Raw genomic sequence first — 72,089 nt, 5'->3', positions numbered from 1 at the left:
CTCCTCTGCGTTGTGATTCATTAATGAATAAAGAAACTGACTTAGCCTGTTGATAGGGCAGAATTTAGGTAGGCAGAGAGGACTGGACTGAATGCTGAGAAATGAAGGGCAGAGTCACATAGATACCGTGGAGCCTCCAGAGTCAGACATGCCAAATCTTTGCCAGTAAGCCACTGCCACATGGCAATATATAGATTAATAGAAATTGGTTAAATTAAGATGTAAGAGTTAGCCAATATGAAGCTGGAACAAATGGGCCAAATGTTGATTTAATTAATACAGTTCTTGTATGATTATTTGGGATCTAAGCTAGCTGGACTGAAGGAATGAACAAGTGGGCTATCCTCCTACAGATGACATTAGAAAGATACTGTCACAAAACATGAAAGTGTCAGTAACATGCTAACACAGAAGTTGGGAGGGGTGGGTTTCACAATGTCCCTTCCTCAGAAAAAGAACTACAGGCAACTAGTGGCTGTCTAGGAGATAGAAAATTAGCCTTAGCCTATCCCAGGGATGAGAAACATTAATGGATATACAATACAAAATGACCAGCCCTTAAAAATATATAGAAAATCAGCAAACATAGACTCAGAAGGTTGTATTTGTATATTTGCCCATATATACAAATATGCACATATGTATGGAACACTGGTAAAGAAAACAGGCTATCAATTTGGAAATGAGGTTTTCTTGGAAGATTTGTGGATAGGAGACATCTGAGAGTCTGGAGGAATAATAGAAAAGGGAGAAATTAAGTAATTCTATTTTAATTAAAAATATAAAAAATTGAGTACATGTCCTTGTGGTATAGTTGAGTATCCTTTGAGTATATATATTCAAAAGTGGTATTGCTGGGTCTTGAGGTAGACTGTTTCCTAATTTTCTGAGAAATAGCATATTGATTTCCAAAGTGACTGTATAAGTTTACATTCCTATGAAAAATAGAGGATAGTCCCTCTACCCCACATTCTCTCCAGCATATAAGTTGTCATCAGTGCTTTTGATATTGGCCATTCTGACAGGTATAAGATGGAATCTCAGAGTTGTTTTGATTTGCATTTCTGATGACTAAGGACGTTGAGCATTCCCTTAAGTGACTTTCAGCCATTTTATATTTGTCAGTTAAGAGTTCTCTGTTTAGGTCTGTACCCCATTTTTTATTGGATTATTTGTTCTTTTGATATCAAGTTTCTTGAGCTTTTTTATATTTTAGATATTAGTCCTCTGTCCAGTTTGGAGTTGATAGCAGCATTAATCACAATAGTCATAACATGGAAACAACCTAGATGCCCCTCAGCTGAAGAGTGGATAAAGAAATTTTGGTCCATTTATACAATGGAGTACTACTCAGCAGTAAAAATTAATGACATCTTGAAATCTGTAGGCAAATGAATGGATCTAGAAAAAACATATGTTGAGTAAGGTAACCCAGACCCTGAAAGAAAAATATAATTTGTATTCACTCATAAGTGGCTTTTAGACATAAAGCAAAGAAAAACCATCCTACAGTCAACAGCCCTAGAGAAACTAAACAACAAAAAGGACCTTAAGAGAGACATACATGGAACTACAAAGGAAGGAGAAAAAGCAAGATCTCCTGAGTAAATTGGGCACATGAGGGTCACAGAAGAGAGTATATGGGGAGAGGGGAGGAAGGCAGGGGAGTGGAGAAAATGTATAGCCCAATAAAACAATATTTTAAAAGATGCAAAAATATGAAAAAATTAAGATATAAAGTAAATAGAAACAAAAATCTGTTTCATTCCAAAAGAATTACTGTGTCAGAAATAATCAAGTGCCATAATCCTGGTTCACTGTCTTCCCATTCTGTCATGTTCTGCTCTGTTGGTCACATACTGTGTGTCAATAGTTCCACCAAAGTGTCAGCATAATTGATGCCTGAAAGGCGTTAGCAGATAGAGAGGAAGACTTTTAATATGGTTAGCACAGGACTCAAGCTGACTTTCAATACATTCAAAACTCAAACTCATAACTGAAATCAGTAAAGCAAAACAAAACAACAACAATAAACAAAGAGTCAATGAAACAAAGAATTGGTTCTTGGAGAATATCAATAAAATTTATTAACACCCAAATTAATTAAACATGGAGAGAGAAGATGCAAATTAACAAAATTAGAATTGATAAATGGATGTATAACACCAAGGATATCCAGAGAATAACAAGGACATACTTTAAAATCCAGGACTACACCAAATTGAAATAAAGAAATGGATTAATTTTCACTATAGGTTCCATTAACAAGAATTAAATCTAGATCTGTTAAACAATTTAAAAGACCAGTGAAATCAAATTAGTCAAAAGAGAGGAGTCTTCCAACCAAAAATAAAATTTACAAAAAATTAAGGACCACACAGTTTTAGTGCAGAATACTACCAGACTTTCAGAGAAGAGTCAATGGCAATATTCCTCATATTATTCCACAAAATAAAAACAGAGAAAAACATTTCCCACTTCATTTAGGAAGTCACAGTTACCCTGATATCCAAACTACTTAAAATCCCAACAAAGAAGGAGAATTACAGACCAATTTTCTTATCATACATAGATGTAATAGAATACTCATGAAGATAGCAAAAGAATGCAAAGCACAACAGAACAGCTTTTAAGAGCTGTTGGTAAGACAGAGCGTGCTAGCAAAGAGTTCAAATGGAAACTTCTATATTGTATTTATTAGTGCTCTTAATACTAAATAAAGGTCAAATTTCTTAATTAAAAGTACATGCTTAGTAATTTTGAGATAAGCCAAGAGTTTATTTTTAATATTTTATTAATATACTTTAACTGAGCAATCAACTATTCTATCATCACTATTTGTTGACCTATATATGTAGTACACTGTACAGTTTAATATTAGCAAGAAGCTAGGATTTATTACAATCATTTGTGCTTTTTATTCTAAATATTCTCTAACATCACTAATGGCTTGTATTTATTGACTGACATTTACTGTTCTAAGTGCTACTTAGGTATCTTTCATTTAAATCTTTTACAATCAAAATGTAAAGATAAAAGAATATTGATATATATCTTTATTTTCTTATTTATTTGTCTAATTATATTAATGATGACTCTTATTCTAAATCTCAGGCTATCCCAGATCTGAGAGTGTAACCCACGGTCATTTCTAAATTACAGCTATTATCTTTTAGAGCTAACCTCCTGAGAGCTGAGAATATAAACAAGAATATAACTTCTTGAATACTGATGTTTTCTCTGATATCCCAAAGCTGGTTTAGATATAGTAAGAGTACATTCAATTTGTCTCAGTGCCATAATTTTGGCTTTTCAGATATCTGCATTTAAGGTTAGTACTTTAAAATACTATAATATACATGCATAAAGCAGATGCTAGATCATTGTACATTAAAATGGATATCAAATTTATATCTATTTGAATATATATCAAAATGTAACATAGTAATTTACTTAATTCTTATGTAAAAAACTGATCAAATGAACTAATAATTTCATTAATGTTCACTCAGCTACCAATTTTAAAAGCTATAAACACCACCGAACTTATTAAAGAAAACTTTTGCAATTTTATGAGTAATTGTAACTAAATGTCCATAAAAAAAATGCAAAGTTTGCCCTTCGTCTGAACATCAGATTATATAAAATGTGTTTCCTGTCAGCTCAGCTGGTTCAGTTCCAATTTCTTACCACCATGCTAAAATTCTGCAGTCAACAATTCACAAGCCAAAATTTCCCACAGTGAATTCATTCTGTTGGCACTAAAGAGACCTCAGATAAGAGGAGGCCACTCACCTTCAGATTTATGGCATGGAGAAAGATTGATGTTTTCCAATATGGGCTACAATATCCTAAATTATACTTAGATAAACAAAGAATGCAAAAATAATCAGTATGAAAATAAACCTCACTTAGAAGGTAATAGAGCAGTGGCTCTCAGCATCCTTAAATTTGATGGAAATTGAAAAACCCTTTCAGAGTGGGCAGCTAAGACCATCAAACAACACAGATATTTACATTACAAATAACAGTAGCAAAATTATTGTTATGAAGCAACAACGCAGATGGGGGTCACCATATCATGAGAAACTATGTTAAAGGACACAGCGTAAGAAAAATTGAGAGCTACTGGAATAGAAATACATATCACTAATATGTTCAAATATTTTAATACTAATAAGCTGTTATAATTTTTGTTTTAGAAAACTATTTGCATTAGAAGCAATTTTCCCACTCATTTATAAGGCTGATTTGCATACACAAATGCCTTGATTATAAAGTAATGTGTTATCATCAGGAACTTGCTTCTATTCCCAACTTACAAATAAATGAGTATATACAAGTGGAAACATTTTGTAGTTGGAAATTTTCTGTAATTATTAAGTAATACATGTCAGCATGTAATAATAAAATATTGAATGTTACTTTTAAAAGATTTAGTAAAGTATAGAACATTTAATAAATAATGTCTTGAATAAGTAGATCAATGTCTTTCATTTAGGTGAAGTGTAAAGTTGTAAGTATAGACTCAAATCATGACACAAGATTTTTCTAAATGTTTCAAATAATGAATATAAATATCAGAACTGAAAAGTACTTAGGTAGGGATGTATCTGTGCATTTCTAGTTTATTTCATAATTAGTATTTCTCATCATTCACAGTTTATTTTAACTTTTTAACTTATATGTTGAGCTAAACTTACTTCTGCCTTGGCTGTGAGCTAGAGAAAATGAAGTATGTTTAACAATCTTCTTAGTTTTCCAATACCTTGTAGATACTGTAGAAGGTTTTTCTTATTCTTTACTGTTTAGTTTTGATTATAAGTCTATCTCTACAGCATGGACATGGTTCTCCGCAAAACCAATCTGATGAAAAATCTTATTTCATTTCTCATAGCTATGTACAAAAATATATGAGCATGAGTGGCTATACCTTTTCTTTGTAGGAATATATAAACACTATTTCTACAAGGAACAAGAGCTGGAGTTTTGGAAAACAATATAAGGAAAAAAGAAATAAACATACATTGGAACTTGAGAATCCATCTTTGAGAATCCCAATCTCCAAAAGGAAAAGAAATGCAAAAATGTATGAAGTGTTGTTAGAGGATGAAAAACTAAGGTCAGTAGAAGGAATACTACATAAATGTTTATAGATATAGGATGTCAGGCAGGAGAGATGGCTTAGGTGTTAAGAGTACTAGCTGATCTTCCAGAGGTCTTGAGTTCAATTCCCAGAAACCACATAGTGACTCATAACCATCCATAATAGGGTTTGGTGCCCTCTTCTGGCATACAGAACATTGATATATAAAATATAAATAAATAAAATTTAGAAAAGTATAAGATGTTCAAGAAACTATGTTATTGTGATTTTATTAAGAATAAAATTTTGATTAGTTTTAGATACATCATATTATCTAGCATTTATGATTCAACTGCAAATAATTCTGTCCATGCATCAGTGATCTGTTATCGTTGTAAACAAAATTTTATAGAAATAAGTCAATCATCAATAATTTGTAACTTAGAATAGATACTAAAATAAATATATTTCAATTGTATGGTGTCATAGTTCATCAAAATATAGCTCAGGAAATTTAAGTTCCCCAAATTAATTCACATCTAGATTCTAAATTGTATAAATGAATGATGGGTGCTTTTATTATCTTGCATTATTCTTGCCACTGTGATAACATTTTCTGACCAAACCAACTTTAAGGACAGGGTGTTTATTTTTACTCACACACAGTTTCAGGTTTTAGTTAGTCATGGCTCAGTGTTGCAGGAACCTGAGGCAACTGATTTCTTTCAACCACAGTTAGGGAGAAGAGAAAGGCTACTCTTACTCTTCCTTTTTATGTAGCCCAGGATCCCAGTCTAGGAAACAGTACTTTTCAGAGGACAAGGGTCCTCTCATGTCAGAAAACTGAAGCTTATACCAACAGGCATTCCAAGAACTCTGCATACCACACCCTTCAACATGTCATTTAATTTGCAATTACTATTAACCATCACACTTGTTAAACCTCAAATAGCAATATACTGGTAACTTCATTAAATATCTAAGACTCGTTCACCATAGTTGGTGGTTTTTCTTTTGTTCTAAACTATAGGGCTTCTAAAACTTATCTTTTCAGACATAAAATATTAGGCCAATCAACTGAGTAAGAAATAAATTGTGTTAGAAGATAATTGTTTTAATGTTCCATTGCCGCACACTGTGGCCCAGGTCTGCGCTGTATGCGCTAGACCCCAGTTTGCGAGCTTCGGGAAAGGGGCTGGAGGTTGAGAAAATACACGCAGAGACAGACCGACACACGGACCTTCCAACACTGGTACCAAAATCCCCCTTTTATTAGCACCATGTAGGCTTAAGTACACTGCAGTCAGTGGCCAACAGGTGGAAATCCCATCCTCTGATCTTCTAAGCTAGGCACAGTTTCTAGTAACGTTAATTAGAAGGTTCTAGCAGGGAAGAGCAGCTGAAGGCCAGGACTCATTAGTTCCAACCTTCCATGTTCACTTGATTCATTCCCAATCCTACATTTTATTCATCTGTGTTACTTAATGTTTTAAGTTAAGATGATTCTTAAAACAAGTTGTAAATGTGCAATATGGAGATATTAGTGTCTCATTTCTTTCTCCTTTGCCCCATCATCCCTCCAACCACTCTAATGCATGCCGTCTGATTTTTTATTAATTTTTGGCCTCTGAACTATTTGTTACACTATTGCTGCACATACAAGGATTAATAAATATATAAATTTAGTAATCTCAATCAGATGGTGGAACTCTTTCCTATGAACCACTATTTTCTCCTTTTCTCAGAATTTCTTGGAATGTTTATTTTCCCATACACTTTTTGTTTGTTTCTTTGTTTAATGTTGTTCAGGGCTAATAAAATCTTGGATCTTGAGTAGAACCTACAACTGCCAGCTTAAGAAAGCAACATAACTTCTAACTGCGTTCTAAGTATTTAACTTCTACCCACTATAATTGTAGTCCTTACTCTCAACAAGAAACCTGGCACTAGAGAAATTTCCAGGAATCCACAAGGATGATCCCAGCTAAAAACATAAGCAATAGTGGAGAGGGTGCCAAAACTGGCCTTGCAGTGTAGTCAGAATGATGACTGTCTTAAATATCACCATAGAACCTTCATCCATCAACTAATGGAAACTGAAGCAGAGACCCATAGCAGAGGACTGGACTGAGTACCCAAGGTTCAGTCAAAAGAGTGGGAGGAGTGAGAATATGAGCAAAGAGGTCAAGACCATAATAAGGACACCCACAGAAACAGCTTACCTGAGCTAAAAAGAGCTCACCAACTCTGGCTAAACAGGGAAGGAACCAGCATAGGACCAAACTAGAACTCTGAATGTGGGTAACAGCTGTATGGCTGGGGCTACTGCAGGACCACCTGAATTTATCTCTACTGCCTATTCTGGCTTTTGCGGAACCTATTTTTTTTGGATGGATATCTTGCTCAGCCTATATGTAGTAAGGAAGGCCTTGGTTGTACCTCAAAGCAATGTACTTTAGCCTCTCTTAGGAGTGGATGGGGAATGTGGTGAGGGAAGGTAGAGGGAATGGGAAGAGGAGAGGGAATAAGAACTGGGATTGTTATGTAAAATGAAACAAGTTAGCTTGTTTTCTTTTTAAAATATAAAATTAAATAAATAAATAAATAAATCTGCTGGTTATGTAATAAATTAAAAGTAAAAATAAAAATTGATATTAAAACCTCAAAAATCTCAATAAATGAAAGAAAAATATTAAAAATAAATACAATCTAGAAAAATAAAAGTAAAATAAAAACAATATAGAAAAATAAAACTATTTATTATGTCAATATATCACTGTAGTGATAATTAATCAGCAAATGTTGACTGTAATTTTACTATTGTCTTTCACAAGAATTTGAATAAAAGTTGTGCTTTCTGTTAAATACTAAACTCAGTTTTTATTTTAATTTTAGTTAATTATTCTTTAAAAATAGCTGTACTCTCAAAGCATTAACAATTTTATCAAAGAATTTACAAAGCTTTCACATTAAAGATAAATGTACCAGTTAAATAATTTGTATTTAGAATTTTTAATTATTATTTGATTCTCCCAAGTATATGTGTTTATTTTCTAGACTATTTGTTATTAGTCAAATTCACTAGAAATGAGTAGATTAATTTACTATTTTTGATATCTGAAATAAATATTTGTAAAACTTCATTCAATGTTTTCTAAATTTGATTCTCTGAATTATTTTTTTCTCTTTTTTTTGTTAAAAATTTCCATCTCCTCCCCTCCTCTTCCTCCTTCCCTCCCCTCCCCTCCTTCCATACCCCCACTCCCTCCCTCTCCAGGCTAAAGAGCCATCAGGGTTCCCTACTCTATGTTAAGTCCAAGGTCCTCCCAACTCCCCCCAGCTTCGGGAAGGTGTGCAACCAAGCTGACAAGGCTCCCACAGAGCCCGGTAGAATCCAACCCCATCGCCATTAATTTGATTAGCCCTTTTGTTTTGCCATTATGGTTACTGCCAAGTGTACTTAATTTTCTCTCTTCCTCCTGCTATATATTTTGCTATTTCATCTGTTAGTAAATCCTTGAACAGAAAGCACATGTTTTTCATTACTGAAGTCATTATGAAAGTAGCAGGAATGTAGCTAAATTCATATTTGAAAGCAGGTTTTTATTATAATTTATTAGGTTTTGTTTTGTTGTTTATTTATTTGTTTACCTTGAGGCATGGATTAAAATTCGCAAGACTGTCCTTAGACTTGATATTCTCCTGAGGTACCTCCCAAGAATTGGTGTTATAGACATATACCATCACATGTCGTTTTAATGTTGATTTTCTCCTTTTGATCACTGCATACTTAGATTTTCTACAAAATCCAACAGTAATTTGGTCATACACTTTTTACCTTCAGCAAATGTTCTGGTCCCTGATGTCTCTACTCTGTACACTTCTAATTCTAAAAACCTCCTGACTTCAATCGCTTATCTCTGGCCCGAAACACATGGGTATTCAGCCTCACTCATTCCTGTATTTGTCTAATGTCTAAATCATGAAGGTGTTTCTCTTGCTTGGCTTAAGGGTCGACTCATCTGTTTATAACATTTAATTTGACATTATGTTAGTTTTTGAGAAGACATGTTCAGTTGAACAATGAATTAACTGCCTTAAATATAAAAGATTATAGTTTAGTTATAATACACAAAAACTTCATATCTGATGCTTATTGAATGTTCCTCTGTGTGAATAAATTTACTAAACATTTATTATGTTCTTGCTAATGCTTCAGCTATCACAACTAATAATGTGTGTGTTCCATAAGTATCACAGATAATATTGTACTGATAATCAAGAGAGTTATATAAAATTATTGCTCTCTTTTAGAGTACAAAATTAAAAGGTACAGTAGCTTCTAGTACTTTTCCAAGGTCTTTCAATGCTTAGTTTTAGAAGCAAGACACTTACTTAACTGTGTATTCTGGATCCCTGTGTACTTAACTATTTTGCTAAGCCTAACAGCAAACCCTTTACAAAATTGTAAAGTCACTGTTTTCATTAGGCAGTAAGCATAAGTTGCCCTGGTTCAGAAAGCTTTATTAATTGTTCACACTGTGACAAAGAGGCATTCCTATTGGGTTTACAACAAAGTCTGGGCCAGCATCCCTAAACCTCTTTAACAAATGTTGAAATGGGAGAGAGCAATTCTGCTGTATGCCTAGGGGAGAATAAGCTCTCTCTACTTAACATCGACTCCTGATGCACATTACTTGTGGGATGGCTGACTATTAGAATGAGCAAATTCCTATTCTAGCTTTGTGAATCCATCTAAAGGATGCCTGAAGGTAAAGGTGAGTTATGTGGTATAATCTGAAAGCATAAAACTTTGTATGACTACATTTTTGACATGCCTGGGCTCGACAGCCTAGGAATTCATGTATTATACATGGAAATACAGCCTGCAGTCCCAATAACTTTCTGTGTGAATGACAGCCATGAACACATTGTCTATCACAGAGTTAGGTATAGTTTATAATGCGTGGATTTCTAAGTAGTTAACTAAGCTTACATATAGTCTCTGGGATTCCTAATCCCAAGATCTAATTAATATATAAGGTAGAACAATATTTTTGATACTGCTAAGCACAAATTATATCCCATATAGCTAAAAAGGGAACAAAAGTCAGAAAATAGAGTCCAATTTTAACTTCCCCAATTGTTTAACCTCGGGAATATTACTGTACCTTTTTGAGTTCTGTTTTATTTGCAAATTGCCATGTTTGATTCTTAATTCAAATTTCATTGTCTTAAACTTACCCTGAAGTAGTTAAGTAAGATTGTTCTTAGAGTTCTATGTTCCAAGATATTAGATATCAAAGACAGATCAAGGCTTATTTCTGCCTTTGAAATTATAATTGTTCATATTTCTTATTTAAAGAGGTTTTCAAATATCTAAAAGTTCAATGTGTAATAATATTTCCTTTTTTAATCCTGAATGCTTGCTGATTATTCTACTTCATCTCTAATAATTCTAGCTCATTTTTTTGCTTTAAATGTAATTGAGAAATATATTAACATAAAGTTAATATATTTCAAAGTTCTCATTAAAGAAACCCTACTTAAGATTTTTTTAAATACTGATATGAAGTTTAGAAACATTACAGAAACTTATCTTATATGAGTAAAATTTCACTAAATAATTGTCTTGAGTAGTGTTCTATGGCTATGATAAGATGCCATGAGTAAAGCAACTATTATGGAAGCAACCATTTAAATTGTTGTCTTACAGGGTGAGTTCATTATCATTTTGGCAAGAGGCATGCCAGCCGGGAGACAGGAAGAAGTAACAGATAACTACATCTTAACATACATGGAGCAGAGATAGTGTGTACCAGACTAGGATAGGAATGAAAGCCCAATCCTAGTGACACACCACTCCAACCATGTTGTACCTCCAAATTTTTTCCAAGCAATTCCAATAATGGGCACCAAGATTCAAGAATATGAGCCTCTGTGGCCAATCTAATGGAAGCCAGAAAAATCCAAAAGAGGGAAACACACACACACAGAGGGGGGGGAGAGGGAGTGAGAGAGGGAGAGAGAGAGAGAGAGAGAGAGAGAGAGAGAGAGAGAGAGAGAGAGAGAGAGAGAGAGAGAACCATGAACCATGACCACCACCACCAACAAAATGACAGGAATTAACAGTCACTGGCCATTAATACTTCTCAATATCAATGGCATCAATTCCCCCAATAAAAAGACTCAACAGAATGCATGTAAAAACAGGATCTGTCCTTCTCCTGAATACAAGAAACACACCTCAACATCAAAGACAGACATTACCTCAGAGTAAAAGTTTGGAAAAATATTTTCGAAGGGAATGAACCCAAAAAGCAAGTTGGCATAACCATTCTAATATCTAATAAAATAGACTTCCAAACACAGCTAATCAAAAGAGATGGGGAAGGACGGCTCACACTCATCAAGGAAAAATCCACCCAGATGACATCTCAATTATGAACATTATTCTCCAAATACAATGACACCCACATTTGTAAAAGAAACATTACTAAAGCCTTAATCACACATTCAATCCCATATATTATTAGTGGGAGACTTTAACACCCCACTCTCACCAATGGACCAATGGACCGGTCATCCATACAGAAATTTAACAGAGAAATAGTGTAATTAACAGACACTATGACTCAAATAGACCTAACAGATATCTACAGAATATTTCACCCAAACAAAAGAGTAAATTCTCAGCACTTCATGGAACCTTTTCCATGACTGACCAGATACTCAGTCACAAAGTATTTCTCAACATATACAAGAAAATTGAAATAACACCCTGTTTCTTATCAGACCACCATGGACTAAAGTTGAATTTCAACAACAGAAAACCTACAAACTCATTGAAACAGAGCAACTCTCTAAACTCTCTATTGAATTATCACCAGGTAACAGAATAAATAAAGAAATTAAAGACTTCCTAGAACTCAAGGAAATTAATAAACAACATATCTAAACTAATGGGACACAATCAAAGCAGTGCTAAAAGGAAAGTTCAAAGCACTAAATGCCTGCAGGAAGAAAATAGAGAGATCTCATACCTGTGACTTAACAGCACACCCAAAAGTTCTAGAATGAAAGAATCAAACACATCCAAAACCAGATGGCAGAAAATTTGTTGTAAACAATGTATGTCTATACTTACATATATGTATATATACATATATACACACACATATACAAAATCAATGTGGATGTAATCATGTATATCATTTTATCATATGATAATTATATGCACATTGATTTTGTAGGTATATCTCCATATAGAGATAGATAGATAAATATAGATAACATAGATACAGATACAAAAAGGAATTATTTTTTTTTAATTTTATCTGTTTTTGAGAATTACATATTTTGGTAGAGAGATATGAAAGACTAGGCCATAAGGCTCTTTAGATTTTTTTCCTTCATTCTGACAAAATAAGTTCAGATTCAGGATGGCATCAGATTTTGCAGTCTCATCTTCTGCATATTACCCTCTCTGCCCAGCTAGTAGTGAAGCCATGTGGTATTATAATCAAGTGGTAACCACTTTTTCTTTAGGATTACAGGATTGGATTTATTTCAATTCTTTTTAAAAAATGAAAATAGAATGTCTTTCTCAAATAATATATCTTGCTTATTGTTTTCCATTCCACTACTTCTCCCAGTTCTTCCCTTCTCCCCTCGCATCCAGGTCTGTTCTGTTTCTTTCTCTCACTTGGAAACAAACAGTCTTCAAAGGGATAGCAGCAGAGAGAAAGAGAGAGAGAGAGAGACAGAGAGAGACAGAGAGACAGAGAGACAGAGAGAGACAGAGAGACAGAGAGAGAGAGACAGAGAGACAGAGAGAGAGACAGAGAGACAGAGACAGAGAGACAGAGAGACAGAGAGAGAAAGAGACAGAGAGAGAATAGCGTATCAATACTGACTTTGCCACATGGTAATAGTAGAATCAGTATATATTTTCCAGTCACTTCAATAGGAATGGGACTGTAATATTTCAACCTGAAATTTGCTGATAATGTAGAAAGATAAAATAGTTTAGCTCTATCTCTGTGATCCTATATCTTGACCTGTTTCTTCTTTTGTATAACCTATTTGTTCTCCCTCCGAACCAATCTTGATGACTTAGTTGTGCATTATACTAAGTATTGACAATAGCATTATTTTCTTGTTGTGCAGTTACTAACATAGTGAGTAAACAGATGTATTGTGCAGTCAGCATGTCTTGCCTCCATTAACTTTTCTGGTCCATACAGTGTGAAACAATTCTTCTTTTTTTTTTTAATGTTTATTTATTTATTATGTATACAATACTCTATCTTGTGTGTATGTCTGCAGGCCAGAAGAGGGAACCAGACCCCATTACAGATGGTTGTGAGCCACCATGTGGTTACTGGGAATCGAACTCAGGACCTTTGGAAGAGCAGGCAATGCTCTTAACCTCTGAGCCATTTCTCCAGCCTGAAACAATTCTTGAAAGAGAAGTTACTATTCACCTTCATTTCTTGCTGAGTCACATATTTGGCTAATCCAAGTCATATTAAATGTATGGAAAGTTAATGTGTTACCCAAACTCATCATTTCTATATGAATTCATATTGTTTCATTGTTTCAACAATTTAATGTTGTTTCCAAGGATGTTTGCATCAAAAACAATATGTTTATATATAATTACAATGACTTCTTTGCTTTTATTTTCAATGATATCTCAAAATTGGAGTCTAGGATAATGAATCTGATTTGCCTTTATGTAGCTCCCTTTTCTTTGGATTGCTAACCAGCTCTCAAATAAAGACACGGAGACTTCTTACTAATTTTCATATTTTGGCCTTACCTTCTGCCTTGGGGATTTTTACCTTTTTCCATTCTGTATGTCCTACTTTCCTGCTTTCTCCATGTCTGTCTGTCAGACCCTTGACGTCTCTCTGCAGTCTTTATTTACTTTTTCTTTCCCAGCGTTTCTTCTCTGTCCTGAAGTCCTGCCCATACCACCTGCCTATCAACTGGCCATTCAGTTCTTCTCTGTCCTGAAGTCCTGCCCATACCACCTGCCTATCAACTGGCCATTCAGTTCTTCTCTGTCCTGAAGTCCTGCCCATACCACCTGCCTATCAACTGGCCATTCAGTTCTTCTCTGTCCTGAAGTCCTGCCCATACCACTTGCCTATCAACTGGCCATTCAGTTCTTTTTATTACACCAATCATGGCAATCTATTTTCACACAGTATAAAAAATATACCCCCAAAACTTTCAGTATCTTTTATTACATGGAGGTGCTAATCGAAATAGTTATTACCAATGAAAAATTGGTCAAACAAATGAGAAAACTTCTAGGCACAATAGTTAACATATCTAAATTAAAAATTGTAAGCAGTTGAGTTTAGAACGTGTAGAGTTACCACCGTTTCCCATCGAGAAATAAGTACTGTTGTTATCTTTTCATTAAGGAAGACAGTAACAGCAACAGAAAATAATACTATTCTACAAGTGAAATAAACACTATTTGTATTGCATTGTGTAAGAATACTTAAAATGTATCTAATTATATGATAAAAGAAATTACCAAAGAGTAATCTATGATCACAACTTGACACTTATCATAATAAAATTTCTGTTCCATTTTATTTTGTTCACTTAAAGAGTTTAGTCTGAAATCTATATTTGATTTCGCACTGGTGTTTTTATGATTTATTCTGCTTTGGGGTAGGTCCACAGTGTTCTCTTCATTTCATACTTTAAAAACAACCTCACTGCCAACAGATTGTTGAATATCACGCCGGAACACAGAACAAGTAATGTTGTGTTTTAGGAGAATACTAACTTTAATAAGTGAACAAAATGAAAGTTTAAACAATACAATCAGTTAACAGGCTATTGAATGTTTATTATGCCTCGAATAGTTACGAATCATTTCAAATTTTAGGACTATGCTTTGATAATGGCATTCTCTTAATGCACATATGCACACATACACATACAAAAGAGTCTACAGAACTTTAGTGGAAGAGGCAATTGATGCATATGAATCTTAGTACAGCGCTTTAAAGACCCTTGGGTTTTAAACAATCCAATATTGCGTAGGAAATGTGTAGAGCTATATTCTCACAGTTGTATATTTCAGGACACCCTCCTTTCACCAAAGATGTAAGAATCAAATTACTATTGTGCACATAACTATATACTATTGATATGCAAAGCATTATCTCTTCAGGGATATCTTCTGATGTTTCATTTTTATTGTAATGATACAACTTAAGCTCAGCTCACTTTTAACAATGTTAAAGATCAAGGTTTGCTGGAGTTCATTTGAATCTTAGCTATGAGATACTCTCTTCAAATCTCCCTTCGTTCAACCGTCTCCTTTCTCTGTTTTGGAATCCTTTAGCCAGTGTTGCCATTAGGCAAAAAAAAAAACCTTTAGATATTTCAGATGCATAAAAGATAATATTCAAATGACTTTGTTTTATAACTTGAGTTTGCATATGAGTGATGCAAAAGAGGCTTATATTTTTTAGTTAAACTGTGTGCCATTTACTTTGGGTTGACAAATTCCCTGTAGAAGAAATAATCTTGGACAGCGCTTATTGACTAAATAGATCAGATTGACAATATAATTAGGATGGCAAATATTGATCTCTAAGCATACCAGGTTTTCATAATCCCTTTCCGAGTCACTGCATCATTGAAAACATTCACCTGGACAAACAGTATGAAAAGTTACTGTCAAAAGTTGCCCAGTAGTTTGAGAACGGTTACAGTAGATTTGGTGTTCCTTATTTTTCATCACTTGAAAGTATTATGCTTAAATATTTCAGCATGCTGTAATTGTGGTTAAAATGAGTAAAAACTGTGTAAACAGTATCGCAAGCATATCTCTTTTCTTTTACTTGTTTTTCCCATATGTTGGAATGACCTTCTCTCTTAGTGTGTCTATCTGAACTTGGTGACTATGTGAACAGTCATTCACTGCTTTTTGTTTTGTCTGGTAAATTGTTTCAGAACTGCCCCTAGCAAAGATAATGAGTTAAAGATCTCAGTTGCCAGCTGGAAAAAAATGAGAAAGAAGTTGCTTAGTACAGATTAGGAATCATTTCACAAGGGGCTGATGTGTTTACAGTATGTCTATCACAACACTATAGGATATAGTTTTATGTATGGTGAAATTCAGTCTCCTTTCAACATGATATATCTGTTTACATATAATCCTAATAAGTGTGTAAATATGAATTAATGCTCTAATTTAAGACTTATATTTTATAATAAAGTCAGAGTAAAAGTTTTCACAAACATATAACGGGGAAGAATGACAAATGGATAAAAATTGATAATGATTCGATTATTTTTTTTTTTTTTTACCAACTGTCGCCAAGTGCTTTGACCACAAATTCTTTTCTATTAAATACAGACATATATAATCATGAGAGTTCTTCTCTTTTGGAAGGAAAATAAAGCATGTTTACAAGTTTCAATTTGATAAGTTATATAAATATGTTTTCATTTGTTTGTTGGCTTGGTTCATGTTCAGTGACCATAGAAATATGTGATCATAGACAGATGTGAAACCTAACTCTCAGGGGTGAATGAGTTTTATCGTCTTCCTTCACGTTTGGAAAAGGAACAACTGCTACATTTATTTTTTCTAATATCAGTCCCACTTATTAGCCTAATGATTAATATTAAAAGCGTAGTGTTAACTATGCAATGCATGTTGAAAACTCATACTTTAAATAACCTCATCTTAATGTGCAAATGGCAAAATAACTGTACACACTGGAAATGATCATAGAGGAAATATGGTCATAGTACATTAGATAGTTCTTAATTTAAAGATAATTTCCCAAGTGCCATTGGTATTTAAAGGATATTGACTTCAATAAGACTTACATAAGAATGACTTGAAATCTGAAGTGAAAAAGTTAGTGTGAATGCTGAAGCACTTTCCTGGTTGCTAGCTATTTCTAAAAAACGTGCAGAAGACTTCAATGGAGCCCCAGGAATGAATGTGTCCTATTGACAGGTCAGGATCCTGATGAGACCTCAGGGAAATTACAGTGGCATCATGAATAGAAGAACCTGATGAAATCTGAGATTGATAAGCAGGTAGTAAAGAAGACTGTCAGAAATGAAGGTTGTGGCATTCATTAATGAGTCATTAACCTCCAGCCAGTTGACAAATACATGGGAATTATCTTTTCCTCAATATACCTACTAATCTTCCATTTGAATTTTAGAACGGTATAGCCAAAAACTGAATTGGAGGACTCAGCTGGTAATTTATATCCCGACCCACAGGATACAAACTGGAGTCCCTGATAAATCTGGTGGAGAGGAATGAAGGGGCAAGAGACACGAGAAATGACGGCAAGACAGGATTTCTGATCAAGCCTCCTCGTTTATTCCCTCTCAGAGGCTGTTATATAGCAAACAGGCAAAGCGGGGAAGGGAAGGGTGTCAGGAAACTCAGGTCTGCTGGAATTAAGGTCCAGAGACATCCCTAGCTGATAAGTAAATACTGAGGGTCTGTGATTCTTGACTAACCAAGAAAAATGCTAATAGGTTCTGGAGCCTGGTGCCTGCAGGTCTCTGCTAGGAGATAAGATACCAGGTTGATTTCCTAGACCCTGCAGAGGGGATAGAGGTAAATGTTTTTCTTAACTTGTGAGCTTAAGAGGGCTGTAAACAAAATGCAGATCTCAAAATACAGGTCTTTGCTTCCAGCAAATTTATATTCAATGACACAATTTATCACATACACTGATTTTGTGAAATAAAATATTTATTGAACTATTAGCACAAAACAAAGGTTGTAAAGTCTATATAACTTTACAGAAAGATTTATAATTATATTTGATTTTTATTTGTCCCAGTTTCTGAGAGTAATTTTTTATAATAGCCTTGAAGTAAGTCATATATCTAAAGATATCCCTCCATATGATTTTATCTTATTCTGCATGGAACAACTTATTTTTTTGTTAATAAAATGGGTATTTCTGTGAAGTGTTTTTTTCTAGTGGGTCAATGTGACAAAATTAATTACTTATCAATCTTTTGCATGTATTGTAATTGTTGTAGTAGTAATGATGAAAATATTTATAGTGACAAGAGATACTAGCACACTAAATATATTGGGGATTTAATTACAGGACAAGATAAAGGCCAAAGGCACATTTTTTGGAAATTTTTCAATTAATTTCCTCATTAATCTCACTGAAGAAGTAGTGCTGTTAAGTTCTCTTTTTCTTTTTCCCCCATAAAGGAATCTGTGAGACAGTATAATTAGATACATAGCACAAGTATACATCACTAAATATTAAAAGTCAATATATTATTAAAAGTATATACAAAGGTATATTTATTTCAAGAGATTCACATACTAAGATATATACACACATGCCTATGCATAAACATATACGTATCTAGGTCTCTGAATTACAACAAAAATAGTATGCATAATCTTTAGAAATAAAACTTAAATGCATTGATTGGGAAATACCTGTTGGTATTATTTAAATCATTAATGTATGCATAGAAATATACTCAATATGAATACACACATTTTTTAAGACAGACTGGCTCATAACCATCTTACGTAAATATGTAAATGGTAGTTTGCTTAATGAATATGTGTGCATGTGTAGGGCAGGGATAGTAGATTATATGACTTAATGAATATAAAGAACTTAGTCTTGGACATATTAAGCATTAATAGAATATTAGATATTCTATATGGTATTCGTATGACACAAATGCTACTAATAAACTTCTTGTTTCTCTTCCTATGCTGTTGTGCTTTTAACTAAATAATTAGCTATTTTCAATTTATATATAAGTGTTGGCCTTTAACATCCTCCTCATCATTATAATTTGTGAATTCTTCTCAGGGAATTAGAAAAATTCACTTAAAAATTCTAATAATTTTGTCATTGGAAGTTCTGTTTGATGCTAATGACTCACTCATTGAGCTTGTCTGCTATGTACTTGCCTAGCCGTTATCCCAAGATGATGACCACAAGATGGCAGTGTCCTTAGAGAACCAACTTGCTTGTAAACTTCGATCCATGTTTCAATATGAACCATTACTTTGTGAAAATAAGCCATCTTTCAGTGTGTTATACATACAAGACGGGGGCAGAGAAGCAACTTAATAAAATAATAAGTTCCTCAGAGTCACTCAAATAATGAGAAGTTTCCAGAATATATAGGGGGAAAGTTTGCATATATTCAGTAATAATGGGGGGGGGGGGGGGGAGAAGTACTAAGACTGACAGTAATCCCAACAGACAGAAAACAACAAAACATGTTGTATATTTTAGATTAATAAAATCATTTGGGGGAACCAGTAACAGAAATTGGGGAAATCACTAGAGTAGGAGAGAAGATTCTGTGGAATGCTGTCTCTACAATGAGCAAGAGGACCCAATGTTCCCACAAATAGATCTTTCCCAAGTTGAAAGTCCAGTGATTAGAACTGCATTGGAATCAGAACAGATTGCTCCTAGCCTTATTGTTTAACGCATCTAGCGTTTTTCCACTGTCTGGGAATATTATGTAACTAAACAATATTCATATTAAAAACAAAACAACAGAGAGGGTAGTGATCCATGCCAATAAAAGAGTTTTGAAGAGACAATGTTGCATTTTTGTCATTTGTATTTTTAAATTTTCAGGTAATTTCTATTTTATGAAAAATATTAATTTATATTGTGGTAGTCATCATGTTTGTACTCGTCAGGGCTAGACAAACACTTTTAAGCCATCCAGCTTCGGGGACTGAATAGGCACTGGATTCTCAAGTTCATTTGGGAGGGATTTATTTTTCATTTTTAAAGTATTTTATTATTTATTATTTATTTTATGGATTATTCTGACTTTATTATTCATAATAAAATCTACCATCATTCATAAAATTGTATTCTTTCTTATGTAGACTATAACACATTGACAGCACAGACAGATCCTGTTGGACTCCAAACCCTCTATGCTGCAGCAAAACTAATAAATACCCTTTGATATACATTCATTTCATCACTTTCCTTTGAAAGGTCCCAAAACAGTACTTTCTGATACTTTGTGTCTAGAATAAAACTACAACATATTAACATGAATTGCTTTCACTTTCCTACACTAACCATATTGCAGTTGAGAAATATGGTGCTTATTTTTATTTTCTAAAACCCATTTTTATTTTGGTTATTTATATTTTCCATTCTGCCAATTACTCTTCTTTTTTGATTAGTTTTATTTCCAATCTCTTTTACCTCAGTCCAATTTTATGTTCTAAAATAATAAAGGGTAACTAAAAATACAGTGTTAACAGACTTTTGTCATTCTGGACCTTCTTCCCTGCCATACCGACTTACTATGTCATACCTAATATATCATATATGAGAACATTCTATCTTGTTACCAAAATTGCAAATAGAAGACAAATTATTTCATATATAATTTAACAAAATGCTTGCCATTTAGTTATAATAGTATTTGTTTCTATTTTTCTTCTGCATACTTCTCAGGATGAGCTTTTGAAGAAAGCTCTTGGAGTGTCATTTTAGTAGTCTGTGCCTTTATTCTCTTAGCTTAACCTCATTATCATATTCACCTTTCTGCTATTTGACCAGTTTTACCTTCAGTTCTCTTTGCTTGTTTTTTTTTGTCTTCTCTATCTACATATAAGCTCAAAACAGCATAATATCTTTAAAAAGATTGATGTTGAAGGTGGTTAGATTAGAAATAGGACTCTAGCCAACCCTCACTGAGCAACATAGACTGTAGATTTCCAAATATTCTTGGTTTTGTTTCTAAAAATTAGTCTCAAATTTCTTTTTTTCTGCATTTTTCTACTTCACTCTGTCACATATACTCGGTTTCTACATTAACAACTAAAATAAGTTTTAGAAACAAGTACTCATGGACTTATTCCCAACTTCTCTGATCAACCCAGTTGCTGCTACTTCGTTTTATGTAATGCATATGTGATATATTTTATATTATATAAGTATTATATTTATAGTATATAGATATGTAATGTGTTTATAAAACACATATAACATTACATATGTAATAAGGTATAATTTTATTTGTACACCACTTGCTCATAACACATATCAGTATATATAAGATTGAAAGAATCCTTGCTCTCATGGAGATTAAATAAATTAGATTAAATCATTTCACATTATTCAAATATTCTAAACCTGACCTAGTATTTTACTAACTGATAGCGCCCATTTCAGTTAAAGCAGTGAGCTATAAAAATAATAAATTTGGCTTGTGATCTTTGTGCACTGTCTACACTACCTCCTGACTGAGTTTCCTGTTCTAAAGACATATACATGTTAGGAACAATAATAATATTTAGACAGATTTAACATAAACTGTGGGAAACTTAAACCATGTGAGTTCAACTTTGACTGCTTTAAAAACTTCACTTCTTCAGTCATAAAGGAGAAAATGTTAAACGTGCATATTTGTAAAGTGCTAATCCTTGTCAAGCTTCATATTAGAGAAGTAAATTTTTCTTCTTGGTTTAAACAAAGGAAAGGCTCACCTTTGAAGAAAGGTTACCGTAATTTTGTAATGCCATACTTTCCAGATGTTTCCATGTTACAACTGCTTAACTCTAGAGGAACAAACAACAATTCCCAAAGCAATTCTTTTAAGGAAACCTGGCGTGACAATTCAGCAATTACAAATATCAAGGAGTTTTATCATTTGAGAGAGAGTGTTTCTATATAAATCAAGAGTTTCCATAACATTACCATAAACAAAATGAAGATAATAAGGACCATCTGATATTTAATTGTTTTAGATGTCTCCCTAGAGTATTATTGCTGTTCATATCTTTGAGTTAGTAATTAAGGATTCCCTGTACCCTCTGGAAAGGGTGGAAGGGTATTTTCAGTTCTGAAGGAGGCATTCATCACTTAAATTTTTATTTACTAGGAAGAGCTATTAAGACAAATATTATAAACACTTGTAGAAAATATTAGTGATACAAAATATAAACAAGAAGCTTTTTCAAGAGTTAACATACTTATTTCTGTAAAGAATATGCATTTTTAAGAGAATCTTTCCAAATGTCTTTTTTGGTTGCATAAGAGGTTATATAAATAACCATAATTAAGATCCTTGAGTCCTTACGATAAGAAGGCAAAAAGAGAATTGGATGAAAACAATAGACCAAAGGTCTAATCAATTTCTTCTTCATGGATTCATGGTGATAGCACACATAACATGATCTAGGGTTTTATCTGAAAAACAAAAATTACCTATGTCTATCACATAAAATCTGCTGAACACTGAGAGAAATGTAAGTTTATAATACTTATATTATTGGAAGTAGCCTGTTTTCTGAGAAATGCAGTCTCTTAATTGTTGCTCTGTGCCTCACTTTCTTTGTCTTTTGGTGGGTGTAATGATATTTGGTCCACCTAGCTCAAGCTTAGCTTTGAGTTAGGGTGTCTGGTTATGATGGTAGTGGGAATGTCAATGTTGTACTTGACAACGTGAGATGCTCTACTAAAAGCTGTGCAGACAATTTCCCGTCAGCAATAGAAAAATGTGCTAGGAAGAATTTCTCTGACCAGGCTTTAAAGGTGTTCACATTGCTGAAAGACAGCTTCTGTGATGTTGTCTATTTTTGATATTCCTTCTTTAGTTTGACAACCTACCAGGAGCTCACTTAAATGAGAATATTCTGGGAAGTGTCTCTGATATTTATTGCTGTCATGTATCATGAGTTCTGTGGAGAATTGCCAACCTAGCCAATCACTATTAAGTTTTTGATTTACTGATAATTTTTATAACTATGCTAATTATCAGAAAGGATAAGTACTCTCTCATAGGAAAAAAACAAACTCAAAATATCACTATTTCTTTAAGGTGTTTAACATTGCTAACTACCTGAAAAATTCAAATAAATCTACAAGCTGATACCATATCACATTGATCAGAATGGATACCACTAAAATATTTTATTGTTAGAAATCATTTTTGTGTTGTAAAACAGAAAATATATTCATACATTTTAAACTATTTTTAAAATGTGCTTTAATATGTAAGGTTTTACATAATCTCTTCCACTATTATTTCCTTTGGTTTTAATTTGTCTTCAACAAATATTTAACACTTCTTTGTATCATAAAATTATTAAAATTTTTGAAATGTTAAACTTATAAATTATAAAGGTTGATGAAAATTATTTTGAAAAAATCTATGTTGTGAAAAACATTGTCAGTGGATTTGTTGTAAGTATATCTGAATAGCAACAAGACTGAGAGAAATTCAAGTTCTTGTAGCAATTAAATGAACTTGGAAAATAGAAATTTAAATCCTTTTTGTTATTTTATGTACTGTTATTACATTATAGAGAAATTTCTCCCTGGATGTAATTTATCAAAATTTATTAGAATATATTTGAATCTTAATAATCTTACAGTTCAAACAATGAAAATAATACCCATATGTAGAGCTTCTATTATAACTCAATAAATGATCACTTATAATTGAGTCTCTAAGAATTTATTGAACATACTATGGCAATTGTTTTATTCACATATAAAGTTCAACAACTGTGATTGTTTGAATGAGAATGCTCTATTAGTGTAACCAACTTTGCTTGAACTGTTTGAGAAGTATTATGAGAAGGCATGGCCTTGTTGGTGGAAGTGTGTTACTGGTAGCTGAATTAAAAAGATTTCCAAAGATATTCACCATTCCCAGTTTCTTTCTCTGCCTCCTGCTTGCAGAACAAGATGTAAGCTTTTAGCAGGTTCTGTGGCCATACTTACATTCTGCCATCATGGAATCTATTGGTTTTGAAATCAGAAGCCCCATAGTACATGATTTATTTTTCCTTCTCCTGAACAAAGTGTTCTTTTTTTTGACCTTTTTTTATTGATTTTATTGAGCTATACTTTTTTTCTACTCTCCTCACTTCCTCTCCCCTCCCATTCAACCCTCTCCCATGGTCCCCATCTTCCAATTTACACAAGAGATCTTGTCTTTTTTACTTCCCATGTAGATTAGATTCATGTGTGTCTTTTTAGGGTTTTCATTGTTGTCTAGGTTCTCTGAAATTGTTATTTATAGGCTGCTTTTCTTTGCTTTATGTCTAAAAGCTACTTATGAGTGAGTACATATGGTATTTGTCCTTCTGGGTCTGAGTTACCTCAATCAATATGATGTTTTCTAGATCCATTCATTTGCGTGCAAATTTCAAGATGTCGGGATTTTTTTTTTCTGCTATGTAGTACTCCATGGTGTAAATGTACCACATTTTCCTTATCTATTCTTTAGTTGAGGGGCATTTAGTTTGTTTCCAGGTTCTGGTTATGACAAATAATGCTGCTATACTTAGGGAAATGCTCTGTATAATTTATTTTATAATCTTCCTTGTTTATGGAATTTTAACAGAGCAATATATAGGTAAATGAGACAAGTAAGTATTAAAGAAATAAAATTCCAGTGAGTTGTTTCAACAAAACCAGACACTTGTCACCAAGCCTGAAGAGTTGTTTATCTCCACAAACTATAGGTAAGAGAAAACGAACTGCAATAAGTTGTCGTTTGAAATCTGTACACAAAACATGTCAAATTTGAGTGTGCATTTATGTGCTGCATGTGTGCATGCATACATACAGATAATAGTTATACATTTTTTATTTTGGTTTATTTTATATATTTATTTATTTATTTATTTATTTATTTATTATTAAAAATTTCCACCTCCTCCCTGCCTCCTATTTTTTTAAATTTTTTTTATTTTATGTACATTGGTGTTTCGCCTGCATGTATGTCTGTGTGAGGTTGCCAGATCGTAGAGTTAAAGACAGTTGTTAGCTGCCATGTAGGTGCTGGGAATTGAACCTAGGTCCTCTGGAAGAGCAGTCAGTGCTCTTAACTGCTATACCATCTCTCCAGCCCCCAATAGTTATACATTTTTCTAAAGTAAGGAAAAGAATTTTAGCATCTCTCTCCTCATGAGGTTTATGTGTTATCCAGGTATACTAAGTCATAAAAAAATTAAGTGTTCCAGAAAGGCATGCTATGAAGTATAAAGACTGTGTTCTGTTGAAGGTCATTACCACACTATTTTATAAAACTCCCTACACACCTTTTGGTTGAAGAGCAGTGATTGAAGAAAGAACAGTAATTTGGTTCCTAGAACTAAGTGACTTGTGTCTGAATTCTTGACCTCTCTGCCATAGGAACTACCATAAATGACAGATAGGAGAGAGTAATGAATTGTCTCAGACTCTTTAACTAAACACTAAATGATTACATATAATGAAAACCCAACTGTTTGCCCTTTTGTAAAGCTTATCATCACCTTCTCTACCTTTATTCCTGATATATATTTATATCAAATATATTTAACGTTGCTTGCCTTTACTAATACTATTAAAATTCTCTATATGTTAAACCATATTACCTGTCATATAAATCATGGTGTGAGTTATCAATTGTCAATGCCTAGAAAACATGAGATGAACAATAAAACAATCATAGGGAAAATTATTTTCTCCTTTCTCACATTTTAAAATTAGCTGACAATTTAAAACATCCCATTTTAAGTAATAAGCATATATAAGAGGGAATTACTGAAGATAGAGAAACAAAATCCAGTGGAGTAAGGCCTGAATTAAATGAGCAGAATAATAGCCCATGGCTTTTATTTTTTTAAAGCAACTTGTTAGGAGCAATAAAATCTTGCTTCAGAAAAATGCATATGGTCACTACCTATGAATAAAAGTTTACATACATTTTGATGAATCCTAGATTTCTTGAGGGCAGTTCACAGATGCAAAAATGTCCACACAAATATCTTCATATTTTGCCCTTAAGAGCTACTAAATATTTGCATTTGCTTGGTAGTTTGGCTTTGCAATTTTCTAGTCAGCCCAGTTTTTCCTGGAACGAAAATAAATAAATAGTTTAAGCAAGTGACACCAACGAAATGCCTTACGTGTGTTCACTCCAAATGATTCAATTAGTATGGCAATGAATATTTATGGGAACTCCCTGGGATCCATGGCTCTGTCACATAAAGCTATTTGTTTTTACTGTTTCCTGTGTACATTTGGGCAAAGATTGATGAAACACTGTAGTTACTCTAAACTGAAAGATTCTTCTTAATAAATCTATCTTGCAGAAAAAAATCAATGTGTACATTTAGAAAACCACATTATCTAATTAAAGTATATGATAAATGTATAATAATCTTATGGGTTATAGTTCTAAATCTGCCTGATAAATAGGGAAGTATTTGAATAAGAAAAAAATCAAACTGGAACTTTTTAAAAAACTATTAATAAATAAATCATTTCTTTATTATATCAAGGATTTCACTATCAATTTATAAAGTAATAAACCTAGTGCAAAATCATGTACCAAGAAATAGGTTGTAATAAAATAAGACAGATTGGTAGCTATCATTCTGTTGATCTGATAGTAATTTTGTTTTCCACTCAACCCATACTAGTCACTTCTATTCACTTAAATGAATAGAAAAATAATGCCTAAGTAAAAAAGACCTATAATAAAAATCAGTGCCTAAATATGAAGATACCATGTGCAAATTGGGGCACTGGGAGTGTGGAGGTAGATTCTGCTTAAACATCAGTAGGCAAATGGCATACAAAACAACAATTACTGGAGTAAAGTTGATATTGTTAGATGAAAACATCTTAGTTAAAAAATAGAAAAAGAAGTCTTTATGAAAGGAAGACTATATAAACAATGTGTTCTAGTAGTGTTGTGTTCTATTCTGTAAGAGTATAGCATCTTATTTTCATACCTTAGATTCATGTACCTCTCAATCTTCACTGAAGTAGATTGTTTTTGCAGTAACAGTATACAGAGATTGAGATCAGTCAACATTCAGAGGATGAGAAACTACAATCTTCTACCATAAATAGGATGCATATATCATATCTCTTCCTCACAATGTTCAATGATAGTCATGAAAGAGTAGATGCAAAGATTGTAAGAATCAGAGGAGGTGGTTGACTATATCAAAATAGTGTCTTACAGATAAAACCAGGCCATTGTACGCATGAATTAACAGCAGCTGATACAGCTTGCAAGAGAATTTCTAAGATCAAGCCTGAGATATCCCCGGAATGGAGGTGGAATGTGGTTCTTTAGCCACACTACTAGCTGAGTATCTATTATTGGTATTTGGTAGCTGTGGGAAATGGAGACTCTATCTTCTTTAAGGATATGACCCGTGGTAGGTCAAGTTAACTACAATGGATGGTCCCACTCTCAGGGACATGTACACAGTACATTTCAAAATTGATAGGTTATTCAAAGTATAAAGATGACGTAAAGGCTGGATGTATTGTGGTGGATGCAAATCTGGGAGGAGTTAGTGGGAGTAATGGTGGATAACATACATTCTATGACATTTTCAAAGAATTAATAAAATAATTTAAAATGGCAAAGTATGCACAAATATATTACATTCATAAATAATAAACTATTGTGGTCTATGCTTAAGTTCACCAAATATTTCAATGTCCGCTATGTCAACACTCTGATCTAATTATATAAGATCAGTTAGAAAACAAACATACACTAAATATATAAAACAGCTGCTTATTAAATATATTTATACTCATGATGATTCATTGTAGGAATTTTAGTATTACATAGGTACTATGAAATAATTCTTGCTATTAGAAAAGTTACTTTCTTATTTAACTTCTCAAGGATCACAAACTATAGGCTCAATGTCCTTTGTTTATGGCTAGAATCCACTGATGAGTGAGTACATACCATAATCCTCTTTTTGGGTCTGGGTTACCTCACTCAGAATAGTGTTTTCTATTTCCATCCATTTGCATGCAAAGTTCAAGATGTCATTGTTTTTTTGTTTTTTTTGTTTTTTTTTTTTTCCACTGAGTAGAACTCTAAAGTGCATATGTGCCAAACCTTCTTCTTCTTTATCCATTCTTCTATTGAGGGGCACCTAGGTTGTTTCCAGGTTCTGGCTATTACAAATTGTGCTGCTATGAACAACATAGTTGAACAAAAGCTTTTGCAGTATGATTGGGAATCTCTTGGGTATATTCCCAAGAGTGGAATTGCTGGATCCTGAAGTAGGTTGACTCCCAGTTTCCTGAGAAACCGCCACACTGATTTCCAAAGTGGTTGCACAAGTTTGCATTCCCACCAACAATGAATGAGTGTTCCCCTTACTTCACAACCTCTCTAGCATAGTTATCCTCCGGGATATTGGAAGTAGACAAGATCGCTGGGCAAAAGCTGGGAGCAGGGTGGTGGGGTTGGGTTGGGGGAAAGGGAGATGGGGAGAGAGAAGGGAGAAGGGGGGATTGGGAGAGCTAGGGCGAATGGGATAATTGAGATGGAGGAAGGGTGGATATAGGAGCAGGGAAGAAGATATCTTAACTAAGGGAGCCATTTTAGGGTTGGCTAGAGTCTTGGCTCTAGAGGGTTTCCCAGGTGTCCAAGGGGATTTCCCCAACCAGTTCCGTGGGCAGCAGAGGAGAGGTTGAACTGGCCTTCTTCTATAGACACACTTAGAATATCTTGCATATCACCATAGAACCTTCATCTGGCAAGGGATGGAGATAGAGACAGAGACCCACACTGGAGCACTTGACTGAGCTCCCAAAGCCCAGATAAAGAGCAGAAGGAAGGAGAACATGAGCAAAGAAGTCAGGACCGCGAGGGGTGCGTCCACCCACGGAGATGGTGGGACTGATCTAATGGGAGCTCACCAAGGCCAGCTGGTCTGGGTCTGAATGAGCATGTGATAAAACTGGACTCTGTGAATTTGGCTGACAATGAGGGCTGACTGAGAAGCCAATGATAAAGACACTGGATTTTGACTCTATTGTATGTACTGGCTTTTTGGGAGCCTCGTCTGTTTGGATGCACACCTTCCTAGGATAGAGGGGGGGGCCTGGACTTCCAACGAGCCAGGGGACCCTGACTTCTCTTAGGACTGAAGAGCGAGGGGTGGGGAGGGAAATGGAAGCATGGGAGGAGGTGGAAATTTTAAATAAATAAAAAATAAATAAAACATAAAAAAACAAAACAAGAAAACAAAACAACAAAAAAACAAAACAAAAAAGAAAAGTTACTGATTTACTATAAATTATATTTTAATAAATACCAGTGCCCATACCATGCTTACATGAGACACAGTAAAGAACATTAAAATATCAAAATTTAATATATGAACTTTATATATATATATGTATATATATATGTATATGTGTGTGTGCGTGCACACGTGTGCATGCATGTGTAATACTAGTAAAGGAGAGGGAAAGACATGATGAAAACTGGCTCTCTCTACTCCAAAAGTGGCCAAATTTGAAAGTCTTCTTTAGAGGTGGTACCTCATTTCATTCTCTGTGCTGGCTAAATCCCAGGCAGGTATTGTGCTACAAACACAACTGCCAGAAGTCCATGTATGCAACCTTCCCATTATGTAATATACATATAACAATCCTCCCTCATCTCTCAGTCGTACAACTTTTCTACTCCTTTTCTACACCATAGTGTGAGATGTGGTACAGAGAGCATTTGATAGAGATTTTACAGGTCGGGCTGATCTTTCTTAAATTTTTTTTCTCTACAATTTGAGTCATTGTGGAACTTTGTGGCATACAATACTAAAATCTCTGATACCCTACACCCATGCCCATTGGAGAGCAAGAATTGAACTCAAAATGGGGTTTTCCAAAGAGGAAATTAGAAGACATTATTTTGGGTTTAAGTGAGAAGTCAACACCAATATAAAAGAGTGTCAAGGGATGTGTTTTATTAAAGCCCATTGTGTTTATGCACAGAACTGTCAAAAAATGAAATTGAAATAACGAGGAAGTGATGAGTTATTTCAGTTGGCGAAATGCTTGGTGCCAAAGCTTGGCTTGAACTATACTCTCGGTACCCATGTGAAATGCTGGGTGATTTAGGAATGTAATCTTAGTAAAAAGAGGTAAAGAGACCTGATGATCCTCTGGGCTTTCACATTAGCCAATAGTCAGAGATCTTGTCTCACAAAATTAGCTGGAAAGTGATTGAGAAATTCTGTGGACCTGACCCTGAACCCTCCTTGAACATTCAAATATGTATACACCTACATCCACATATTGAAATCACGAGAACACATATATACATATATGTATTTATATACACAATAACCATTAGGAATTAGTGAATTATAAAACTGGAAATCTTAAATTATATAGCTAAAATTAGAATTCTTTCTTGTATGAATAATTATGATCACCAACTAAATATATACTAAAATATCTCAGGGTATATACAACCACAAAACTACTCCCCCATACACACACATGAAACACATAGATTTTAACATCAGTCATCCAGGTGTATTCTTTGTACTTATTATGGTTCAAACACTGCCGGTTTCAAGATAAGCATTCCTTTCTTTGTCTTATTTGTCTGTTTTTTAAGGAATTATATATTCAAGGAGAAGGCAGACTAAATGCTGAAGTAAACACCAACCAAGGGGAAAATAACCTTCATCATTAATTGAATAATTGAAAACAATGGCCATGGTTTTGGGCTCTTAGTAATATATTAATAGGTAATAGAAGTCCTCTCCTTTCACAGAGAGTTAAAAACTAAATGGGATGTAGGTCCTATTGAGAGAAGAAACAGAAAACGACTTTGGTTATTGTATCGGCTGATTTCCTGAGATAGGTTTACAAAAGACAACAAACAGAAAAGGAAAGCAAACCCAGCACGACACTGCCTTCTCAATTAGGCTTTTACTGTGAGGAATTTGAAAACAAATCATAGCTATTGTGTTAGGAACATCGACAATTAATAAAGGATTAAATTAACAATGAAACAGAAGTACAAAACTGAAGATAGAAGTTTCCAGGGAGCTTTCGCAACCTTTGGTCCTTCGTGTATGACATATTTCAGGGATGTTTTAATTTCTCGCTTATTTTCATCTAATAAGGTTTTAGTTTAATGCATTTCACTAGAAACGTGGTATGTTGGCACAAAGCACTGATTTATCATGTTGAATCAGAATGCATCATAGTAGTTTCTCATCGACTCCAAGCTGTGTGTTTTCCCTTTTGCTTTTCTCTGGCTTTAAAAGTTAAGAATTGCCAGGCGGTGGTGGCGCACGCCTTTAATCCCAGCACTCGGGAGGCAGAGGCAGGCGGAACTATGAGTTCGAGGCCAGCCTGGTCTACAAGAGCTAGTTCCAGGACAGGCTCTAGAAACTACAGGGAAACCCTGTCTCGAAAAAACCAAAAAAAATAAAAATAAAAATAAAATAAAATAAAAAAATAAAAAAAATAAAAGTTAAGTATTCTCAGACTGAATTGCAGAAGCTGCTATGACTCATGGAATAGCTCTTTGTGCTAAACACTTTTAAATTGAAACCATATAATATAGGGACTCTTAAAATATAATTTGTGAAGAAACATATAATATCACACAGTGTGATACTAATTCAATTCCACTGACAAAGTATACAAGGAATTAGCAGGGAACACTAGATTTGGCTCCAGTGTATTCAAATGAGGTTACAGTATTTGTGCTGATGGTGATAATAATATATTCCATAATGATAATAGTAATAATAATAATTCTGGAAAGTTTCAATTGTAATAGAGCATAAGATATTTGTGTCAAAGGGGGATCTATAGGAGATCAATGTATCAAATATCTATTGTACTCTGCAGGTAGAGTTGAGATTTCAAACAGTGCTCACAGCATGGCAGTATCTGAATCACTGCCTCCCAAGAAATAATTACTCAGGCTGGAGCGATGGCTACACAGTAAGAGCACTGACTGCTCTTCCAGAGAACCCAGGTTCAATTCCTGGCACCCACACAGCAGCTCACAGTTGTCTGAAAATCCATTTCAGGGGCTCTGACACCTTCACACAACTGCACATAAAATAAAGTTAAATGAATCATTAAAATTCTTTAAAAAACAACTACTCAATAAGGGATTGTTTTGTTCTCTTTACTTATTTTGATAAAAAGATTCCTAAAGCACAAATTGTTTATATTCTGTTTAATAACAGCTAATATTTATCTGTATGACTTTTTGTTATATGACTGTAAAGATCTTTTGTATTTACTACATTGAATTAATAATTCCTATATTGAATTAATATTCAATGTGTATAAGTATCAATATCAATTGATTCATTCAATGTTTACATAATCATTTGCATCATTTCTAAATGTGTTCTAAAATAGTTGATGAAGGATGAATAAAATATAAAATTTGTAGTTAATAAAATTTAATGACGACTAGAATTTTAAATAAATAGATCACAAAGCTTCTTGAAGACATTTTATTTGAGTTTATATTTTTCTCTGGTGGATCATGATTTTTGCTGTGTGAGATATTTTTTCTGAAATAAAACTGCTTAAAGTAGCTCCTTTTTTCACACAAATTCTATAATGGGAAAATCTAGACAAAGAATAGCTATGGAGTTTGTATCTTCTTGTCTGAGAATGTGGAAGCGGAGGAAGGATAGATAATAGCTGGCAAACGGTGGCAGTTTGTATGTGCTACTCTCTATATGGGCGTAGTGCCTCGGTTGAAATAACTCCGACACTTGAGCTGCCAATTATAGCTCCTAAAATCACAACCACATAAGTTCCTAGATTCTTGAAACCAGACATCTTTCCCATTGTGTGAATTATTACATACCAATTCCAAAAATAAGTATAAAAATCCCAGCCACCAAAAAGGAAGCTAAATACAAAATATAATGCAGCATTATTTCTTCCATTCTGCTTGAATCAATGCTTTAATACAGATGATTAATAAAGACTGATCTAAGGGAGGATTGATAGAGTCTACAGGACTATCTTTTAAAAAAATCTAAAGTCACCTATGAAAAAAAAATGTGAACATTGATGGAGAAATGCATCGAAAATCAAGAATTATGGAATATATTGATCGCTTGAGAATGGAGGAATGAACCAAAAAGCTAAAATACAGTGATCATGGAACAGTAGTCAGCGTCTTTTGAGGGACATTTTGTTATATTGTGGGTCACATAACATCTGTACGTTATTTCTTGTTTCAGTAAGTTATCAGAAGACTTATTACAGGGTAACTGTACTTATGGATCTTTACCAGCAGCTTGGGGGCAGCCAGAGAAGTAATGCTCTGTGCTGAGGCACGAGACCAATAAATGTGCTCTTGTTTGAGTGAGTGATTTTCACCTTTTTCAGTTTTTGAGACAGGACCTTGCAACATTGCTTAGACAGGCCTGAAACTCACTGTGTAGATCAATGGACCCTTCAATTATGCCGTTCTTTAGCCTCTATTTCACAAGTGAGAAGAATACAGCCATGAGCTGACATGGTAGAGACTATAACAGAAGCAACAAACATGGAAATATGAAAGTTTATAGATGAGTTAATCTTTAGTTTCAACTCAAATCCTTATTCCACATTTGAGCTCAGCAAACACAATCATATTTTTATTCTGTTTCAAGAGATCTCAAACAATTTTAGTTTAATAATTAGAGTATTGTCATAATAATTTCTGCATATATACAATTTACTTACTATGCTTAGTAAGAGTCATTAATATTTTCGAAACTATTTGTATGCTGACACCTTCACATGTTACTTAAAACTAAGTAAAATTCACTTGCAATATTGAAGATAATCTGAAATGATTAAGGATCAAATTCAAGAGCTGAGAATATTTAAATATTTTAATTAAAAATATGTAATAAAATTGCTTTCTAGTTCATGTTCATACACTATACTGTCAATGTACTTTTATATACTATTAGATGTACATCTTAAAATGTTTTAAACTAAAGGAATATTCAAATAACCAATAAAGAAATGTTTATTTATGTACTTGTAAAGCTACTGCCGAATACTTTTTGCAGAGTTTTCTGTCTCTTGTGGATTTTAGGATGTGCCATGAAGTGACTGAAAAAGAAATGATTGCTTAAAATGTTTCACACCATTTGGAGACAGACTTTATTATAAATTAACGCTATGGACAAGGCATTTTACTGTTTTTAAATCAGATGCTAGTATAGTTTTAATTTATAGTTTTGAAAGATGGATTATTAAACCAGAACTTGAAACTTGACTAGGAGAAAATGCTTAAAGTTAGAGGAAAAAGTGACATCTGATTTAGGCATTGCTTATGCAACTGAACATATTTAATCAATAGAAATGACTGTTAGAACACTAACACGTATAAAAAGGGCAATTGAAGGTGTAAGTCACAAACATACCCACACCAGTTTGGAATTATGATTAATAGAATGGTTATTTAGTTAAAGGGGGAAAACTTACAGATCACCGTCCCAGACAACAGCCCTCTGGGCAATCAGGAAGAGAGCCTAGTTGCTGGAAGAGGAGCCGGAAGCCAGAGAGCAAGCAGAGGGCAGTTGCTGCTTTTTTAAAGGAGAGACCACGCCTCAATGGGCTGGTATCTCAGCAGCTATTGGCTGAAGGAGCGGAAGGAGCTCCTGCAACAGGCAATATACTATGAAGCATGCTGTCTAGGGAAGAAGGCAACTGAGTTATTTTTTCAATAATGTGCATTAGTCACATTTTTCCTGATTCTACTTAGCCTTAATGTTACCCAGAGGGAAAAGGTCCTCTTATCCCTACCCCAAATCAAGTTTACTAAAAATTCATGTCTTAATATTCTTTGTGAGTGCTTTCATCATAAAATATAAGTTAAAAAAACTTGAAGTACACAGAATGGCAGGTTAATACTATCTAGACTATCTTAAAATGTGGTGAGAATATGAAAGTCAGAATTCGAATGTGCTTTTATTTTTTCTTTAAGCATGCATTTAACTTTTTTTTTAAAAAAGAGCATTCATTTTGTTCTAGGTTATCATAATAAAAAAAGAGCTGTCAATCTTTCAGGCTTAAAATTATGTTCTTTGCTTACTCCTGCAGCAGATGGGAGTAAATACAGAAACTCACAGTCAGACATTATGAAGAGAGAGAGAAACCCTAGAACACACAGCTCTAAATGGGATGTCTCCATCAAATTTGTCCCCTGAAAATTTAGAGTCAGAAAGAATGAAAGAGCTATATTGGATGGAGGGCACCAGGAGAACAAAGTCTCCTAAATCAATGGATTGAGCTCTTGGCTCACATCTGCTCACAAAGACTGAGTAACAAGCACAGGGCTACACAGGTCTGTATCATGTCAGCAATTTATATATCATAGCTTTAAGTTTAGTAGTTTTATGGGACTCCTTATTGTATAAATGAGTGGGTTTATGATTCCTGTACCTTTTTTGTGGCTGTTTTCCTTCTATTAATTTGCTTTGTTCAGCATTGATGTGGTTGTTTTGGTTTTATCTTATTCCATTTTATTTTGTTAAAAATTATGTCCTTTATTAATAAAATAGAGAAAATGATAACAAAATGTTTTCAGCTTGTTACTGTTTTTATCTGTTGTCAATCAATCAGTCAGTATCTTTTTCCCAGTTAATTTCTGCAATGGAAAGCCCACACTAGATGAAGGAAATTCTCCTGTGAGCCACCATCTCGAGGCTGTTTTGGTTTAGAACACACTGACCCATCTCAGAATCAATACTCATAACAGTCTACACCCAGATCCTAAAAGTGCAGGTCATGATGCCACATGAGTCTCAAAACTGAATATCACGGCAATGAAAAAATTCTATCAAAAGAAAAGGATTTCTAAACATGAAACATTAAAAACATTAATTCAAATTCAAATATGCAGATAAACCACGGTAGTTTATCCTAAAGGCTATCCAGGGGTGTCTTCCAGTACTTCTGCACTATTTTCATCCTAAATAAATACCATGCACAATTGCACTGTGCATGACATCAACCTAGCAATTCAAGCCACTATATTCCCAAACAACCCAGCTCAGACTTGAGACTGTTGGAAACTGCCAACTGCACTGTTTTCAGAATTTATAAGCTTGTTTGCCTTCACAGAAATATAATGGTTTAGCTCAAACGTACTTTTAATATTTTCCTATCCTTATTTTTCCACGTATACGATATTAGTACAACTTTGAACTATGTTAGGTCAGGATGTTGTGCTTTGAAAATTGTGTTCTGAATGCTAGCCCGAGTTTCATAAAACATTTTAATGAAGTTTGGCTTGAGTTTTAGGAGAGAATTAACAGCCGTCTCCGCAATGTTCCTAACATACTCTTTCCAATTCTTTTATTTTGCTACGTGTGATTTAAAGCCTTAAAATTTGCACAGACTATTATAAAGTCAAAGCATCAATCAACTCTAGAAAAGTTCAGGGTAAACTATGCCTTCTATGCTAAATATTTAGTTGTGATTTAATAATTTATGTAAATCATGCACCCATGTTATGTATGTACATTCTCTTTAATCTTTAAGAAGTCATAAATTTATATCATATCAAGGAATTATTTTAAAGTAACTCTATGAATTATTGAAATAATTTTTATCAAATCTGTATACTTGTTTTATATTCTATATTTATACCTATGTTCTCCTGGACATGTTAAAATTTCTCAAATAGTAACTGGGAGATGTAATAAATTACTTGCATCCTTTTATGAAAAGCTGAAACCTAAAAATCCAATTAGTAAATAATTAGTCATGATTGTATATTCACTAGTAATTAACTTTTTTGAGGGGCAAAGACAGACAGAGCCCTCGATGTCTTTGTAGAGATAGGAAGCTCAATGTTGCATATTCCAGACCAGTGAGGAATCCTTTTGGAAAGAAAAAAAATTAAAGGTGAAATGTACTTTGATATTGTACCATGGCTCACATGTATGAGCCAACACACACATACATAACTTCAAACACATGTTTACCTGCACAAACACACACAAGGAGGTGAGGGAATGCAGAAGAGAGAAAGACCGAGAGAGAGAGAATCAAAACATTTTCTCAGGTTCAAAGAAGTCAGAAGTAGGATAAAGGTAAAGTGTACTCTAGAAAAATAGGATCCAGATCTTTTGTTGTTTGAGTCTGTGAGCACATTAGGATATTTCTCTACTTCTGTTCATCTATGGAAAACCTTCTTACGTTTTCATGAATTTGCCGTTACACTAGAAGTATTAGGTTTTCATTACTTTATCTGCTAACTCCCCTTTCACCTCCAACTCTGCCTATTTTACTTCTAGTATGTTCCTCTGCATTGGAAATATTAAGAGATTAAAATAAGCATTTACTGAATATATGGCTCTTCAAAAGGCTTTTTTTTTTTTTTTTTTTTTGTGAGATAGGGTTTCTCTCTAGCTTTGGAGCTTGTCCTGGAACTAGCTCTTGGAGACCAGGCTGGCTTCGAACTCACAAAGATCTGCCTGCCTCTGCCATTTTAAACCACTACCACCAAGAAAAACAACAATATCAGACCATGAAAGAGAGTAGATGACCTAGTCCCAAGATGTCTAGAGTATTATAGACATCAGTCAGTCGATAGTTGAATAGTTACGGAAATAAGAAAAATTCAAAAAATTGTAGCTATTTATTCTTAATAATTTTACCCAGGCTTTAGCGGTAACACATTTTTATATTCTTTTTGACATGCTGACTTAATGGACAATTATTCATTATTTATCTGGAATAAAGCCATCACTTTCAGAGATCCAAAGGGGAAGGACATGAATACTCCTAAAGCATGTGTGTTTCAGGATCTACATAAGACACCAAAACATAAACAAGCACAATGTTCAGTGGAGCAAAAATAGTCAAAATGTATGCAAATTTATGTGGATTAACACAGAAAACTCTGAAACAAACTCCAAGAGCTTTATAAAAGTAATGGTAATTGGATGAAATCATAATAGACTGAATGAATAAAATGTTTTTTTTTTTTTTTTTTTTTTTTTTTTTAAATCCCGAATGGCAGGGAAGACTATGGCGGATGGCAAGGAGCCAGAAAAGAAAAGAAAAAGACTAGAGAAGCTGCTGACTGAGAAAATGGCTGTTGATGGTGGATGTGAGGATACTGGAGACTGAGAACTTTGCTGGAACCATGTAAAGAAGTTCCTCAAACGATCTGGACCCTTCACACACCCTGATTTCAAACCAACTACTTAATTGCTCCAGTTCTTGTCAGAAGCATGTAAAGTTCTAGTCATTGGAGCTGTTGGCTTAGTATGTGAGCTCCTGGTTTTAGACAGATTCATGTTATATAGATGTTTCCAATCTAAATATGCAGCTTTTATTTAGCCCTAAAGATGTTGGAAGACCCAAGGTTGATGTTGCTGCAGAATTCCTAAATAGCCAAGTTCCTAACTGCTATGTGGTCCCACATTTCAACAAGATTCAAGATTTTAATGACACATTCTACCAACAATATTATTGTGTGTGGCCTGGACTCTATTATATCCAGAAGATGGGTAATGGAATGCTGATATCTCTTCTAAATTACAAAGATATGGTGTGTTGGATCCAGGCTCCGTTGTCCCTTTGATAGACGGAGGGACCTAAGGCTTTGAAGGAAATGCCCCGGTGATTTTGCCTTTCTTTTCGATTTTCCAACTTGGCTGAGTACAGGTTTTTAAAATAAGACCTTGTGGTGCTCTGGATTCCCTCTATGTCTGATGCTATGTTCCCCCTTTTCATTTCTGATATTATGAATTTGGATATTCTTTCTCTGTCTTTTAGTTGGTTTAGGTAAGTGTTTATCATGTCAGTTTGTTTCAGAGTTTTTTTTTTTGTTTGTTTAGTTTTGCTTGGATGATCTGTCCAGTGGTGAAAGTGGGGTATTGAAGTCTCAATCTGCCAGTGTGTATGGGTTAATATGTAATTTAAGCTTTAGTACTGCTTCTTTTACAAAAGTGTGTGCCCTTATGTTTGGGGCATGGATGCTAAGAACTGAAAGGGTATCTCAGTGAATTTAACCTTTGATGAATATGTATCCTTTCCTTTCTCATTTGATTAATTTTGGTTTGAAGTTTATTTTGTTAGATATTTGAAGGGATATATCAGGTTGCTTCTTTGAAACATTTGTTTGATTTTTTTTTTTCTTTTACCAACTTTTACTCTGAAGTAATTTCTGTCCTTGATGTTCAGGTGTGTTTCTTTTAGGTAGAAGAAGAATAGGTCCTGTTTCTTGTTCTTTTTATCCATTCAGTTAATCTGTGTAGTTTTATTGGGGAATTAAGGCTTAAGATGTTGACCAATGAGCGTTAATTCCTGCTATGTGCATCCTGTGGGGATTCCTAAACAACGAGAGCTAATGCTAGGAGAGAAAGTAATTTTCTGTAAACTGAGAGTTGGGAGCCACTACTGAGAACAAGGTCCATACAGTTCATTGAACTGAGAGAGGTAGAGCTTGTTTAGGCATGGAGCCGTTACCATTCCTTCCAGTCTCTTTGGTGTGAGAAGGTACTCTGTAGGCCCCAGGAAAAGGAACCTGGACACCAACCCATTCAAAAAATCCCCACCTTTAATCTATCCTGTGGTAAGATATGCTGGGCAATGGTGCTGCACACTTGTGGGAGTTGTCAACCAATATTTAGTTTAACTCCAGAGATATCCCTGCCTCAAGAGGTAAGCCTTGCACTTCACTACCTGTATGATCAAGAGCCAGAGACTTGATAGTGCAAAGACCTAGTGTAGAACAAACACAACTGAAAAAAAAATATCTCATAATGATATTCTGCTACACTTATAGATGGGTGCCTTGCCCAATTGTCATCAGAAAAACTTTCTCTTGGAACATATGGGTGCGGGTCCAGAGACCCACAGTGGGACACGAAGAGTGAGAAGGTTTAAATTAGAGGTCCTTCCTCCTCAGAGCTCAGGGGACCCTATGAAAGAGCTAGAAGAATGATCGTAGGAGTGAGAGGGGATGGAGGACAAGGATAACAAGGTCCACTGAATCAACTAAGCAGTGCTCACATGGCCTCACAGGGACTGAAGAACAAAGAATGGCCTCTGTATGAGAGCGATCCGCAAGCACGTTATAGGTGTTAGTAATGCATCCCTTCAGTGGAAGCAGGTGTTCCTCTCAGTCTTTGGCCTTTTCTTGACACTCATTTCCTCTATTGGGTGGCTTTGTCCTATACCAATGTGAGGACTTCTGCCTTTTCTTACTCTTTCGTCCCGATAGACTGTTTTCTCTTGTATGCCTGCTCTTTTCTGAATTGCAAATGGGTGGAGAGGGAATCTGGGAGAGTGGGGAGATGGGGAGGGAGGCAGCTGGGATGAGTGAAAGGAGTAAAAACTGCTTGGAATGTTTTGAATGAGATGTTTTCAGTCAATGTGTGTATGTGTGTATATGTGTGTATCTCTAAGATGCAGAGAATGGAACTGAAAGGTGTAAGATGAAATCTCAGAGTTGTTTTGATTTGCATTTCTCTGATGGCTAAGGATGTTGAGCATTTCCTTAAGTGTCGTTCAGCCACTTTATATTCTTCTGTTGAGAGTTCTCTGTTTAGCTCTGTTCTTCTGATGACCAATTTCTTGAGTTCTTTGTATATTTTGGAGATCAGTCCTCTGTCTGATTTGGGATTTGTAAAGATTTTTTTTCTTATTCGGTATTCTGTTGTTTTGTCTTGTTTACTAAGTTCTTTCCTCTACAGAGATTCCTCAATTTCAGGAGGTCCCATTTATTAATTGTTGCTCTCATTGTCTATGCTACTGATGCTATGTTTAAAACGTGGTCTCCTGTGCCAATGTGTTCAAGTGTACATCCCACTTTCTCTTCTATGAGGTTCAATGTGGTTGGCTTTATGTTGAGGTCTTTAATCCATTTGCACCTGAGTTTTGTGCATGACAATAGATATGGATCTATTTTCTCTTTTCTACATGTTGATATCTAGTTATGCCAGCACCATTTGTTGAATATGCTTTCTTTCTTCCACTTCCTGTTTTTTGGGAATCTTTATTTTTTTTTTAAAGAGAAGGTAAAAAGAAACACATGTAGAGAAGGAAGATATTAAGTTTGAACATAGTGTTCTGGGAATTTAAAGGCTGGGATGGGTGAAATTCAGAGCAAAAATTTTCATGCACAATCAGAGTAATTTTTCTTTACTGCAGGATCAATTCTCAAACTTTCTAAAAAACATTAGATTCTTTTTGGGTGTCTGTAGGACTTCTCATATTTATTTACTCAATTTCCAGAATATCACACACTTTAAAATGTCTGTTGCCCAGTGTCAACCTGTGCCTATAAACTCTTTCCAATTTTGAATCAGACTTAATTTCCAAACAGAGAATAGCTAACATGGTGGTGATTTGTTCTCAATTTAAAAGAGCAAGTAGGTCCAGGAAAACTCTGATAAAATGCTGATGGAATAGGTATTCACAGGACAACATGAGTCCAAATATAGGATTGAAGTGAAGTTCAAGAAAGTTTGGATTTTTAACAATCCATTCTTGAAATGGAAGCTATTAGAGACATATGAACTTATAGATTTGGAAAATAGTTTCTGCCTAAATAAAGAATTTATTATTCATTTAGAAGATTTCAACAACCTCTAATTGTTCATGATTAAATTCCTAATATGTCATATTTTATGATGTTTCCCTCTTTTAAAATATTTAATTAATAATTAACATGTAATATTTTCTATATTACAGCTTTAAGATATCTAGAGTTCCTAAACCAACTTCATTAAGGTCTACGCTAGTGAGATTCACACATGTATGTGTAATGACAATGTAGGAATCATATACTTCCCTGGTACCTGTATGGGTTAGGCTATTTTAAACATTAATTTAAAACTTGCTTGTAATTGACAGAAGCTTATTCTTGTTATAAGCTTTAGAGTCTTTTTAAGGTAGTTATAGTATTTGCTACCTATTATCTAACCGCTGCATTTATCTACACAACTAATAGTCTTAATAGCTACTTTAACTTTGTCTTCTATTAATAAATTTTATTAAGTTTAATTGTAATTTCTCATTCTTCTGATTTTAACATAATGTCACAGCCAGATATAGTTGCTCATATTCCTTTCCTTAACGTTATTTACCAGATTCCAAAAGGTTAATTTTAAACTCTTATAATTAATTTTACAATTGCATTACATTATATATTGTAATGCTTTTGGTATTTTCTCAATCCAAACTCTTTATTTTTATTTGGGTAATTGCTAGAGTATTGTTATTGGGTACTTGATTATATTATCATAATTAAATGAATAAAACATGCAAAAATAAGGATATATGACCAATACATAGGATATGAAACATAATAGTGACTAGCAAAAATGAATCACATTACAATGAGGTAACAATACTTACTCAGTTGTTTCAAACATCCAATGTCTTAATTGTATCAAATGTTTATGAAAATAATACCTATGATATATCTTTAGATTGTTAGCATTTGGGAAGTGTGGTAAAAATTTTTTGATATGTAATAATAATAATGTGTCAGAATAATTGCCTGGCATATAATCAGATATTTGATTTTGGGTATAAACCTTCATAAACATAGAGATAAAGGATATATGTACAGTCTTATAACTTCTTTTGCAAGAGTAAACAAAAAGTGAAAATAATGTAACTGTTTATTGATTAAAGATTAATTTAATAATAACATCCCCCTACCTCTAGCATGCATGTGCCCATCAATGCCTGAGGCAGGTCAGAAGCTATCCATGAGGTCAGAGGGTGGGAGAGATGCCACTGCCTGTCACCAGCTATAGCACTCAGAAGAGGACCCTCGCCTCCCCTGGGCAGCACAATAGACCCAACACCATTGGCAGAATTGTGACTGAGCTAGCCCTGTTATTATGAGAATGGAAGACCTTTCCTCCTTACTCACCTGTCATGTGGTGGCATGGAAAAGAGAGAAAGAAACCCCTACCTGCTGTGGGGGTAATGATCTTGTACACTGCAAATTTCTGTCACTTATATTGGCTTAATCAAATGCTGATTGGCCAGTAGCCAGGCCGGAAGTATAGGTGAGGCTAACAGACTAAGAGAATTCTGGGAAGAGGAAGGGAAGCGGTTAGTCACCAGCCAGACCCAGAGAAAGCAAAATGTTGTAGGAATTCCTATGGCCAAGTTATTTGTAATACAAGACTTAAACGTCTTAAGATAGGATAATTATTGAAACATTTATCACATGTTTCTTGCTTGATATTGTTTATACTGATTGTAATTCTTATTTTTATACCTGATATTTGTTCTTATTGTATATAATTTTGTGTTCTCTTATTTAAACAAAAGGGGAAGGTGCTGTAGGCATCCCTACATGCCACGCACCACACCCCCGTGTCAGCGCTCTGTGTGCTATTACCCAGTTACCAAGCTTCGGGCAAGGGGCAGGAGCTTAAAATACACAAACACATACAGACAGAGACATGGGTCATCCTTGAATTCCCCAAGAATTTCCCCTTTATTGTGTTCAGGGGCAGATTATATAGAGATAGCCACGCCCCAGCCAAACCCACCAGAAACCACTCTCCTGCCATCAGGAACTCCTGAAGGTCTCGTGCTCAGAGCAGCTGTAGGCACTCAGATCAGGGGATTACAAGAAATTTGGGATCTGGGGTCTCACTGCTCCCAACACCTACAGCCTGTAGCCTTTAAGTTATCCCGCTCACTTGGGCATGGCCTCTTATACTATATATGCCGATGTAAAGCACTCGTTTACTCTCTCTTCTAGTGGTGTGACTTGGTTACTGTTCCCCATTCGTGCAGATGATTGTGATCTGTGAGTCTACCCCTACATAAATAATCATTTTTTATACTCAATTCTGTGCTAGTGTGGGATTTCTTTTTAGCGTCCTTCTTCAGAGGACAAGGGACAGCTGGCAAATGAACCAACCCTGTAACTTCCCAGGCCCAGAACCAAGGTTATTGGTCTGCCCATCCCAATACCCACCACATTTTGACCTGCTGGAGCACATGAAACCTGTCCTGCAAACCCAAAGCTAGGGGATCTCCATGACACAGGGCAACTGCAGGATAACCAGGAGTTTTAGTAAGGGCTCAGTATTGACAGGGTAGAAGTGACCAGAGTTCTCGAGCCAGACCAATGATTCTGCAATAAGCACTAGTAAGTAAAGATATATGGACCAAACGGTTTACTGCGTGACTCACTGTCACACTACAGCATCCATAAAGAGATTTCCCCCTTTATTTTCTTTATTTTCTTTTTGCTCTTATTTTATTTATGGGAGTATTGCAAGGGCAGAGAGTGGATATGCATGTATGGGAAATTAATGGGACCAATAACTGTAATGCGAATGATACAATGAATAAATAAAAAGCAAATTAATAAAAAGAATAATAATTTACAAAAATCAAATGTAAAACATGAACTTATACACCAAGGCGTATAAGTGAACTTACTTTCATATACTAGATAGACCAGATCATTTTTAAAGACAATATTTAGTAAAATTGCAAATGCCCCAAGGGTTTTATAGCACCAGATCCTATATGTAGTTCACATGTAAATCATACACATTTGTGACAGATATCTGGGGATAGGAAAGCTTGTTGTTTAAAAAGACAAAATATAGACTAATAACTGTCCTAAATGATAGGTTAGCACAATTTTACTTGACCGTGTTGATGCATATATGATGGTATCTACTCCAGTTTGTGGTACACAAGTATTCATGTTATTATTTAAAGGGTAATGTGGTAGCCTTGCATCTCTCTCAGCTGGTAGAGTATTAAGCAGGCAAGCATACATTTCTCCATTCAATCGTGAATAGCATTTATACTAAAAACAACTTTGCAAACAAGTCAGGAAGTAGAGGACAACAAAAAAGAAGTTCAAGGTTACCTTCAATTTACAAAGAGTTTGAGGCCAACTTTAATTACTTGAAACCCCATCTAAAGAACTTTCAAAGGAAAAAATAGTAAAGTACAAAATAGAAAAAAAACCTTCATGGAAAATGAAGGTATCATTCATAAAGACAGCATTTTAATTAAACCAATTCTCTGCACCTGAAGTCTTCAAAAGAGAAATTTAAAAAGTATCGTGAAAGTTTTGCAAATTAAATTGTTAGTGATTTCCTTTCAAGAAATTGTATTTTAACAATATAACCTGATTGTACAATACACTGATGGATACTCTTGATAAAACTGTGGCGGGAGGGGCAGCCTGATTGCTTCATTTTAAGTGTTCTCTTTAAAATTAGAAAAGAAAACCTAATTCTGTTTGAAGACATCTGCAGCTAAAGTGCCCTAGAGATGAAATATGCACGGCAACTTCTTTAAACAGTAAACTGAGGAAATTGCTTCAAAATCTTATTGCCTTTGCTAAACTTCAGCCCTGAAACTTGAGGTTATACTGAGACAACCATTAAACCATGTAAAAATACAGACCATAACACAACTGAACAAACCAGCAACCTGAGTAGAAATGTATTAAATTCATCTCCATAAATATTTGCACAGTATTCCTTATGGCTCGGCCTTAAAAGCATCCTGGTCCACCGGATGTCTGCTGCCCGGATGGAAGGTGCTCCTCTGTCAGGTATCACATCCCCTCCTTGTATCTCTGCCACATAATGACTTCAGTAAAGAACCCTGGGGGAATTCACGTGTAAACGAAATGAGAAGATGATCTTGTCCCTCTTCATTTAGCTTGAGTGGGGTTACAGTAATTTAAATCACTCTGGTTTAAAGTTTTACTATAAATAATAGTATGTTTGGAGATTATATTAAGTAAGACTAAGAAATGGTCCAAGAGTGCTCTTTTTTATGTTAAAACTTTTTTTTTAGATTTTATTCTTCTCTCGTACATTACATCTCAATTGCAATTTCCTCTCTCCACACTCCTCCCAGTTCCTATCCCCAACCCATCTCTCCCAGATCTCTCCTCCTCCATTTCCCTTCAGAAAAGAGAAGGCATCCCAGGGCTATCAGTAGCACACAGTATAACAAGATACAATAAGACAAGGCACAAACCCTCATATCAAACCTGACAAGGTAACCCAGTAGGAGGAAAAGGGTTCCAAGAGCAGACAAAAGAGTCAGAGACACCCCGTACTCCCGTTGTTAGGAGTCCCACAAGAACCGGCTACACAACCATAATGTACATTCAGAGGACCTAGCACAGACCATTGCAGGCTCCCTGATGGTGGCTTCAGTCTCTGTGAGTCCCTGTGAATCCTACAGAGTTGATTTGGTGGCCTTGTTTTCATTGTTTCTTCAACTACTCTGGCTGAACAGTTCTCAGTCCTCTGTAGTCTCGTGGCCCTTGATCAAAGCGCAGACATTCTCTTTGTTGGCTGCTTGCCTCTGATGGTAGGTGTTTCATCATTGAACAACTCCTAATGGTATTGCAATCACGACTGAAGATCAATGCTTGTACAATGGATGACTTGAATTATTCCAGGAGAGAAAACAGTTACTAAATGCTAATGATTTTTAACTTTATCAAATCAGTACTAAATAGCTCTCATCATCAGATTATATGAGAATGAATGATTGCACTGTATTACAATGCACAGTGATACTTCAATGAATGAAGTAGACTTGCTAGGATTTACATGAAATATAATATTAACCTTTTTTACTATCACATTTCCTGGTTATATCTAAGGTAAATTTTTATGAACTTGGATATTTTAATAACAGTGTCAGATTCTACAAGTGTCCTACAAAAGGATATGCTCTGTTTATGTATTTAATTTTTTTTCCTTTAAATTCCAGTTGCAAATATTTCAGAGGAGGGCAGAAAAAGCACTTACCTTTTCCATTAATTCTTTTTGGGGTTTACCATGTTTTCTCCAATTCCTGTGTTGTTTCTGACTTCTCAAAATAGTAAAATATTGAGACTATATAAAGGAGTATATATACAGTTAACTCTTGTCAAATACGATTAAATAAATTAGCTTTACAAACATGGATTTTATCCCCATGAACACTAGTGATTGTGGACAATTAAGTGACCTAAACTTGAAGTAAATTTAATTTTCCTTTTGATATCAGGCAACAGAATACTCTCATTGCTTGCTTCTATCACACCCAATCCTAACAATGACCAGCCACCCAAACAGACTTCATTTTTAGTATCTAATGCCACAGTCATGCTCTTTGTCTTCTGCAGTCTTGACACAAGGCATTATTCATCCCTGCACACGCTAACTGGCCAATAAGGAACAGCATGTTCACCTTGCTGATTGGTCACTTGTTTTCCAGCATAATCACCTTTCTTCCCGAAATCAATTTGAATTCCTGTCTACTCTAACCACTAGATTTTCATAGTTATGAATAAAGATAAGTTTATGTGGGAACTTGTCTACTCTAACCACTAGATTTTCATAGTTATGAATAAAGATAAGTTTATGTGGGAACTTGGTACTTCAAGAAAATGTTTATAAATTCAAGGAATTTAAGGAAACCTTAATTAAACTCCCTGAAACATTTCTTTATAGCTCTCCTTATTTATTTTGAGATAAGGAAAAAGATATTTCATTTTCTAAGAAATTACAGAAACACTACTGTTTCTTTTGAAGGATTTTTTACTACTTGTGTTTTTATTAATCTCACGAGGCAAATGATGAAATAAAAGCCCCACAATTTTAGAATTGTTATTTCCTTTCTTGCAATTGTCCCTCATCTTATCATTTGTGAACAAGCACAGAAAAAATTTTCATATTTGATATGTTGTCAGAATCTTGATCTAGAAGGTTTATTAACTTGGAAAAGTAGCCGTCCCAGTAGATAAATCACATACTCACAAAGTAACCATAGGTTTTTAGTGGGATTATTTTATAACACACACATACACACATCTTTTCTATTTAATGACATGAACAATGGTGATACTCAATGCAACTCAAATGATTCTCTTTGCTATGTTATATCATTAGCATTATGATTGAGTGAGATGGATGTCAAATTTCTATTCGATGTGCATTTATGGCATAGTGTTTCAGATAGAATAAGTTATAAATATTAATTCTCTACTGTTTTATTTGGCAATGAATACAAAAAGGAAGTTTTAATGAAATCACTTTCTATTCAGAAGAAATACAAATGAAATAAAGAATATGCTAGCTTCTCTTAAAATCTTTTAGCATAAAGTATCAACACTCAGAAAGTAATAGACATCTTTGCATTTCCTTGCATATATAGATGAGATCTGTATTCATCTAAATTTTTGTCAACAAAATTACAGCTAGAAAGCAGTTATCTCAACAATCTTTTACATGACTTGGTGTCTATCATTATATTCAGTTCTTATTCATCACTTAACATTTATTTACCTTTTCTTCATTAAAGGCATTTCTCCACTAGTGAGATGACCATGCAGCCATTCTTAATAAATTTTAGTCTGTAAAATTCCAACAGCATTTTTGTACTTTCTAAGGGTCGTTTGAATTGTAACATTGATTTCAATATGTTATTTCTAATCTGACCACCTACTCAGTTAATGTCAAAACAATACTGCCTTAAAAAAAAGTATAATTTCTTGTTGCATACTTTTAGATAAAATAAGAATAATTTAAAAATCAGTTGTAGACATCCTAGCAAAAACTTAAAGTTAAGCTTTCATAACTATGCACACACAAAATGCTGTCTTTTGCTAGCCAAATAAACATGAACCTGAAGAAGACTAACTCAGTTGCTATCAGAATTGCTTCGCTCCCTTATATTTATGCAAGCTAACTCTCTGTACAGGTGACACTATGAATGTCATCTGCATTTAAGAATAACACAAAAGGGGTGGTGATTGTGCAGACCATTTTTTTTTTTTGCCATAAAAACAAGTCCCAGTGCCTTTATAAATGGCTTCTCAGTCAGCTCCCATTGTCAGCCACAATCAGAGAGTCCGGTTTGATCACATGCTCATTCAGACCTGGTCCAGCTGGATTTGGTGAACTCCCATTAGAACAGGCAGACCATTAATTTTAAGACTGTGGAGGCAGAGGCAGGCGGATCTCTGTGAGTTTGTGGCCAGCCTGGTCTACAAGAGTTATTTGCAGGACTGGCTCCAAAGTTACAGAGAATCCAGTTTCAAAAATAAAATAAATAAAGATAAAGCAAAACAAAATGAAAAAATTCACAAAGAAAATATTACATTTATTATTTAATTATATTTTATTATTACATTGTATATTATCATTGCTGATTACATTAGCTAAAATTATTGGTCTTTACTGCTCTAAATTTTTGATTCCTGTGTGATATGTTGTCTATTTTGTTCTGGAAACTCATATTTAAGCTGAGTGTTTGTTCCATGAAAAACTACTTTAAAATATTGAAATATATTTCTTCTAGTTTTGATAAATTTACTTACATTTCTAATGTAGCAAATACTTGGGAGTTATTCTTCATTGCAGATTTATAATTATCTTTCAATTTATATCCTCATACACTAAAAATTTTAGTATTAATTTCATTACTTTAACAACTTATTGCTATTACTTACGCACTAGCAATCCATTTTACAGCTTAAGACTACTTTAGAGTAATTTTTAGATTGCATCATGGCTGCACAAGAAAGATGCACACTGTCTGAATTATATTAACACATTCAATTCTATATGTTATCTCATTCTTCAAAATGTTTGAAATTATGTTTACTTGTATTTCATTTATTGATATCATTTCTTTCACAAAGAATGGAAAGTAACAACAAATTTGGGCATTTTCATTCAGAGCTGAATTAGGAACGGTACTAAAGACTGAGGATTCTCTTTAACTCACTATTGCTTTGGAGAGTTTAGAAAAATTGAGTGTAGGCTTTCTTCTACAATCTTTAAACACTTTAGAACATGAATCTTAAAGTGAAAACTACAACATTTACATGTAAATTAAAATAGATGGATGGATAGAAAGGATATTCAGACAGATAGACAGGTTATAGAAAGATAGATATAAATACTGATAAACATAAAGATGATAGATAGATAGATAGATAGATAGATAGATAGATAGATGGATGGATGGATGGATGGATGGATGGATGGATGGATGGACGGACGGACGGACGGACGGACGGACGGACGGACGGACGGATGGATGGATGGGTGGGTGGATGGATAGATGATGATAGATAGATGGATAGATAGATAGATAGATAGATAGATAGATAGATAGATAGATAGATAGATAGGTGATAGATGGCAAGAAAAGCAGATGGCTAGATAGATAGATAGCTTTCATAAACAGCTCTGATTTTAAATATTTATGTCTGATGAAGAGCAGTTATTTGAGAAGACAGTCTACAATGAAGTACAATGTGAACAGTATTTGTGAGATAAGCTCCACTAGGTCTATTTTAATTCAAACTCGAGACGTCAGATGCAGTTTCTCAGACAGAGTGTTTTCCCTGGGTCATCTTGTCTTTTTTGATTTGATCTCGCAGTCTGGAATTTGTTAATCCCCTTCTGCTTCAAGAACTTCTCTATGAACATGCTGTGTGTGACCTTGAGCAATGACTTAGGTATTCAGGTTTCCTGCTATTTTTTTCTGGGCATGAAATAAATGATCATTGCATAGTATTATTTCATTTGTGAAACTGCATTTTTCTAAGGTGGTGAATATATTTAAATCATCGCCTCACATGTAGGGTTAATTAAAAATGCTGTATTAACTGTGCATGGGGAATTTCAAGATTCTCTCGGGCACTTGAGGAACTGATTGAAAACTAATCTACTGAAAATAAATTTGTTATAGAACAATATTATTTAACAAAATTTATAATTTATGAATGATTTTGGCTAGTGTCAACATTTTGGGTATATCAATATTATCTTGCTACTGTTACACTTTTATACTACAGGACTTAGATTTTATTCAGTGTTTTTAAATGTAAAGAAAAAAGAAACAAAAGATCTCCTGATTCTTTAAAACACAATAATAATAGTGGCAAAAATCAGTATATTTCTTATCCTTTAGGTAAAATTTATTAGCGTTACAGAATACAAATCGAGTGTTAACATGCCAGTTCGTTGTTCTGCACTGCATTACCCTTCCACACCTCTTCTCCTAATTACCTGGAGGGTTAATTAAGCTAGAGCTATACAATTTTAAAAACTTTTATTGATTCTTTGTGGATTTTACACTATGCATCCTGATCCCACTTATCTCCTTCCTACGTGATTGCCCTAGGGCCCAGCTCAACACTTGGCCCTTGACCATAGCCTACACCTGGAAAATCCTAGACTCCAGTATCCATGACTGTCAGTTTCTCAATACTGTCACTTCTCCGGGTCTGCTTCTATCCCATAACCATTTCACCTTTCTCTCTATTCCACCTCCCCAACCTGTATTCTTTCACCAAATGGTGCTCAATTGCCTGGCACCAGGGATCTTGATTGAGTCATAGGTCGTGCTTGGTTGAGTTCTGCCTTCCCGAGCTTCAAAGCACATAGCTAGAGCCTTACCTCTCTGTGGTGTCCAGGCCTAGAAATATCTGATGGTATTTGATTTGATGTGGTTACTCTGGTGACAGGCAGGCTCTGGTTGATCTTTCTCCCTCCCCATGCCAAGACCAAGAAGTCTTGGGGGGAGCCAATTGTCTCCTCCTCTAATTAAAACCCAAAAGTGTCCAAGTTTCTGCTGGTTGATTGTGCCCCTTCCCCCAAAGCAAGAATCCTGGGGAACCATAACTAATGAGACTATTTTTGTTCTAAATAACATGAACTATTTAAGTAACTCAAAAATACTGTGGTGACTATAAATGTCTATTCACAAAGTAAAATACAGTGCACAGTCACACAAAAGAAATTCAGGAAAAGTCTCTCTTCCAAAACATTTGAAGCAGTCTCTTATTGCTCATGGTTATGCAATCTTCTAGCACTTGGCAAACTTTAGCATTGCAAAAGCTGTTGGCTCCATGAAGACTGATGTCTGAGTTTTATACATTCCTTTTAAGCTACCAATGCTGCATTTCACAGCAAATAGAAAAATATGAGTGTAGATCCTATCTAAGGTGAGTTTCTATTAATGTTACTGTAAAATATCTATGCAAAATTTTAAAAAATGATAAGACCCCATTAAAGTATGGTGAAAGGCCACTACTGTTGTTGTAGTCATAAAGTAAAAAACTATCTACTAGGGAATGAATTTTATTTACCCGTGGGAGTAGCACTAGGTCTCTCTTCATACTTGTTCCAAATACTTAAAATCATTGCATGGTACTCTCGGGTTAATTATTAATGTATATGCGAATCTACAAGCCATGGAACAAGCAATCATATGAATATGAAAGTCATTAATATGGTAACATCTGCTAGTTCCTTCCTCCCAATAAAACAAGTAATTATATCTCTCTAGACAATGTAAATGTCTGTTTTACCATAAGTCTTCATTGCCTTTGTTGTCACAATTTTGATAGGAAGCAATTATTTTATTATGGCTACTCTTATTCCTCGCGATATAGTTTGAGTTCGGGTTTTATTCCTTCCATCCTTAGTGGAAATAATAAACAGATGGTCATTTCCATTTGCCTCAGTTGTAACTAAATTAACTCAGACGGCAAAAACGTGAAAACTCGATGAAATGAGAATGGTCGGTCTTGGAATGCCTAATTGCCACTTTGCCTTTTAATTCACAACTTAAACAAACACAGGCTATGTGGCTGAATTCAACTACGTAATTGCTTTCATTTGCTTATTTAGACATTTAAAATCACCTTTGTCCTTCTATATTCTAGGCTGAATAAGAAAGAGGCCATTAACTTTTATTTTAGTTAAAAATGTGTTTCAGGCTTCCATATCAGCTGTATGAATAACATTCAAATTAACAAAAAAAACTTATAAGTATATTCATTCATTCAAACAATATGATACTGACTACCATGAGATTGCTATTTTGAGTTTTACAATAAGATCATAAATGAAAATATGTCTTTTAATCTCAGAAATTGCTCACTATTGAAAGAATAATAGCAAAATAAGAGTTGACTATATAGAAAATATTCTTCATGATACTGTGTTTAATGTGTGAAGTTTGTTAAGTGATTTATTCTCTTCAAAATCTTATTGGTTAATAATTTTATGAAGATTGCGGATCATATTTCCAGATAGATGATCAAGAAAGATGATAAATAATAAACAAATATGAAAAATACAGATAACAAAGGTCCGAAAATGTCACTTAGATGCTGTTTTATTACACTTTCAGATTGTCTGATTCATAATATTGCATAATTATTATTGCAATTAGCATTAATGAATGAAGAACTCATAAGCTCAGATGGTGAGACAGAGCCAAACCCTAAAACCTGAGGCAAGAAAGAGCTTCAGGTACATACAGAAATAAAGTAGCCTCTTGAGACTGCACATGAAGAAGGTGAGGATCACTTAAATATACAAAAGACACTTACAGTGATGTGATGTGGAAAGCCAGTGTTCAAGCATGTGTTTGTGCATGTGCACATGAGTTTGTCTTCACATGTGTGTGTGCCTGTGCGCATGTGTGTATGTGCATCTCATTATTCCATGTTTGTAAATATGCAGTAAACAGTGGTGTTCATAAATTTTGTTTATCTTCTTAAAAGATTTTGAAGACTTCCAAAACATTTTTTCTGCTGGGACATAGAACATTATATATCTTGCTATTTTTTATCATAAACTTAGAATAAGACATTGTCCGATTCATAAATTTTTATGTGAAATTTATGATGTTTATTTAGTATATATAGTATATGTGTATTTATGTATTTATGTTTCTATGTGTATATATGTATTTATGTATGTTTGCATATATACTATGAAGACTTGCTATAATTATAAATATGAATCATGGTGTACTAACAAAAGAGATGTTAAAATCTCAGTTTTGCAAGATCCCTAACTGCAGTATCTATTCTCTAAAATTCTCATTTTGTGCCTTTGATGATAAATACAGTAAAATGATTTATACTTTCTATCTTGTGCATTGTTTCCTTTAACCAGTATCACTCGATTCTTCTCAATTGTTAATGTCTCTCACCTATTTACCAGTGTTTCACCTGATTGTATGGATCTGAATTATTTATTTCATATTCCACACAAGTGAAATTACTTAGTTTTCTTCATAATTATGACAAATTTCACATGGTTTAATATCTTTTAGTCATTCATGATACTATGACATTGTATTACCTTTTAACATTTAAACTTCATTCAATACATATTATTCATTGGCCACTGGCAGTTATTAGTTCATTGACTTAAGCAGACTTTTCATATTTAGGTACAGTTTGCTTCAATTTTAAAAATTAAAACTATGGATTTCACCTAGGATCTCATGCAGTGCTGTAGTCATGTCTTGAAACAGTCAATATCACAATGAAAATAGTTTCTCTAAAATCTAATATTTCTTGAAAACTAGAACTGTACTTTTGACAATGAATATTATTAATATTGATTTTACTCAATAATTTAACTATTTAAATTTAATATATAGAAATAAAAGCTTGTCTGTCACTTACTTTCACAATTAAAAATGGTTCTTTGCTAAAATAAGGAGCCCAGAAATCAATCATTAATAATTTTGATGCCTTATAAACGGATATTTCTTTTAAGATACATCAAAAGAGGTGTTATAAATATTTTGGGGGGACCATAGATGTTCTTGGTAGAGAAAAAATACCAGGATGACAAGTAAAATTAGGAGATTTTGCATTGATCTCTATTAAGCCACCCAAAGCTTTGTCTATCATTGCCTTTTATAACAATGCTGACATTCAACAATGAAGTGGGTAAATAATCACATATTACATTTCATAAATTCACAGAAATATTCTAGTCACCATGACCACCTTTCCAGGACTGCCATAAATAGGAATTCTAGATTTAATAATCTATGAATATTAGAGTGTCTTAGTTTCATAAATAACAATAATGACCGAATGTAATGTTTTGTATATGTGACAGTATTTAAGATGATATAAAATTAGAGTCACAAGACTATAAAGTCCCTACAATTATTTCTTGCATACACATAGCTTATAATAGAATCTGGGGACTTCTTTAAGTCCTTTTGTAAACAGGACTGAGGTTGACAATGGAAGTCTCAGTTTTATTAATTACAGTAGTGTATAATTAAGGTGCACAGCAATCCAGTGGAACTTCACTATTTGCTCATCAAGGTTCTCCTCCATGCCCACCTGATTTAAGATAAATGATTCAGTTGATGTGGTGAGAGCAAACATTGAAAGGACTAAGGTTCTCATGCATAAAGATAATGTTTTAAATTCTGGAAGCAAAGGGAAATAGAGTGACGAATGTTAATTTCACTTCACAAATTTGCCTTAGGCTGACTCTGCTCATTTTTAATTCTAACGTCTGACGAATATAATTGGATGCATAGTTGTGTTTCTTTTGAACCCGTGTGACTTAGGGGAAACATTGATACTCAGCAAAATAAGAACTTTTCTTAAACAAGCACGATTCTTGCTTCTGTAATTCAAAAGTGAACAATTTGGGAGTTTCCTAATTTCAGTACATAGCAAGAGGATGTAGTCACAGATAAATATAAATGATATTATTAACACCTCTGAACACAGAGTCCAAAAGCACTAATGGAATGGGGAAAGTTTCCAAATCTTTTGGTCAGATCATTAATCATCTAAGGTAAGAAATAAAGTTGATGATTCCTCATATTATGAGCCAAATAATCTTACCACTGTCAAATTATTGGTCCAAAATAGACATTCATTCTAGAGTAATAATGAAAATGCCCTCAGTAACAATATTGCAGATCTACTGTAAATCATAACTTATTTAAATTGGAGCAGTTTCTTGGAGTAGAAATTATTCCAGGGCAATATTTTAAGATATAAGAATAAATTATTATGATGTGGTTAGAAGAAAATAAAGTACAAACAGTTATTTAGTATTTTTAAAACCTTTTATTATTGTGTATGCTATTGCTGAGAAATTTTTTATATTTGTTAATTCAGTATTTTCTTTTTCTGATTTACATATATATTAGTTGAGTCCATATAAAATTACCTATTTAAGCCTATTAAAATAAATGTGCTTTGAAAAGAAGTTTCATTTTATGATAGTTTGTCTGCCTTTACCTCACCTAATACACATTGTATCACTGTTTTGATATCAAAACAAACATTTAACAAGCTGTTAAAATAGACTTCAAAAAATAGACTTCAAACTAAATCAATCAAAAGAGACAAAGAAGGACATTTCATATTATTCACAGAAAAAAAAAAACATCAAGAGAAAATCTCAATACTGAACATTTATGCCCCAAATACAAGGGCAGCGTCATATGTAAAAGAGCAGAAGGAGAGAGAACATGAGAAAGAAAGTCAGGACCATGAGGGAACCTCCAGCTGGCGACAGATGGGGAAGGTGACTGAGCCCCACATTGGAGCACTGGACTGAGCTCCCAAGGTCCCGATGAGGAGCAGAAGGAGCGAGAACATGAGGGAGAAAGTCAGGAACGAGAGGGGTGCGTTCACTCATGGAGACGGTGGGACAGAACTAATGGGAGATCACCAACTCCAGTTGGAATGGGACTGATGGATCATACGACCAAACCCGTCTCTCTGAGTGTGGCCAACAGCGGGGGCTGACTGAGAAGCAAAGGACAATGGCTCTGGGCTCTGATTGTTCTTCATGGACGGGCTCTGTGGGAGCCTTCTCAGCTTGGTCGATCACCTTCCTGGACCTGGGGGGAGTTGGGAGGACCTTGGTCTTAGCATAGAGTGGGGAACCCTGATGGCTCCTTGGCCTTGAGAGGGAGGGAGGGGAGGTATGGGTGGAGGGGAGGGGAGGGAAGGGGGAGAAGGAGGGGAGAGAAAGGGGAGAAGGAGGGGAGGGAGGGGGGAGGAGGAGGGAAGGAGATGGAAATTTTTAAATATAAAAAAAAAAATAAACCATGAAAAAAAAAAAAAAGAAAAAAAAAAAGAAACACATCTAAACCTAAAATCACACTTTAAACCCACATAATAATAGTGGGAGACTTCAACATCCTACTCTCAAACTGGACAGGTCTGTCAGACAGAAAATTAACAGATAAATAAGGGAACTAAGAGATGTTATGACTCAAATGGATTTAACATAAATCTATAGAACATTCCATGCAAACATAAAAGAATATATCTTCTTCTCAAAACCTCATGGAATCTTCTCAAAAATTGATCACATATTAGGTAACAAAATAAACATTAATGGATACAAAAAATGGAATAATTCCATGTATCTTATCAGAGAACCCTGGCTTAAAATTAGAATTCAACAGCAAAACTAATTCTAGAAAGCCCACAAACACATAGAAATTAAACAATGCTCACCTGAATCATCAATGGGTCAAGGAAGAAATAAGGATTGAAATTAAAGACTTCCTAAAATTCAATAAAAAATGACCACAAAACATACCGAAATTTATGGGATACAATGAAAGCATTGTTAAGAGGAAAGTTCATAGCATCAAATGCCTACATAAACAAGCTGGAAAAATCCCACACTAGTGAGTTAACAGAACATCTGAAAACTCAAGAACAAAATGAAGCAAACTCACACAGGAGGACTAGATGTCAGGAAATAATCAAACTGAGAGTTGAAATCAACAAACTAGAAACAAAGAAACAATAAAAAGAATCAATGAGTCAACGATTTGGTTCTTTGAGAAAATCAACAAAATAGATTAAACTTTATCCAAACTAACAAAAATGCAGAGAGGGAATACCAAAATTATCAAAATCAGAAAAAAAGGAGAGCATAAAAACAGACATGGAGGAAATCCAGAGAATCTTAGGTCATATATCAAAAATCTGTACTCCAAAAAATTGGAAAACTTAAAGGAAATGGACAATTTTCTGAATAAATATTCCTTTCCAAAATTAAATCAAGATCAGATAAGCAAATTAAATAGACCTATAACCACTAAAGAAATAGAAACAGTCATCAAAAGTCTCCCAACCAAAAGAAGTCCAGAACCAGATGGTTTCAACACAGAATTCTACAAGATTTTCAAAGAACTATGCCAATATGCCTCAAATTGTTTCACACAATAGAAACAGAAGGAACATTATCAATTTTTTATGAGGCTACAGTTAAGCTGATACCCAAACTACACACACACACACACACACACACACACACACACACAGACACACAAAATTAGTAAGAAGGGAATTACAGACCAATCTCAGCATGAACATTGATACAAAAATATTCAATAAAGTACTGGCAAACTGAATCAAAGAACACATCAGAAATATCATCCACCATGATCAAGTCAACTTCATCCTAGAGATGCACAGATGGTTCAGCATACAAAAGTCTGTCAATTAGTTCACCATATAAACAAACTGAAAAAAAACATGACCTCTTTAGATGCTGAAAAAGCCTTAATCAAAATACAACATCACTTCTTGATAAAAAGTCTTGGAGATATCAGGGATATGAGGAACATACCTAAACATAATAAATACACCAAGCCAACAGCCACCATCAAACTAAATGGAGAGAAACTCAAAGTGATCCCACTGAAATCAGAAACAAGACAAGGTTTTCAACTCTCTCCATATCTATTCAATGTTGTTCTTGAGGTTCTAGCTAGAGCAAGAAGACAACAAAAGGAGGACAAGGGGATACAAATTGGAAAAGAAATCAGACTCTCACTATTTGCTGATGATATGAGTGGTTATATAAGTGACCCAAATATTCCACCCCAAAACTTCTACAACTCATAAAAAAGTTCAGCCATGTAGCAGGATACAAGATCAACTAAAAAAAATCAGTTGCCCTCCTTTACAAAGATGATAAATAAGGTGAGAAAGAAATCAGAGAAACATCACGCTTCACAATAGTCATAAATAGCATAAAATATATCGGAGTAACTCTAAACAAATGAGTGGAAGAACTGTATGTCAAGAACTTTAAATTTTGTAGAAAGAAATTGAAGAAGACACCTGGTAATGGAAAAATCTCCTATGCTCTTGAGTAGGTAGAATTCACATGTTAAAAATGACAATCTTTCTAAAATTACTGATTACAACTTATGTTGGAGAGGATGTGGGGTAAAAGGAACATTCCTCCATTGCTTGTGAGAGTGAAAACTGGTACAGCCCCTTTAGATATAATTATGGCAATTTCTCAGAAATTTAAGAAAAAATCTACCACAACACCCTGCAATACCACTTTGGATACCCAAAGAATGCTCAATTATACCATAAGGATATGTGTCAGCTATGCTCAAAGCAGCATTGTTTGTTGTAGCCAGAACCTGGAGACAACCTAAATGTCCCTAGACTGAAGAATGGATAAGGAACATGTGGTACATTTACACAATGGAGTGCCACACAGCAAAAAAGAATAACATATTGAAATTTGCAGCAAAATGAATAGATCTAGCAAACATCATATTGAGTGAGGTGACCCAGACCCAGAAAGACAAATATCATATGTACTCACTCATAAGTGTCTTTTAGACATAAAGCAAAGAAAACTCAGCTTATAATTCACAATCCCAGACAACCTAGAAAATAGTGAGGACCCTAAGAGAGACATACATGGATCTAATTTACATGGAAAATAGAAAAAGACAAGATCTCCAGAGTAAATTGGGAGCATGGGGACCATGGGAAATAATAGAAGGTGAAGGTAGAAAAAGGAGGGAAGTGGAAAAGGTATATAGTTCAATAAAAACAATAAATATTAAAAAATAGTTTGTCCTAATTCATACTGTATCACTGTTTTAATATCAAAAGAAACATTTAACAAGCTGTAAGGAACAGATAAATATCACCAGAACTATTTGATAAAGCTTCAAGGAATCATATCACTTTGTGTTTACATAAATTATAATTATAGTTAGATATATATTGATATAATAAATAAATTTTATATATCAAGCATATTTACATATTTACATCACTTTGACTGGCATTTTTTTTAAAAACAAGAAAAACAAAAACACAAGGACTAATATATCTAGTACATGGAATGAGAAACCTCCTGTCAAATGACTGGTCAGATAGATGAAATGTCTCCCAATAAAGTATAATTGGTATATCCCTTGGCTTCCCCTCTAAAGTTGAAGAAAGACCATATTTATCACGATTCTGTACCCTTCACACACAGGACTCAGATGATTCAAGCTGGATATTTTAAGAGCTATCCTGTAACTCACTGTGTAGTCCAGGTTGACCTGGAACTCACAGAGATTCACCTGCCTCTACTTTCAGACCCTTGAGATGGAAGGTGTTGTAATTTATAAAAAGTGGCTACTGAGAGAAAGACATCATGCGACAGAGCTCAGGTAAAGGGGTATTTTATTGGGAGAAAGTGAATGGCAAAAGGGGGGTCGGGAGAGGGGAGACTTGCCTCTGGGGAGAGAAATGCCAGAATAGAAGAGAGAATACAAACACAAACACACACACAAATACACACACAAACACACACTCACATACACACACACACACAGAGGTAGAGGGAGAGGGAAAGGGAGAGGGGGAGAGAGAGAGAGAGAGAGAGAGAGAGAGAGAGAGAGAGAGAGAGAGAGAGAGAGAGAGAGACAGAGAGACAGAGAGAGACAGAGAGAGAGAGAGATTATTCTGCTTTCAGCAAGAGTTTGTTCTAAAACAAACACCAAACATATTGAGTTCTGATATCTGGATTATGAGTAACATGTTAGATGTGGCCACTATTTATGTCCTGTTTGAACATACAAACAGTACTCTCATTTTGTTGAGGAAAGAACATAGCACAGGCTTTAAAGGCTCTCTTTTATTGAATTGCATCTAAATTTTATCTTACAGAAATTTCTTATTGCCTTTGGACTGAAAATGATGACATTTTGCATCCTAATTTCATTACTGAGATAAGTGCTTTCTTACTTGACAGAGCTTGGTCAGTTTTATTTTTTAAATTAAATAAAAATCTTAATCTACACTCACATGAATGGCCAAGAGTTTTTATTGAAATTCTACTGGAGAGTGCATAGACCCTTTTAGATTCCGATGTGCTAAGGATGGAAAAGTATATAGAGAAAATTCCATTCTGATACACACTCTGTTTTATTCTCCAGTATAGACTGCTAAAACAAAGGAATTTAAATTGCGAAGAATTCTTGAAGTATCTGATTACAATTATATCTCTATAGTTGGGTACATTAAAATAATTGAAAAATCACATATTTCTCCCTCCAAATTGTTATTTTGTGGCAATAGAAGAGCCATCTTTACATATTTAAATTTTGTTTTATTCTTTTTCTTTTCTTAATGAAAAGTGCTGTGTTCTGTTTGTTGACCACCATCCTTCACAATTATCCACGCTACCCTGAAGACTGTTTTTGTGGAAATCCTCCTCCTTCTCCCTGAAATAGAGCTAACAGGTATATATGGTTAACATAATATGCAATTTCTGTCTTTCAAAACAACTTGTCCAAGACATAAAATAAATTCAATAGGAGTAAGTTTATTTTTATGTGAACTCATAGTTTATAAGACACAAAAGGAGGACAATGGAGAGTTTGTTTCTTGCTCTCCAAATTTTGATGACAGAAAATTAACAAAGAATGTGAAATTTATCTCTAACTGACGCACAGCTAGCAATTACTTCAAAATGGTCTATGATCAACATATCTTAAATTGTTTTGTTTATCTCAAAAATAACTAAAGTAGATATTATTTGGCATTTTTTAAAAAGTAGAGAGCATTATAAAAACTAAAGGGAAACAAATTCTGTTTCCATAATTTCTCAAAACTCATCCTGGAACCCAACTATGTCTTCACACTTCTATAAACCAAAAACAATTTTTAAATAGACTCTAAATGCATCCCATACAAAATTTAGTCACAGTGCTTGAATCTATTATATGTCTATTATTCTCAATGCTACTTGCTCTTATTGACTGCTTTGCTCAATAATCTACTATAGAGCTCTGTTTTCTCTCCAGATTTCTATGCTGATAATAATGTACGGAGTACTGAAATATGTATAGTTTGGACTCATTCTGCTATACTTAATACAAGGGTGAGAATTGTGAGCATGACATAGGTATTTGCTCATCAATATACTGTATTATCCTGAGAAACTTGAGAAGTGATCTTAACTGTAATGGCATTCGTCTTGAACAGGATATGCAAAAGTTATTTGTAAAGGAGCACAGCATATCTAAACCAAGCAAATAGAACCATTATCATAGTTCTAAAACTCATTTTAGGAAAAATCTTAGAATGTTTAAATCTCTGGGATTGAGCTGGTTTCCCAGTAATTACCTAGGCATTTGTTGGGATGGTTAGTTCTCAGGTAGACCTGCTGAGAAGTAGGCTCATGACAAATGTCGCAGCAGCAGTGCCTAGAAGGGTTGGGGGTATGGAAATGTAAAGAGTAAATTTTAAAATACCCAAAAAAAAATGAAGTATTCATTCTAAATAATTAGTATCATGTCTAATGTGGTGGGTACCATTGGGACTTGAGTGAGGACCGTCTCTGACACACAGTGATCTAATATTGCTGATGGCTGAGCTAGTTGCACGTTGCTGACTTCTTACACAGTTGTGCTCTTGCTGAGGAATTCGTGTCTCTGGCTGTTTCTGCATATAGCCAGCTATGGCTATTCAGTGCCACTCTACCCTATATAACAGTGCACTCCTATTAATTATATTCATTCATAATCTTTCAAATTTTACTTTATCTAGTCCTTCTTAGGACACTAGATAAAATTTAAATGCTCCTTATGTGCAGTTAGCATCAATTGTTAAATAATTTGAGGTTCTATTCAAATACTTAAGAAAAAACATTATTAATATTTTTTAGTTCTTCAGCAATTTATCTTATGTTCCTTTGTATAAAATATTTTTCAATTATATAAAAAAGAGGTACATCTCCAATATTTAATACAAATTCTGATTTCATTTGCTAAAATGGTCCATGCTATTAGGACCATTCTATTAAAAAGAGGCTGCATAAGGTGGGACATATTTGGAGTAGAATATTGACTTGGAGAACTAATATCAGATTGTGGGATATGTTTGAGGCATGGTTACTAAAGTCCTAGAGAAAAAAAAATCTTTGAATGCCATTTTAGACAGATATGTTTATTCTACAATAAATTGTTAGAAGTTGGATATGTTTGGCTAGAACTTTGATTTGAAAGATGGTAAGGAGGGATATGTGGGAGGTTTTGAAAAGAAGAAAAGGAAAAAAAGAAGTGTAATTATAATGTAAATAATTTTAGAAATAGAAAATTAAAACAAAGGTAACCTAGCAATGAAGATGATATAGAAAGGAATTAAAGGTCAAGACTTTCAGATAGCATGTATTTGAGACAAATACTAAGGAATTAACTAAGAGAGTAGAATGGTATAAAGAATAGTTGAATAATAAAGAAATTAATTTCACAAGTGTTTCAAGAAATGTGGTGCATGCTGATAATAAGAGCACTTGGCAGGCTGAGCCAGGAGGATTGTCACAACTTCAAGGTCAGACTGGTCTATGCAGTGTCAAACCAGAGAGGGCTACAGTGCAAAACCCTACCAACCAGTAAAGCAAGATAGAGAAAGTCATATGTAAAGTGTAGGAAATAGCCATCAAGAAACAATTGTCCATGTTTTTTTATCATCCTCTATCTCAGTCATAGGACACTTCTACATTCTCTGTTCATTCATATGACACCTTAAATGACACTTATATTTATGAAGTGCTACACCAGGGTCTTGTACTCTAGTTCTCCTTGGCAAGGGAGAGTGGTATCAAAGCTCATGCAACCATATTTTCCAATCCCCTCATATGCTGGGAAAAAAACAGCCATAAATTCCCATACCAGGCTCTGAATTCTATAGAAAATAGGATTTTCAAGGGAATTTACAAATATACTAGCTCATAAAAGAATTAGTTTTCAGAGCAGTGCAAACATTGGGTCAAATTTTATGGATAGTCCTACTTTATCCTACAGCCCCAGAGTCCATGAGAAATGATTAGACAACAAATTCCCAACTTGCTAAACCAGGATTCCCCTAACACCATAGCAAAAACCTATTCCACAGTTAATGACACTTTCAGATGTTGTTGAAATATATGATGTGAAGGACAAACCCTTTAATCCTTTCTGATATCATCTTACCAATTAATAACTTTACCTCATCTTTCAAAGTAGCTTAACATATTTGTCTTGTATAAGTACAAAATTTGCAAAAAGTTTAATATTCTGTTCCCAATCTTGGTGAGCATTTTGTTAAACCTTGCCAATGACATTCTCGCGTCTCTGTGATCTTGGTTCATAAAGGAAAACCCAGGATCGAATGCTTTATCAGCTAATCCTCACATTTTACTTCCACACCCATGGGAGACATTCTCATTTTAGCTGACAGCTGTAAATTCTTATAATCACCGAGTGATATCTAAGGCTTGCAGTTTGCTGGTCACTTTGTCAGCTGTATTGACATTTGATAGCCAGGCTATACCTAGAAGGACTTTTCAGGGAGAATGGTATTCCCCTCACCCCACTGACATGAAGCATTACTCTGGTAGGACACTCATTTTCTACAGAGTAGACAGAGGCCTGTCAAGAATGGTTGTATTGCAATCAGTTAGACGTGTCAACAACGACATTGTACTATGACGCACTCATGACAAACAACACTCATGATTTTCCTGGGAGGGTTGTGTTAAATAGTTTCCATATGAAACAAGGATGCTTAAAATAACTTTTCATAATTGTGAATACCAAATCTGCTTTCTCCTTGCATTCCATAATTATATGCCCTCTATGACAGTGAAGTAGAAAGCAACAGCCCCAGAAGCCATCTTTCCAGTTTCTCCTAGTAGGCATTATCAAGTATATTGTAGGTCATATATATGTAGGTCCCAGGGGTCTGGTCAGACAATTACCTCTTCAATAACCGAAACATCAAGTAACTATATCCTGAGTTAAGTTATCTGCTGTGTAGGCAGGACACACAGGGTGACTACACCTTAAGCCAAGCATCCTGTAAACAGCAATTCCCTGGGTCAAACCTCCTGTCATAACCTTGAAGAAGGAGTAAGAATAGGCCTGACCTTTGGTCAAAGCGTAACAAATCCACATCCATGGAGCAGGACATTCAGAAAATTAACTTTTTAAATTAATTGTTTCTTTTATTTTTACTTACTGACTACAGTTTCCTCTCCCACATCACCACCCATTTCATTCTCCATCTCCCATCTTTGCCTCTCATCCACTCCTCTTATCTCCATTCAGAAAGGGGCAGTCCCCCATGAGCTTGCACAAAGCAGAACATACCAGGTTGAGGCAAGACTAAGCTCCTCCCTCCACATCAAGGATGGGCTAGACAACGCAGAAACGAAATAGGTTCCCAAAAACCAGCTCAATGCAGAGGGCCTAAGTTGTTCCCACATAGGCTCCCTAGCAGTCGGTTCAGAGTCAGCTTCCAAGAGCTAAAATCAGATGCGTATTTGGGTTGCCTTTTTATTACCTTGACCTACCCTAATTCATACAATCAAATCTCTCTCCTGTCGGGGGCCAGCCTCCACAAAAATACCTTCCTTCCAGAGTGGAGGCCTGGGAATTTAGAAATAAAGAATACAAAGATGCGAATGAAAATAATAAAATGCAGAAACACACAGAATAGTTTCGGGAGGGAATTTCAGTGAGCACCGAAAATTCGTCCATGTTTGATAATAATGTTAATATTTCCGCTGATTTCAAAAGGTAGGAGTAGAACAAAAGGACTTCATTAACATACAAATTGAAAGTCATGGGGTCCTTTCATCTCCCAGGCCCTTGACTCATGCCCTAGGCCAAACACTGTGTAGGCAAACCACTCCCAGGGTGGAATCCCAAGCTATTTCCATAAAGGGAACTGAAACTTAGTTGGATCCTTAAGCTTTGTTTTAGGGAGAAACCAACTACTTCCCTCTTTCAGGAGCAAGAGGTCTCGCAACTAGCCACACCTGTTTACAATAGCCTTGAGAGAACAGAACTCAACTCTCTCAAAGTAGGTGGGACATTTGTTTTAGTTATAAGCACAATTATCTCTAATGAACTAAAAACAAGTCCCAAACTCTCTGACCTTTGCCCTCTTTGGGCTTCCACACTCTCCAACTCCTGGAGTTTACCCCAGCACTTAACTGTAGGTCTCTGCATCTGCTTCCATCAATTACTGGATGAAGGCTCTCTGACGACAATTAAGGTAGTTACCAGTCTGATTACTGGAGCTGGGCAGCTCAGGCAGCCTCTCCACTGTTGCAGAGTCTTAACTGGGGTCATCCTTGTAGATTCCTGAAAGTTTTCCTGGCACCAGGTTTCTCCCCCACCCCACCTCCATCAAAACATCTCTTTCATTATTACTTCAAACCACCTAACCCCATTGCTCATGCTCCCACCTCCCTCCCTCCCTTCTCCCACCCCATGTTTACCCAGAGATCTCTTCTATTTCCCCTTCCCAGGGGAAGACTCCCTAGCATCCATCTTTGGGTTCTTCTTGTTAACTAGACACTCTACAGCTGTGGATTGCAGCCTGGCTGTCCTTAGATTAAGTAGAAGGAGAACACATAGATATCATTCCCTTAAATATGAAATCACTCAAAAATATATTGTAATCTTTTTTCACATATCAGTCTACCTAATAATGTTTTGTTTAAATGTGAAATTATGTAACTTACAAAGTTAAATTTCTTACCTTGTTTACATAAAATATGATTTCTAGTACTATATTTCAAATGTTTTAAAAGAGCCTGCAGATTTTCTATTTTTAAAGTTTACTCAAAAGGTCATGAAATTTACATTTAATTTAAGGAAATGGATAATTTTAAATTTATTTTTGAATCTGTGAGATGTATGTTGTAAAGGTAGGTCCCATGTCAGGTGAGGAATGCAGGCAGGAAATAAGAGTTTGTCTTGCAGAGTGCAGCTTGAGTTTATTTAAGAATAAAAATCTTATTTATTATTAATAAATAATAAATTTGGTATTGGGAGGGTGGGGGAAAGGGAGAAATACAGAGAGAGAAGGGGAGGGAAGAGGAGAGGAGGAGATGGGAGGGGAGGGGAGAACAGAGGAGAGGAGAGGGTAGAAGAGGAGAAGACTGGAGAGGCCTAGAGGCGATTTGCCTCTTCTGGGAAGAGAGAGAGAGAGAGAGAGAGAGAGAGAGAGAGAGAGAGAGAGAGAGAGAGAGAGAGAGAGAGAGAGAGAGAGAGAGAGAGAGAGAGATTAGGAATGAGCAGAGCTTCTCTTTAAGGGACCCCTGTAGCCGCCTACAGTGCCATAGCGGAAGGTTGCTTGTGTCCAAGGGGCAGGGCCAAACTGTGCCTGGATACTAACATATAAGAGTCTTTTCTTTTGGTGAAATCATATATTTCTGATTGACTCATGAGAATTTGTTACAAATCTCTCACTAAAATAACTTTTGCACTTTTGATAGTGAGGCAAATAACATAAATCAATTACTAATTTCTCCCTTCTGTCCTTTTGATCTCGGTATCTATGGTTATATTACTTTCTTTCTGTGTCATTATAAGAGTACTGAAACATTCTCTAGGCCAATTCAAAGATAATTACAATTCAGTAAAAACTGAAAAATGTTTAAAATCATTTACCATAAAGAATAAAAGTGAAAGGTCCCTGAAAAAGATATTCCATAACAATAATCATTATAGAAACACTAAATAGAATTAAAATTCCATGTAAGTTATCTAAATGACACATAATAATATGGAGACCTCTGAGGATTTTAAAAATAGGAAAAATGTAAGTTCTTTTATAGCAATAATCTGAATATCAACCAGAACTGTAGTGATATTTCATTTGCATTGTAATGAGTAAAGCTTGCCTGGAGTTCAGAGAGTAAAACAACCGCACTGGTCAGCCTTACAGACAGGGAGTAATGACACACACCTTTAATCCCAGTAGCCACACCAGTTTAACCATAGAAACTGGGCGGCAGTGGTGCAAGCCTTTAATCCCAGCACTGGAGATGAATATAAGACAGAATGGAAGTAAAAATTCTTTACCATCCATATGCATTTAAATCTAGCAGAGAACAAATGCAATTTATTGGCATCTATTTGTGTTATATTATATTAAAATTAAATCAGTATTAAAATACTTAAAATGTCTGTATCTGATTAGAAATAATGGGATGTCCTAGTACCCTCAGAACTGGGAATAATTGTTGTGGAAGAACATCTGTTAACATTGTCTTTTATCATAAAAGGAATAAGTAGCAAGAGGATCAAATGCATGTTTCTTCCTGTCAGACTGTGAGCTCTGTAAACTGGTTTGTCTATTTTTCTGTGCTATATCTTCGCTTTCTAAGCTTTTAAATTGTACAAAAATAAAAATGTATATGCTTTTTAAACTTGAAGAATGTGTACATTTAAATTCACAAAATTAAAGACGAAACAATGTAGGGCCCGGGTCTGCCCTTGTTCCTGGGGCTCATCTTGAGGACAGTTTCTGGTCAGATGTTTGTTCCTGTGCTCCCTCTGCCCCGCCTGGGGATTTGTTGTAGGGCATTGTTGACTCTATTGTTGGTATGGTAATTTCCCACCTGCCTAGGTGGAAGTCCTTGTGCAGCAGTTAGATATGGTAATTTCCCACCTGCCTGGGTGGAATTCCTTAGGCAGGAGTGGGGTATATAAGATTTTCCCCAAGGCTAAATAAACAGCATTCGGCTGATCTCCTTTCGAATGACCCAGGTCTCTTTGTGTGTTCTTTCAATCTCCAGGCCCTTGTCCGACTCGCGTAAGGTACAGTGGCGCGCGAACTGTACCGAGGGGGTAACACAGAATCGGGTGTTACAAAACAATGCATCCCTAATATTTATTCATTTTACATTTTATTTATCTCATTTTTGAAAAGGAAATTGTAGGACTTCTTTTATTTGAGTACAATGCTTTCTTGTAATGGCAGTGTGAGTTTCTGCTGATGTAGCAGCCATAACATTGGTTAACACACACACACCCACCCACACCCCCCCCACACACATACACTTTTCCTTTCTCCTCTTTTTTATTCATTCTTACTCCTTTCCTTCGACTGTTTACATCACTCCATGTTTCTCCTCACACTCACTGACCACACCATCATGTGCTACTTGTTATTCCTCAAATGTGTATTTCATCTATTACTAGAGAGCTGCCTTTCCTGCAGCTTAGTGGTTTATCTCATTTCCATGTCATGACACACAGGTTCTTTTTTTTTTTTTTTGGTTGTTTGCCCATTGAATCTAAATACATACATGCAGATATTGTTTTATGCATAGTAATTACTCCTTCAGCATTAGCAATCTCTAATGTCTGCCCAGTAAAGGTCAATTCTTAGATCCCCTGTCATAATCAGTTTTCTGTCAGAGGCATGTCTGGAAAAATAACTTGGACTGTTATTGCTTTCTGCCTTGTATAACAGTGGCCACTAACCATTGCTACTTTTGAGAAACATAATCTCAAAGTATGAACGATCAAGTCCACTGCCCTGTTTCAAGGATTCCTTCCATATATCTGCTTAAAAGTTTAATAATTTGGAAGAATTTCTCAAAACATATGAACCCTGATATAACCAAATAAAATCTTGGTGTAAAATATATTTTACAGGGTGATTGGAGAATTAAACTTTCTGATCATAGCTCTGATGTCTGAAAGTACTCAGTAAATTAAAAAAAAACCTCATACTCCTTTATTAGAAACCTCTCTACCCCCCAAACCTAATATCACGATGTATCTCTAGTTAGAAATTGTAATTTTTGGTGCTAGGAATTGCTACCAAATATTACACAGGATTTAAAAAAAAAACTACGTTCAATATTCCCCAGATATGGAGACTTGAGATTGGGAAGTATCCCATTCATATGTCACATTGAAATTCCACTTATAGTTTTCAGTAGATTAACTAAAATTATGCACAATCTAAATATTATAGCAAGGATAAGAAAGCAATAAGATAGTGCTCAGAGTAATTCTCTGATGGAAAAACCACACATAAAGCTGGCAATGCCATAACAGCTAAAGAGAGAGAATATGAATTTAAGATAGTTTATACAAAAGCACTTCACATAAATGTGAAGTGTAGATAGACTTTTCTTTGGAATTCCAGCTCACAAATAATGAAATGGGTACTTATTATTAATTATGAAAGCTTGGCTTTAGCTTAGGCTTGTCCCACTAGCTCTTATAGATAAATTAATCCATTTATTTTAATCTATGTTCATTGCCTTTGTTCCGAACCAAATGTCTGCATTGTTGAGTGTCTCTTTTGCTTCTAAAGCATCTCCTCCCTCCTCTCTCTCAGCCCCATAGTCATGTCTATAATGTCTGCCAAGCTACTGGCCATTCAGCATCTTATTACACCAATCACAACAATAAATCTCTACACAGTGTACAAACATGGCACAACAGTGAAGCTTAGCATTAAAGATTTTTATGTATGTCTCAGCACTGGCACGGAATCTTTTTTAAAATTTGAGGTAAGGATGAAATACCTGGAGTTTTCTTTGGCATCTTGTTGTAAGGGCATGTTGTTTTAAATGAGTTTTTAAGAATAATAGGCAGCTGTTTCTCACAGATTGGCAGGATGGAGGCCCAAATTGGAAATGCCCATGTGTTGCGGTTCTGAGGAAGACCTGTTTCCTGAGTTGTAGCATGGCAATACCTTCTACACGGAAAAACAAACAAATTAATCTTCTTGTTCATAAAGGATTTTAGTCTGGTAACCTAGCTATGTTTCAGAATATTTGCTAGCACTGACACTCCAAGACTGCTAATAAAGTTTACCTTGTGGCCAGCAGCCAGGTAAATGGAATTAGCCATAGATTACAGGGGACCCATGGAGCTTCATAGAGATACACATGAAGTGGCATGTGGAGATTCCCTGGGTCTTTTTGAGTTGGGAAGCTGGAGAGCCAGGTTCAGATGATCACTCCTTCACTGTCCTTTAGGCCTATCAGGTTCTTGCTCCAATATCTGACTCTCAAGTTTAATTGAAGTAAATCCATCATAATTATGACTGTGATTTTTCTACCTCCGAACAAATTGACATTGGAGGTTAAGACCACCGGATACAAGTATAGGGATGGTACAGATGCAGTTCCTCCCTGTTTCCCGAAAGATTAACATCTGCAATGTTTTATGCTTCACTGTGAAGTCAAAATGTTTTCATTTCACACTGGACATTTTAATGTGGTGACTGTTCCCCAGACTAACAACTCAATATTTACACTTGTATGCTTGTTCCATAGACTTCTTGAGCAAAGTAAAATAAGCTGAACGACTTAAAATAAAAAATTAAATACATTTTCTCACTCAGTTCAGGAGGGAGTCTTACCTCAAATGTCTATAATAATGTGTACTAGGCTAGATGGTTTATTAATAGCATAAACTGATTTTCACGCCAATTTGAAATTTGGATTTTAGAATACTATAGAAGTTATTGAACATTTCTATATTAAACACCATTTCTGGTAGCCCTAACCATCTACAATTTTAATAAGTTAATGGGACTATTGTTTTAGGTAAAAAATGAAATTTCAAAAATCAAGTTACTGCTCAGAATTAAATATACACATATCTATCATCTATCTATCATCTATCTATCTATCTATCTATCATCTATCTATCTATCTATCTATCTATCTATCTATCATCTATCTATCTATCTATCATCTATCTATCTATCTATCTATCTATCTATCATCTATCATCTATCTATCTATCATCTATCTATCATCTATCTATCTATCTATCTATCTAATCTATCTATCTATCTCTATCTATCTATATCTATCTATCTATCATCTATCTATATTGTTTATAATAATTTATATGGGTTTTATGAGTGTATGCATGCATAATGTATTTATGGAAAACATGTCAAAGTCTACATGATTCAAAAGTTCTGATTAAAATAAGTGTTAGAAGTCCATTAATCCATTCACCAATTAGTGTGGGATTTCGCACATACTATGGAAATGGTCCCAAGTAAACCATTTTATTTTAAACTAAGCTCTACTCTTAACATCATTATGGCTGAATCTTTTTTAGTATCACAATCTCATCTCTTGGGTGTCTGATCTTAAACCCTGTGCATCAAAGACGCTACTGTACTACGCTAGAAAGAACAGAAACACAGAGGTTAAAGAACACCTTGCTTAACTATGTAGAAGGGTTCCAAGAGCATTCCAGGTGTATTCAGAATCAGTTTAATTAATCTAAATATTGCTGGCTATAAGAGA

General features: G+C 34.7%; 1 pseudogene; it reads left to right on the top strand.

The window, feature by feature from the left end:
- The first annotated feature begins 37,944 nt into the window (after window positions 1-37,944).
- On the top strand, window positions 37,945-38,580 carry LOC119823680 (annotated as a pseudogene).
- Window positions 38,581-72,089: the final 33,509 nt, after the last annotated feature.

The sequence above is a fragment of the Arvicola amphibius genome, chromosome 9 (assembly GCF_903992535.2).
Source record: "Arvicola amphibius chromosome 9, mArvAmp1.2, whole genome shotgun sequence".
NCBI classification, from domain to species: domain Eukaryota; kingdom Metazoa; phylum Chordata; class Mammalia; order Rodentia; family Cricetidae; genus Arvicola; species Arvicola amphibius.
This window is presented reverse-complemented; position numbering and strand designations above follow the sequence as displayed.